Source organism: Pyrus communis, chromosome 11 (genome assembly GCF_041283825.1).
Source record: "Pyrus communis isolate YQ-2024b chromosome 11, ASM4128382v1, whole genome shotgun sequence".
Taxonomy (NCBI): domain Eukaryota; kingdom Viridiplantae; phylum Streptophyta; class Magnoliopsida; order Rosales; family Rosaceae; genus Pyrus; species Pyrus communis.
The window spans coordinates 23,532,396-23,604,484 of NC_142575.1; the positions used below are offsets into that span (position 1 = coordinate 23,532,396).

At 36.3% G+C, this 72,089-nt stretch overlaps 3 protein-coding genes, 1 long non-coding RNA gene and 4 pseudogenes across 6 annotated transcripts; 6 read left to right on the top strand and 2 right to left on the bottom strand.

The window, feature by feature from the left end:
• Nucleotides 1-7,352: 7,352 nt before the first annotated feature.
• LOC148693120 (putative disease resistance RPP13-like protein 1 pseudogene) lies at nt 7,353-12,950 on the top strand (annotated as a pseudogene). The gene is made up of 2 exons (XR_015952852.1): nt 7,353-7,653; nt 10,631-12,950. The product of XR_015952852.1 is annotated as a putative disease resistance RPP13-like protein 1 pseudogene (transcript).
• LOC148693121 (putative disease resistance RPP13-like protein 1) lies at nt 12,888-14,285 on the top strand. Its single transcript, XM_088680309.1, has one exon. It carries the CDS (start codon nt 12,888-12,890, stop codon nt 14,283-14,285), a length of 1,398 nt encoding a protein of 465 aa, XP_088536435.1.
• A 1,164-nt stretch (nt 14,286-15,449) lies between these two features.
• LOC148693122 (uncharacterized) lies at nt 15,450-19,554 on the bottom strand (annotated as a pseudogene).
• Nucleotides 19,555-30,504: 10,950 nt separating this feature from the next.
• On the top strand, nt 30,505-35,821 carry LOC148693123 (uncharacterized). Its single transcript, XM_088680480.1, has 6 exons — nt 30,505-30,771; nt 33,141-34,454; nt 34,547-34,765; nt 34,916-35,007; nt 35,093-35,172; nt 35,260-35,821. Exons 2-4 carry the CDS (start codon nt 34,254-34,256, stop codon nt 34,916-34,918), a joined length of 423 nt encoding a protein of 140 aa, XP_088536606.1. The 5' UTR covers nt 30,505-30,771; nt 33,141-34,253; the 3' UTR covers nt 34,919-35,007; nt 35,093-35,172; nt 35,260-35,821.
• A 730-nt stretch (nt 35,822-36,551) lies between these two features.
• Nucleotides 36,552-38,245, top strand: LOC137716227 (uncharacterized). 2 transcript variants are annotated; one of them, XR_015953746.1, is made up of 6 exons: nt 36,552-36,776; nt 36,890-36,952; nt 37,054-37,160; nt 37,466-37,558; nt 37,634-37,713; nt 38,032-38,245. It is a non-coding gene; the product is annotated as an uncharacterized LOC137716227 (long non-coding RNA). The 2 variants fall into 2 exon arrangements; XR_015953747.1 differs by having other exon boundaries at nt 37,058-37,160.
• A 1,261-nt stretch (nt 38,246-39,506) lies between these two features.
• Nucleotides 39,507-46,745, top strand: LOC148693124 (uncharacterized). Its single transcript, XM_088680482.1, has 10 exons — nt 39,507-39,595; nt 40,816-40,869; nt 40,961-41,063; nt 41,454-41,508; nt 42,137-42,223; nt 44,453-44,553; nt 44,694-45,137; nt 45,234-45,381; nt 45,474-45,709; nt 45,819-46,745. Exon 10 carries the CDS (start codon nt 45,864-45,866, stop codon nt 46,485-46,487), a length of 624 nt encoding a protein of 207 aa, XP_088536608.1. The 5' UTR covers nt 39,507-39,595; nt 40,816-40,869; nt 40,961-41,063; nt 41,454-41,508; nt 42,137-42,223; nt 44,453-44,553; nt 44,694-45,137; nt 45,234-45,381; nt 45,474-45,709; nt 45,819-45,863; the 3' UTR covers nt 46,488-46,745.
• Nucleotides 46,746-58,959: 12,214 nt separating this feature from the next.
• Nucleotides 58,960-59,665, top strand: LOC148693125 (uncharacterized; annotated as a pseudogene).
• A 232-nt stretch (nt 59,666-59,897) lies between these two features.
• LOC148693126 (uncharacterized) lies at nt 59,898-60,765 on the bottom strand (annotated as a pseudogene).
• Between the last annotated feature and the right edge of the window lie 11,324 nt (nt 60,766-72,089).

Genomic DNA, 72,089 nt, shown 5'->3' on the forward strand with positions numbered 1-72,089 from the left:
TCAACAATCTTTAGATCCTTAGTATTTTCAATCACAAAGGCAATACTATCATAAGATCTAGGCAAGCTTATCAGTAATTTTTGAACAATTCTTTGATTACTAATATCTTCACCGTAGCTCCTCATTTGACTAATCAAATTAAACAGTCTAACTAGATATGCAGAGAAAGCTTCATTCTCACCCATTCTAGTATATTCAAAATCACGGCGTGAGCCTTGGAGTTTCACAGCTCTTACCTGTTTGTCTCCCACAAATTCTTGTTTTAGGACATTCCAAGCAGCATTTGCAGTCTCTTGGATGGCGATTCTCGGGAAGATCTGATTGGAAACCGCCCCTTGGATGATTCCAAGTGCCTTTGCATCTTTGATGATGTTCTCCTTCAGCAGCTTGCTCTCTACTCTGGTGAGTTCTTCCTCCTTCTTCGCGGGGATAATGAAACCCTTTCCGACAAGATCCCAAAGTTTGTGAGATCGAAATATCGTCTTCATTCTAATATTCCAGAAATCGAAGTTGTCTCCATTGAACACTGGTGCTCGAAGCTCAACACCACTTGATCCAACCATATGAGACTTGATTCGAGATCTCTAAAATTTCTTCTCTAGATTTTCTTCAGCAACAAAACTCAACTGTTAGTTCAAGTTCTTCACTGCTAGAGTCACATATTCACACCCGATGATGCAACCTGGCTCTGATACCATGTTAGATTATAGGTTTATGCAGTGAATCAATGGAGATTGTATGAATTTCTGGAAGAAAAATGAAAGTGAATTTCTGGAGAGAATTCCAGTGAGGAGAGCTAAACTGATTTCATCATTCACTACTTCTATTCAACTATGGAATCGAATATGATCATTACAACCAGAAAGGAATAATCATCTCTCTCTCTTCTAACAGAAGGAAATGATCACAACCATCCATGTAATCTATTGTATGAAATAGTTTCATGTGTCACAAAATATCACTCACACTAACTTAATTTAGAGCATCCATTTGGAATGTGATCCAAAGACTCTGATTAAAACAAGTGAATTGACTTCGCTTATTTTCTGCTAATACACTTACACACTAACATATACTAGGGCTGTAAACGGGTGGCAGCAATAGACGCAGGTGGCTGTGCGGGCCACCGGACGACACAATACGGATCTGGCTGAACTGAAAAGATTCAGTGGGATTGTGCATGCTTAGGTCATGATATAGTGGAAGTTGCAATAGTAGATACAGTCAGGTGTGCTGGATGGTTGGTTGGCAGGTTAGATTGCAGTGTGGTGGCAGGTTTGGTCAAGCAACAGCGACAGGTCTCGAGGGTCAAGTGGGCACTGGTGGGGAAAAAAAATTTGGGATAAAAAGCCAGTTTTCCAATCTTGGTTTTTTACTTCTTATTACCCTCTGTTGTGGTAAAAAAAAAAAGGTTTTCGCATGTTTATCGAACACTAGAAAGATCTAAGCATTTTTTGGTTTCCAAAACGTCAACAATACCAAAGTGGTGTTAAATAATTCTTAACACTCTCTTAGTACTACGGTTTAACAGTATTTTTCTTTATTTGAAAGTAAGAAATCTTAAGTTTAAATCTCGTTAATAGCGAATTCGATACTAAATGAAGTTATTCTTTGTGTGACTTAATCGAATTGCTCTTTCCTTTAATATATATATCAATGTATTAAAAAAAATAATCCTTAGGCTTTTAGTTGTATTATTTATCAGGTGTGGAGCGTATTAAATGCCAGGGACGGGTCAAAATTATCCAGCTCTCGTTTCACACGGACTACCTCCAAACGTAAGTTCTGAATTATTGAAGATGGTGGATCTTCCGCGCATCTGCACTCTCCAACTGACATCTTCATTTAATGGTCCTTTAGCTCTTATAATTATTACTACTCATTACAAACTTGAAGATGCTTGGTTTTCTAATGGTTTTGGAATTCACACGCGAATCTTCCGTGGATCTGTCGGAAGACTGCCGTTGTGGTTGTTTTTGTGTGGCTCCACCACAAAGTCTTTTACTCTGTTGTCGTTCATATTGATGTGCCACACACCAATTTTATTTTATTATTTTTTAGGCATATGGATTTAAAACTAATATACTTTGAATGCTTTTGTTATAGATTTATTTAACACAATGCAGATTAGATTGGGGTTGACAAATTTGTAGTTCTTGGAATTTAAACTTAAAATCTATAACTTCCTAGTAAAAGAAAGTGTCACTGCACTATAGTATTAAGTTTTTTTTGGACTAAACTGGTAAAATTACAAAATTTATGTCTCACATCTTCCAGATTTTGATGTATAGAGCAGGGTTAGTTCTATTGGAAAAATCAAGCACCCTTTTGGACCTCGTCACCCGAATTCAATGCTTTCTGCTTAAAAATTTCACCTAACTATTGACTAAAAAAAAAAAAAATTACCATAACAATCAAGCCTTATTGTACAACACTCTTCAGAATCTGCTGGTCATGATTTGATATTTGATTAGGACAAGAATGAAAAATATAAGATGATAACCGGCAAGTCGAAGAAGGATGGAAATGATCGACCTCCCAAATCTAACGAAGCTCAGTCTGAAGTGAGCCTGGATACGGTTGCAACTATTCTTCAGGCAGCCATGAGTGGCACTAAGAATCCGGTTAAAAGAGATGTTCCCAGAATCATCAAGTGGTATAGGTCAAGCATCTAGCAATGAGGTTCGGCAAGCTTCTAGCAGATGAATGTCTTTGGGTTTTTTAACACTAGATATTATCGATAATAAGAGGGAGGGAAAGAGGTAGCCTTAACCTTAGAATAAACTAATAATAATATGATTTAAATTTATTTTTAATAAGGTTTAAACTTAAATTTTTTTATTTATATATAAAGAAAAATACTACAAATATTAAGGGCTGGTTCGTTATTGTTGTGCTTTGAAAAAAAACTGCTTCTGCTATGCTGTGAGAATAAGCCGCTGTGAAATAAAGCAGCAGAGTGTTTGGTAAACTTTTTTGTAAAAGTGTTTTTGAAAAAAAAAATAGTATTAGAGTGTTTGGTAAACTTTTATGTAAAACAGATGTGAAAAAAAACCGATTTTTCAAAGCTGAGTTTTGCAGCTTCTTGTTTTTGGCTTTTTTTCATCCAAAACTGTGAAAAAAAAGCTGAAAATAAGTGTTTACCAAACACAAAAATAGCTCCTAACTTTGTTTTATAGTAGTTTTTTTTAGAATCACCAAACGTGTAAGTGTCAACCAAAAAAATAATTAACAGAAAGTAAGAGTTGAAAACAACGGGCACCGACACCCATGTCTATAATTAACTGAAAGCAACACCGACACAAGTAATTGAAAAAAGATTAATATATTGGTCAACAAAGACAGTCTACAAAAATGCCAAAACCTCGTGATACTCGTAACACTGTTAAACACATGTCTTTGTTGCCTATCTCGAGACTCAGGCACAGAAGACCAAGACCCAGACTACTTATTATATGCATTTTCAATATGATTTAATATTTTATAATTTATGTCTTTTTATTTTTAAATTTATGCATCTTAATACAATGCGTGTTTTATAACAGGAAGTGTTATTGGCTTTCTAAAAATTTCATTCTACATACCTTACAAGTGTATTCTTTTTTTCTAAATATAGAAAGTTTAAAGTGTAGATTGAAAATTTTGGAAGGTCAATAACAATTCCGTTTATAAATTTAAATAGGCACTTGTTTATTCAATATATAATAATTTCATTTAAATCTGCGTAGTCCATCTAAGCCTTGTCTAGCTGCCTAGGTATTAAACCCCAACTTACCGCTAACTAATATCTAACATCTTTTAGAACCTTGTGCCTCGCATCTTTTTTTACTTTCAAATTTTGATGCATGGAGGAGGGCTAGTTCTATGGAACTTGTCACTTTGATTCGAGCCTCTTTCCTTAAAATTCCACCCAACTATTGAGAAAATAAAAAAAATAAAAAAAAATACTACAATAATAACAACCACAATCAAACATAAAACTTTTCGATGAAATTATCAAACAAAAAAATCCACCTTAGTAAACACACTGCCCAATGGTTATCAAAGCAAAAAAATAATTTTTTTTTTTTAACTATATCATCTACATCGTGGGAGACGGGGTGTGCTAAACTTCACAATAGGTAAATAATATTGTAGTTCAAATTTTTTTTTGACAAGAATTGAACCTAACATTTTTCATCTGCAAGTAAAAAAGAATACTATAAAACTATAGCACTAAGTTACAACTAAAAATATAATTAACATAAAGTAACAGTTGAAAATAAAGGACACCGACACCCAAGTCTATAATTTACAGAAAGCAACACCGACACAAGTTTTGAAAGAAAATACAAACCATGATCTGACAAGCACGGACATGCCAGCTTATTAAATAATTTGGACGCATATATCACGGCCCGATAAGCGCCGGATATGTATCTGAACGTATTTGTTGAACAGTTAACCTCTGAATACGTGTGGATACGCTTTCGATATGAGAATCCGACTTTTCGGATAGGCAACGGTATAACCCATCCATTTGTGAACGGCTCGACGATAAAAAGAGAGAGAGGGAGCGCGCTGTAGAATAGTGTCGAGACGACGAGACCTGCCGTTGGAAAGAAGGTGACGGCAGTTCTAAGGTTGGGATGAACTGGGTTTTGCAGATTATATTGTGCTTATGGTTTTTTTTTTTTCAAATCAAATGAAAAAGAAAAGTCCCATAAAAAAATTAAAATTGGTATGTGATTAAACAATGTTATCGTCCAACTCCAGTATATTGTTAGGGTTATGTTTTACATTGATTCTTTTTAGGTTCGGGATTCAATTATATCGCTCAAAAATATTTGAAAAGTAATATCAAATGCTTCAATTATTTCTCTTGGTAAATCCTCAACACCCCAATCCCTTAATCAGATCTGGGTTTCGGACTAAACATTGGAGTCCTCTACTTCTAGACGATGCCATCGCAATCGATGTTTCATCTTCTTCTTATATTTCTTCAGCAGCTAGCTCTCATGGTGGTTTGTTGGTGGGGATGAAGAATCATGGTGCTTGGTGCCACCAAGTTGGTGGTGGAGATGAAGAAAAGAAGTAGGGGACTGGAACGAAGAGTAAACAAAGGGGCTGGAAAAAATCAGGATCTTGAGTTCCGAGAAAAGAGAATTTGATACTTGATAGTTGAGAAGAGAAAGAATAGGCGAGTTGATGCTTGATAGTTTGGTATTGCTGTTCAAAAAAAAAAAAAAAAATCTTTGTGAACTATCTGTAAAATAAAGTAATAAAATGTTTGAAGAACTATAATTGTAAATGTGCTATTAAAAGAAAAAATAATAATGCTATATTTTTTAGTAAACTTTATGTAAAATAGTTATAAATGTGTTACAAGAAAAAAGGTATTTGGATTTTTTTTTTCTGTCCTTTTTTACCTTTTTCATTTTTTTTATTAAGGTGAAAAAGTTTCTTAACTTTTCTTCATTTTTCGTCATTTTCTCTCTCTCTTTTTTTTTTTTTTTTTAGCTTTTTCATGCGGTCAAAAGGTTTCCGGATTTATGAACATAAAAAAAAAGTGATAGTGATAGATTCACGGGTCGATATTCGGGCTGCAAACGGGCGGCATGCAATAGATGCAGGTGGCTGTGTGGGCTACCAAACGACATAATATGGATGTGTTCGAACTGAAAAGATTCAGTGGGATAGTGCATGCTTAGGTCGTGATACGGTGGTAGTTGCAAGTTGCAACAGTAGATACGGTCAGGTGCGCTGGATGGTTAGTTGGTGGGTCAGATCGTATAGTGGTGGCAGGTTTGGTCAAGCAACAGTGACAGGTCTCGATGGCCAAGTGGGCACTGATGAGGATAATAATTTTTTTTTTTTAACGAAATACTTTATTTTTAATAAAAATTATATTTTTACTTTTTCTGATACTATTTATTACTTTTTTATTTGACATTTTTTATTAAAATTAAAGTTTTTTTTTAAATTTTTTTATTTAGTTTTACTGGAAAAAAAAAAAAAGTTACAGATAAAAAGCCAGTTTTCCAATGTTCGATTTTTTACTTCTAATTACCCTCGGTTGTGGGGGAACAAAAGGGGAAGGCCGATGCATTTTTTGGTATTCGCTTTTTAAAAAACGTCAACAATACCAAAGTGGTACTAAATAATCTTTAGCAATCTCTCAGTACTATAGTCTAATAATATTCATCTTTATTTAAAAGTAAGAGATCTTAGGTTCAAATTTAGTTAATAGCAAATTCAATATTAAATGAAATTGTTCATTATGTGACTTAATCGAACTGTTCTTCCATTTAGTATAAAATTATATTGATGTACTAAAAAACAAAAGGGATGTGATATCCACACACCTCATTTTACTTCTCACACACTCTTTTAATTTTTCGTCGTCGGATCAGATAAATTGAAGAAAATCAATGAATATAAATTATCAAGAGGTGTGTGAGAAGTAAAATGTCTACACAACCCAAACAAAATTCCTAGGCTTTTAGTTGTATTATTTATCAGGTGTGGAGCGTATTAAACGACAGGGACGGGTCAAAAATCAAAATTATCTAGCGCTGATTTCACACGGACTACCTCCAAACATAAGTTCTGTATTATTGAAGATGCTGGATCTTCCATGCATCTGCCGGAAGACTGCTGTTGTGGTTGTTTTTGTGTGGCTCCACCACAAAGTCTTTTAACATGTTATCGTTCATATTGATGTGCCACACACCAATTTTATTTTATTTTTTAGGCATATGGATTTATAACTAATATACTTTGAATACTTTTGTTATAAATTTGTTTAACACAATGTATACTACTTTGGGGTGGATAAATAAATTAGTTACAAATTTGTGATTCTTGGAATTCGAACTTAAAATATTTCACTTACTAGTGAAGGAGAGTATCATTACACTATTATTAAGTTGTTTTCTGACTAAACGGGTAAAATTGCAAAATTTATGTCTCACATCTTCCAGATTTTGATATATAGAGGAGGGTTAGTTCGATGGGGGAAATCAAGCACCCTTGTGGACCTTGTCACCCGAACTATTGACAAAAAATAAAAAAATAAAAAAATAAACCCACAACAATCAAGCTTTATCCTACATCACTCTTCAGAATCTGCTGGTCATGATTTGGTATTTGATTAGGACAAGAACGAAAAATATAAGATGATAATCGGCAAGTCGAAGAAGGATGGAAATGATCGACCTCCCAAAGCTAACGAAGCTCAGTCTGAAGTGAGCCTGGACGCGGTTGCAACTATTCTTCAGGCAGCCATGAGTGGCACTAAGAATTAACAGAAAGTAACAGTTGAAAACAAAGGGCACCGACACCCAAGTCTATAATTAACAGAAAGTAACACCGACACAAGTACTTGAAAAAAGATTAATCTATTGGTCAACAAAGACAGTCTACAAAAATGCCAAAAACCTCGTGATACACGCAACACATGGGAGGAGCCTTAAACTGCGTGAGCTTTATTTCTTTGTGGCCTATCTTTATTATAAACACTGTTAAACACTTCCGTTCTTTGTGGCCTATCTCGAGACTCAGGCGCAGAGGACCGAGACCAAGGCTGAATTATCCCAATCACATCGGGTTGAGAGAGACCATTTGATTTTCTCAGGCAAAAATCCGAATTTCTGATCTGATTTGTAATTTCAGGTTAGTTTTCTCATCTGGGTTTTTCTCTGAATTCAATTTTCTCATCTGGGTCCCTTGCAATGCTTTCACAATTAGTTTTGAGTATTTATCAAATATAATCAAAAAGTAACTTATAATTTTAAAATGTCAAATTTTGTAAAAACTTTCAAATATATACAAGTTTTATAAAAACTTCTAAATCTATACAAATTTTATAAAAACTTCTAAATATATACAAATTTTATATGAAACTATACAAATTTCTACTCAAATAGACATAAATAATCTCAAACTTAATAACTAAATAAATTAAAAGCTTTTTAGCAATCGCTGACTCAAGCTCTTGTCCAACTTTACATTCGCTCCTACACTCCACCACCATAACCCTATCCTCTTTCACCCCCTCATCATCGACATGACTGCAAGTGGGAGCAGTCGAATTTTAATTATGCCTTCAACGCCTTCTCTTCTTCCATGACCCGAGTCTCAGCCCTATCAAAGTCTTCACGAATCGCATTAATTCTCTATAATCTTCAAACCCAATTCAAAAAGGAAAATTTAAGAAAGAACCAGTAAATTTATCTTAGGATGCATAAATTTAGATTGGAAGGTTGAGAATTGGGATTGTGAGAGAATAAGGGTTTAGGTAGGTTAGGGTTTTTGATTTGGGCATGTCTGTTGGATTTACCCACCAAATGAAGAAGACGACTTCTTCTTTTAATCTTTTTTTATTTATTTATTTTTAGGCTTATTAGTCGAAATGCTCTTGAAACTGTCGTTGAGTCTCTTTACCTCTTGGAAGTGGTTTTATCTCATGAAACTGATATTTTTAACTCTTTTATCTCACTTTATCCATTTTCGTTAATGGACTATTAAATTTAAGAGTATTTTAGACATTTCGTTTTTTAATCATTTATTTACCTCTATCCCACCCACTAAACAAGTCTCAATGTTAATTTTGACAACTCTAATTCAAACGCATAAATTTTGGGCATTTTTAAAAATAAATTATTCAATTAATAGAAAATTTTCGAGCAACAAAATTATTGTATCAACCAATATAAATGTTACATTTGTTTGTAGAGCATCACTTGCAAGACATCCGTGTATTTGCTCGAAACTTTACAATTGAAAAATATTCATTACAACAAAATCATATACTATTAAGCTATCATATCCAAAATACTTTCCAAACCAAAAAAAATTATTTAAAGAAAATGTGCATAGTTTGAAACAAAAAATTTCGCATTGTTGAGAACTGATTCCACCATGCATGAGCCTGTTCAAACTGTGCACATCTGATTTAAATGATTTTTTTGGTTTGGGAAGTATTTTGGGTAGGATAGCTTAATGGTATAATGATTTTGTTGTAATGAATATTTTTCAATTGTAAAGTTTCAAACCAATACATGGATGTCTTGCAAGTGAAATGATTCTACGAACAAATATAACTTTTATTTTGGTTGATAAAATGATTTGTTGCTCAGAATTTTTCTATTGATTAAAGAATTTATTTTTTAAAAATTCCTAAAATTTATGCATTTGAATTAGAGTTGTCAAAAAAAAAAAAAAATTGAGACTTGTTTAGTGTGTAGGCCAGGGGTAAATAATGTGTAAAAATTGAAATATCTAAAACACCCTTAAATTTAATAGTCCATCAACAAAAGTGGGTAAAGTGAGACAGAGTTGAAAATGTCAATTTCATGGGGCAAAGTGAGACAAAACCAGTTTTAGGGAGTAAACTAAGACTCAATGACAGTTTCAGGGGGCATTTCAACTAATAAGCCTTATTTTTATGTAGCGAATTTTATAAATTTTATTTTTCTTACTACTAGACCATCTCCAACTTTTGAAGTAAAACCTAAAATTTTTAGCCTAGGAAAGTTAGGTTTTAACCCAGTAATAGTTTTTCTGTTCCAACCCTTTTGGCCTAAATTTTAGCTCTAGATTATTAAAGAATGAATTTAGGCTTTTAAAAAAAATAATAATAAATAAAATTATGTAGGCTATCCTAAATTAATTTTATGAATATTTTAATTTAAAAATATCTAAATTCTAATAAATATTGAAAAATCACTAAATTGATACATGAAACACTATGGAAGAGTTTGAATGTGGGATTTGAATTTGGGAGAGTTTTGAGTTATTTTTTTTTAAATTATTTTAGTTGAATTTAAATTTGGACCGCTAGATTTTTTTTTTTTTTACTGTTAGATTTTTTTTTTTTTTTAGACTTTAACACTTAACGCAATTTTAGAACAAGGGTGGAGAGAAATGGAAGGGGAATAGAAGGGAAAATTTGGTACTTTCTCCAAGGGTTGAAGTTGGTCTTTCCATCATCACACTAACAGATCAATTATAGATTAATTCAAGGACACTACATCGATTTTCATTGTTAACGACTAGATTGAATAGTTATGTCAATCTCATAAACTATTTTGACTAAAAAGATTATAATTTAGTTGGTTATTAAGTTTGAGAATGTTTGTGTCTATTTAAGTTAAAATTTGTATATATTTGAAACTTTTAATAAAATTTGACATTTTTGAAATTAGGATTAAATTTTAAAAAATACTCATTCGTTTTGGCAACATCTTTAGTAAAAAAACGTTAAAAATGCCTACTTTTTGTAGAATCGTAAAAAGAAGGGAAAGAATTTGGATATTTTTTTAAGAATTCTAGGAATCCCGTGATTTCATTTGTTCATCGTATATAGTGTGGTTAGAAATCATTTCAAAATTTAAAATTTAAAATTAAATATAAATAGTATCTAACGAAAACTAATCGCATGGTATACGATAAATGGGTGAGATCACAGAATCTCTAAGAAAAGGATCTGGTGATCATCCTTGTCCATAAAGAAAAGGTTATTTTGCAGGGATGTTTAGGTCCTTAGGAGATCCAGAGAGACAGAATTCATACTTAATTGAATTCGATTTTGAGGAAAGAGAAATTTAACGAGCCCTTGGTTCTTTATTTTGTTATTTTTTTCTTTCAGAGAGTTGACTCCGCATACAACGTAAGGTCGCGTGGACTTGTGTCAAAAGCTGGTTAAGTCACAGAGAAGTCACTCACAGAAAAATTTTGGTGCACAAGATTACAATTCAGCAAAAGCATAACCTTTCTTCAGTTGTTTTTGCAAAACACTAAATTCCATTTGCAAACAACATCATCGATCGATCATGGCTCTAGAGGTGATAGGCGGAGCATTCTTCTCCGCTTTCTTTCAGTCACTTTTTCAAAAGATGGATTCTCAGGAGGTCAAGAACTTCATCAGAGGAAAGACAGAGACTGATGGGTTGCTGAAGCAGTTGAGGATCGAGTTGATGTCTGTCAATGTTGTTTATGATGATGCCGAGAGAAAGCAATTAAGTAACCCAGTTGTGAAGCAGTGGCTACATGAGCTTAAAGAGGCAGTCCTTCATGCTGAGGAACTACTGGGCGAGATCAAGACTGAAGCGACGAGGCGGAAAATCGAAGCTGAATCTGGAAGTAGCACAAGCAGGGTACAAGACCTCATCTCTGCTCCTTTCCATGCTCTTAATGAGTCTATAGACAGCAAGATAAAGGAAATTCTTGAGTCGCTAAGCTTCATTTCAAAACAAAAAGATGCCTGTGGTTTGAAAGAACGTGGTAGTCACAGAATCTCACAAACATTGCCTTCAACTTCTTTAGTAGAAGGCTGTGATGTGTATGGAAGAGATCACGACAAGGAAGCCATCATTAAATTGTTGTTATCAAATGATGTTACTTGTAATAAGATTGGCATCATTCCCATTATGGGCATGGGTGGGATCGGAAAGACCACCCTTGCTCAACTCTTATACAACGATGATAAAGTGAAGCAACATTTTGAGCTCCAAGCATGGGTTTGTGTTTCTGATGAATTTGACATTGTTAAGATCACGCAAACAATTTATGCATCAGTCACTTCACAAACTTGTGATACCAGAGACTTAAACGAGCTTCAAGTTAAACTCAAAGATGCTTTGGCAGGGAAGAAGTTTCTTTTTGTTCTTGATGATGTTTGGAACGAGAATTACAATATTTGGGATTTCTTAAGGCGCCCCTTCAAGTCTGGAGCTCTTGGAAGTAAGATCATTGTGACCGCACGGAATGAAGGTGTTGCAGCTACGATGGGTAGTCATCAAACCTACCATTTAAAGCACTTACTTGACGAAGACTGTTGGATTTTATTTGCACAACATGCCTACAAAGATGCAGGTGTTACTGTAGATCCGAATCTTGAGGTAATTGGAAGACAAATTGTTAGCAAGTGTAAAGGCCTTCCTTTAGCTGCAAAATCTCTCGGTGGTCTCTTACGCTCTGAACCAAATGTAAAGGAATGGGAAAATGTGCTAAAAAGTGATATGTGGGAGTTATCAGATACAAGGATTGACATTCTGCCTGCTTTATGGCTTAGCTACCAATACTTGTCTCCGATGCTGAAGCGATGTTTTGCTTATTGTTCGATATTTTCCAAAGGTCAGAGATTTTACAAGTTTGACTTAATTTTGTTGTGGATGGCCGAAGGTCTTTTACAACCCCAAAAGAAGTCTGAGATGGAAGATGTTGGAGAGAAATACTTCAATGAGCTAATCTCACGATCACTTTTTCAGTCATCAAATGATTGTTTCATCATGCATGATCTGATTCATGATTTGGCGGCATATGTATATGGAGAATTTTGCATTAGGTTGGAAGACCACAACTATTCATCAGACATTGTGAGCAAGGGCCGTCATTTTTCTTATACAGAATCATCTGCTATTGGTTCTGAGAGATTTAACACTATTTATAAAGCTAAGTATCTGCGCACCTTCATTCTTGGAGACCTCAATTCATTCCCGACAGTACAACTGGATCTCCTTTTAATGCTACAGTGTTTAAGAGTTCTCAAACTCCGAGGGGATGATATCAAGGAGTTGCCTGATTCGGTTAGCAACTTAAAGCATCTACGGTACCTTGACTTGTGTACGACTCCAATCCAGAAATTACCGGACTCGATATGCAGTTTGTGTAATTTACAAACATTATTGTTGCGGGAGTGTAAATTACTAGCCGAATTACCCGTCAATTTGGGAAGACTAATCAACTTGCGCCATCTTGCTTTCAGAGGTACGCAGATAAAAAAGACGCCCCTCCACGTGGGCAAATTGAAAGATCTCCAAACATTAGAAGGTGAATTTTTCTTGAGCAAAGATACTGGGGGAGACATTGCTGAGTTAAAGGGGCTTCAGCATTTGCGGGGGGGTATGCTTCATGTTTCAGGGCTTCAAAATATCAAATGCGCAGAGGATGCTTTGCAGGCCAAACTGAGTGACAAGAAGCTCAGTGTATTAATTTTGATATGGGAAGGTGGCATTGCCGATTCTCAAAACAATGGCCAAGTGCTGGGCAACCTGCAGCCCAATACAGACCTAAAAGAACTGGGTATCAAAGGATATGGAGGTACAAAGTTTCCAGATTGGTTAGGAGATGAGTCTTTCTCTAATCTCGTCACTCTCCGACTTGAGACTTGTGAATATTGTTCCTCCCTGCCAGCATTGGGGCAGCTACCCTCCCTCAAAAAGCTTGAAATTGATGGGTTGAATGGAGTGCAATCAGTGGGCCCTGAGTTTTATGGGGGAGTTAAGCCTGCATTTAGATCTCTGGAGGTTCTGAGGTTCGGGAATATGAAGATATGGAAAGATTGGTGTTTCCCTGCAGTTGAAGGAGGACATTTTCCTAACCTTTGCGAGCTTATTCTGGACAACTGTCCAGAACTAACGGTGAAAATACCGTTAGTCTCCTTCCCAAGACTTGAACGGCAAAGCTTGAAGGATGTTGATTATTCGCAAGAATGCACTAAATTCCGTATGGAACTCAAGTTGGAAATATCAGATTGCCCGCATCTGGTATGTTTTGTGGGTAGTGAAGAACTGCGTGAGCCCAAATTGAAGGAGATATCTATGTCCAGGTCTAAAAACTTGTGGTCACAAGAAGTTATGCAAATCTCTCTCCCATCTCTGTACAAGTTGAAAGTACGAGATTGTCTGGAATTTGAAAGTTTTCCACGCGAATCTGAACTCCAATCGCTGTACAAGTTGGAAATATTGGAATGCCCAAAGTTTGTGGGTTTCCGCGATGGTGGAAGGCTGTGTGCGCCCAACCTGACTGAGATAGATTTCTATAGATGTAAGAATTTGAACTCGCTGCCAGCAGAGTGGGACGCTTATCTCCGGTCTCTTCAGTCTCTGTCCATAGGATGGTGTGAAGAATTTAAATCATTTCCCAAATCTAATTTCCCAGCCCTCAATGTGTTGCGGATAGTAGGATGCCCACAATTTGTGGGTTTCCAGGGAGGACTGCAAGCGCCCAAGTTGAATTATATGGAAATCACTGAATGTAGCGAATTCAGGTCACTGCCAGAAGAGATGCACAAACATCTCCCATCTCTCGGGTCTTTGTTCATATGTAAGTGTCCAGAATTGGAATCATTTCCCGAAGTGGGACTGCCGTCTAATTTGAGTTCCCTCACAATCTGGAGTTGTAAAAAACTGGACGCAGACCGTCTGCGGTGTGCTCTGGAAAGACACACTTCTCTCACACTGGATGTCGACGAAGCAGGATCTGATAATTTGATCATTTTCACAAGAGGGGCTGCCCACTGACTGTCGAAAGAGCACGTGTAAAATTTCTTATTGTCCTCAACTCCAGAGCTTGCCAGATGAAGGGCTACCCACTTCTCTTTCTCATATAATAATCTCGGGATCCCCTTTGCTAAAACATTGATGCCAGAGAGACACGGGAGAAGATCTGGCCAAGATTTCTCACATCCCCAACATAAGACTTCTGGATGAATGGTACGAAATTCATCAAAGTGCGTTTATGTGTTTAATTATGATATGGCTGTGTGAATTTTAAATCATAAACATTTCTGAATGTTAATATTCACGTAATAACAAATTTTACAGGTACTCTTTCGATACAGACACGGAGGTACAGAATTTCCAAATTGTTTAGGAGATGACTCGTCCGTTCTCTCATCTTGTTACTCCTGGACTTGTGGCTTGGGAATGTTGTTTTTCAATGCCAGCATTGGGACAGCTACCATCTCTTAGAAGGCTTGAAATTGGAGTGGAATTGTTTCAGTGTTGGCTCTACTCTCCCTTTTTTCTTACTCCCTCGTGTCTTGTGGTGGTTATATTGTATGACAGTCTGTTGTATCGAACTAGTCTTGGGTGAAAGCTCTGCTAATGAGATGGACAGACAATTCTCGTCGGTGCCAATCCTGAAGAATGAGATTTAAATTTTCAACAAGTTTATGAGCTCTAGTTTCCGAATTTCCTTTTTCAAGTTTGTTTTCAAATTATGTCTATTGAGAGGTAGGTTTTGGTACTTTTCAAACGTTTGGTTTGTAAAATATGGAACAGCCTTATCTTCATTACCTTGGCAAATGTGAATAGAGATCTGGTTGATAGAGAAGAGAGATTTAGCATGGCATACAAAAATTTGTTGCTGTCGAGCAACAAACAATGCATTTGGGTATGGTTAGGTTCCCGCTGTTTACTAATCGATCTCAATCAATACAAATTTGATTTCTGTAATTAGTATTGCAAGATGATCTTATCTATTGATCATGTCTAATCAAATGATTGCCATTTCATAAAGCCCTCAGGGATGCATAGAGCCATGAAAGTTTTCAAGTTGCTTCGCGTGTGTAGGTTTGGAGTCGTGCAATGATATGTACGTGAATATTGTAAGCAAACAAAAGTAAACAACTCTGAAACATAAATTTTGGCTGCCAGAAAGTCCAAAAAAGATATTTCTAATTCTCAAAACCGACGAAACAAGAGAGAATCTACATTAGTACCCCTCGTTGGTCGGCACACATGATTTCTTTACAAGCATGTTATTCATTACGGTGCTGTGTCCAACATGCATATCCATACCAGCAATTACTAGCAATCCCTGTTTGATGCCTCTGGGGTAGATGATATTTGGGGAATCGAAATTTGAAACCAGTACAAGAGGAAGGAGATCAGTTTCTCGTAACAGTAATTGCACGTAGGTGTCCCAGAAGTTATCGCCTCAGCATGATTCAGGGGCATCCCCGTTCGATCAATTTATCTGTTGTTCAACTTTGCAAGCCATTTTGCAATAACATCCTCCAATGTTCTCCCCTGTTCAATACACTTTTCGGTGATAACTTGTTCATGTCGATTGTTTTAATGAGCTGATATAGAGATTCTAGAGATGGTGCGCTCTGAGATTGGTTTAAAAGTCTCGCAGCTGCACATGCGGTGAGAATCACTTTGTGCAACCCCTTGCGCATGCCAATATGCACCACAAAAGCTTGTCATATCCTAAACAGTGTTGAGGTACACTGTTATTGGTTCGCGAAGGCATCATTCTCCTGCATGCCTCACATTGCAGATGTATAGTGTCTCGATTGCAGCGAAACCCATCATATTACCTTGAGGGCATGGATTTGACGCATTATCAGCTTCTTCATCAACCTGAGAGCGAGCCTTTTTTCCACGAAGATGTTTTCCAGAGTTCACGATAAGATTAAGATCGTATTGTTGCATAAGAGTCTAAATTGCCACTTCATTATTGGAGTGTTTTAGTGAAGAATCCGCTTTTAGTATTTCCTCCGTAACGTTAAGCAGGAAGCGATTTCTTCCAACAAACTGTACAACTGCTCGACATTGGGGACAGAGTACACTTGAACGCTTCTCTTGTGATCTCTTTTACCACTCTGAGAAGCATCCGTTGCAGAAATTATGGAAGCAAGGAGCAACGGTAACAACATCAATACATTATGCCATATGTTCAAGCAAATGTAGCATTTTGCATGCTCGGCATTCATAGAAATCTTTAGGGTAAAGTACAAAAAACTACCTCAACTATTAGGGTCACGACAGTTTCATACCTCATCTTTTAAAATTGACAATGTTATATTGCATCCTACGAATTTATGACAATGTCATACCTCCGTTAATTTTTCTATTAAGTGCTGACGTGGCTTGATTCGGGATTTACTTTCTATTAAAAAATTATTAAAAACTAAAAAACAATTATTTAATATTTTTTAAATATTAAAATAATAATAAAAAGTAAAAAAAAAACATAAAAAAAAACCCTCATTTCGTCCCTCCCCTCCCCCCTCCTCCCTCCTCTCTCATCTCTCCATCTTCATCTTCCTCCCCCACCTGCCAATCCTCCAAAAAAAAAAAAAAAAAAAAAAAACCAATTTGTCTTCCCCCACACCCACACTCACACTCTTCTCCCTCGTGCAACCCAGAAAAAAAAAAAAAAAAAAAAAAAAAAAGAAAAAAAACTATATCCTGTTGGTGGGAAGATGGGTGCGCAAAGAAGGTGGAGGATGGGTGCGCAAGAGAATGTGGAGAATGGATGAGAGTAGTGGATTTGGGGTTTGATGGGTTTTCAAATTTTTTTTTTTTTTTTCCTCCTTCTCCTTCTTCTTCTTCCGCAGGGGAGTTGATGGTTTTCAAAAAAATTTTTTTTTTTCCTTCCTCCTTTTTTTCCTCTTCTCCTTCTCCTTCTCCTTCTTCTTCTTCTTCCGCAGGGGGGGTGTTGATGGGTTTTCAAAATATTTTTTTTTCTTCCTCTTCTTCTTCTTCCTCCTTCTCCTTCTCCCTTCTTCTTCTTCCGCGCCGACCGGGAGGGGGGGAATTTTTTTTTTCCTTCCTCCTTTTTTTCCTCTTCTTCTTCTTCTTCTTCTTCCTCCTCCTCCTCCTTCTCCTTCTTGTTCTTCCGCTGGGGGGGGGGTTGTTGGGTTTTCAAATTTTTTTTTTTTTTTTTTTTGGGTTTGCAGGTTGAGAGGGTGGGGGGAGAAAATGAAGATGTGGAGAAGAGAGAGGAGGGGGAGAGGGAGAGGAGGGACGAACTGATGGTTTTTTTTTTTCGACTTTTTATTATTATTTTAATATTTAAATAATATTAAATATATTTTTTTTAGTTTTTAATAATATTTTAATGATTTTTTAATAGAAAGTGGATCCCGAATCAAGCCACGTCAGCATTTAACTGAAAAGTAAACAGCCAAGTAACGAAAAGTATAACATTGGACCAAATTCTAAAGATGAGGTATGACATTGTCAATTTTAAAAGATGAGGTATGAAAGTGTCGTGACACTAATAGTTGAGGTAGTTTTTTGTACTTTAGCCAAATCTTTAACTGCTTCTGACAAGTTTTAGGACCAGGCAATACATTGAACTTGTAGCTTAAATACCCTTCCTTATCGGGACTTGAACTAATTTCACTTCCACATCTGATAACAATAGTGTCCTCAGCTTGGATTATAGTCCCGTCAACAACTATAACATTTGAACTTTTATTTTGTATTGCGGCTGAAGAGTGGTCTGAATTCCTTGTTATCTTGCACCACTTGCATTTGCGAATAGAAGAGAACAAGATCTCTGAGCAAACTACTATCTCATCTGAACTAATCTCAACATCTGGATATCTCGATTGCACATGGGTTGTCTCCCGTCATCTCATGAAGTACTAGTAGGAAAAACTATTTGAGCGACAAAGCAGAATTCGTCGCGCAAGTGAGTTTTGTGTGACAAAAAAAAAAAGCTTTGTCGTGCAAGAAAGATGCTACTTTGCGCAACGCAGACTTTGTCGCGCAATAGTGTTTGCATGACGGAAAAAAATATTCATCGTTCTGTCAGTAAGAAAACCGCAGGTATTTTTTTTTTTGTCGCGAAAACATTGCACAACGAAGTTTTTCCCAGGAAACCTTGCACAACACAGATTTCGTTCACCGAATTATTATTTCAATTTTCGTTTATTTTTTTGTACGCAATGGCAGACTCTGGTGGTCCTTAATATTGACATCAGTATTTTGTGAAATTGTTTTCGAGATGTAATTTCAATTGTCGCGCAAGGTTTTACGCGACAAAACCTTTGTCCTAGAAACCCATGAGGGACGAACCTTCGTCGCGCAAAACATTGTAAAAAAGTCTATCAGTTTTTAATTTTTGGGTCAGAGGGTTCAGTGCATGGTAATCCGCGGAACACTTGCGCGACAAAGGCTTGGTCGTGCAAAGTCCAATAAGTTTTTGTGTCAGAGCATTCAATGCATGTGAATCAGAGGAATTAGAATCCATATTGTATTTAGTGCAGAGGTTTGCACGACAAAGGCTGCGTTGTGAAAAGTGCCTAACCTTTCTATAAATATAAGCTTTTGCTCTCCTTATTCTTCACAATTCTCTTCATGCTCGAATGGAGGATAAAAACCGGGAGTAGAGCATGCCCTGTGTGCCCTATCATATGAGCCAATATGTGGAGTTTGCGTATGTGATTGATGCAGCAATGCAGACTAATTGTCCTACTGCTGAGTGGTGTTCTTGGAAATATGTGCCCGAGAATGCAAAGAAGGCGGTGATGGATCAATTATTAGTAAGTGTGACAAAAGTAGAAAATATATAGTTTTGTTAAATATTGGAATTAATTATTTGCATATATGTGTAATAGTATAACTATACTCTTGACGAAATAGACGATGAGTTGAAGAAGTTGATAGAGGAGGCATTGAAGGGGGGTTACAAGCAGTGGTGTTATGTCGTGGAGCAGAATGGAGGACCATCAAAATAGAAGTTTTAAATTTATGTTTTTGAGGACAATATTTAATTTTAAGGTCATTTTATCGGTTATGTATTTGGACTTAATTAGGGTTTAATTCATGTTTTGTTGTTTACATAATTGCATGGAATATTAATTCAATTCACTTAAGTTTTTAATGATTTTTAGAATAACTATTATAATTGAATATTTATTTGTAATTATGAAGTTTACGTAAACATAGACTTCATAATTACAATCCATTATGTTTGTCACACAAAATTTTGGGCGAAGGCATTTTGTCGTGTAAAGAGCGCAAAAAATGCAAATAACGTTATCGCCATATTTCGAATCTGTATGTTTTGCGCGACAAAACTTTCGTCGCGCTAGGTGATAAAACTTTGAGCGACGAAGGCTTCGTCACTTAAAGGTCGTTCAATTTTTAGGTCAGAGCATTCAGTGCATGTGAATTGGAGGAATCAAAACCATATTTATTTGCGCGACAAAAGGGTTCGTCGTGCAAAGTCCTTAACCTATTTATAAATATGCGCTTCTGTTTTCCTTCTTCTTCAGAATGCGTTTTGGAAACACTTTACAATTTTGCGGATTATAATCAATTTTTTATTTTTATTGTTGGTGCGATGGTTGATGGTGGTGCGCGTTCGTCAAAGACAATGGATGATGAAGGTTCTAGAAAAGGTTTACATTGTAAATTTTCAATTTGTGTGAAATTTTTATTTAGCTTTAGTATTATGAATATATATTTTGTTGATAGACAAGAAGAAAAGAGTTGAGGTATGTCTTTGACACATTTATGGTGGGAGCCGTTATCGAATCACTACTAACGAATTAATGGGGGTGGTGAAGTTAGATAAGCACGCCAGCTTTTGGTCCGACGTTGGAGCATTGGTGCCTGTCAAATGTGCTGCGGATTGGGATTCTTGGATAGCCATCCCCAAGGAGCTGAAGATGACATGATTGATGAGTTAGTTGTATGTGTTAAGTTTTTAGTTAAATAATAATTATATTTGTTAAATTTAATATAATAGTGAGATTTTAATTTATTAATTTTTGATTGAGAGCCTAATTGGGACATTGACAAAAGTAACCCAAATCTGATGAAGGCAATTGACAACATGTTCAAATCTTGTTTCCTGGAGTGGAAATTTGATAATGAACGTGCGGCAGAACTACAGTGAGAACATAACTACTAGCGGAGGAGTAGAATAGTTTTTCTTATTTTAAATTTAGTGCTTATTTAATAATGAGATATGAATTAGAAGTATTTTATTTTGAACGGTTTACTTAAACATGTACTTAATGTTTTTTTTTTGAATAAAATTAATGCATTTTAATAAATATTTATATTACATAATTATGCACAAATGGTTAAATGAAATAAGTTTTTGATTTATTAAGTATTTATGTGGTTTGAAAAAAAAATTGAAGAATGAATGGAAAAATTCAAAAAAAAATTTTAAATGATTTTTTTTAAAAGGTAATGCGTGCCGAACCATTGTTTGTCGTGCAAAGTGTTATAAAAAATGCAGCAAAAAGTGGTTGGATGGCGCCAAATGTGGAAGCAGCATGTTTTGCGAGACGGTGCTTTCGTCGCGCAAAGTGTTATAACAAACGCGGCAAAGAGGGGGTTGGATGGCGCCAAAAGTGGAAGCACCATGTTTTGCGCGGAGGTGCATTCGTCGCGCAAAGTCTTTTTACTTACTGAATTTAACTAGAATGTTGGAAGGAAGAAGCTGCAAAACAATTGCAGCAGCTGCCTTCCTGCTGGATTTTCCATCAGCATTGAATGCAGAGTTGCCGTTTATCCCGGAGGTATATTTTCTTAACTAACTTATTTAATTTCCAATCATTTAAATTGTGTTGTATGTAGTGTATACTTGTTGTGAGTTTATGCATTTGTATGCAAACATTATGTACAAAAACATGGTTTGCAATGTTCATATGAGCTTAGTTTCTCATTTGAGAATTAGTTGGATTTCATGAATGGATGCAAAAGCATGACTGCGGTCCAATTAATTCGTGAATTGTCCCAAAATTTTGGACAGTTTGAGAATGCATAGTTACATGTTGTAGTTTGCGGTTCACGCATTTAAGTTTAAACGTGGGAAATTTGGTAGCATCTCTTTGCGTTCTTCAGGTGCATCGTAGTTTTTTGTATCTACGCTGTGCACTTGAAGAATTGCAGGGAGATGCTGCTAAAGTTTTCCTAGATCAAAATCTAATGTGTTGGAATCGTAAATTACAGCACGTAACTGTGCATTCTCGAATGAGATAGGACTTATATCGGATGCATAATGTGACATGTCATAATTGAAGTTGTTATAACTCTTGTGAATTTTTTATGTTTGCAGGTGATATGGACAAACAGTGGATACATTATCTTAACAGATATGCTAATGATTATTTGGATGGAATAAATCAGTTCATTGATTTTGCAATTGCAAACAATGGGGGTTCAACTCAAATTCGGTGTCCTTATAGAAATTGTAACAACTTAACGATTGAATATTTTGAAACTATTCAATACCATTTAGTAAAAAAATGGGATGATGGAGACTTATACTAAGTGGAATCATCATGGAGAACAAATACAACATGCTTCATCCTCACACATTACCCGAGCAGTGGAGACAATTTAATTTGTTGTGGACCCAAAAGAACAAATTATGGACATTATCAATGATGCTTTTCCAAACGCTAGTTCTAATACGAATGAGGAAGTAGAAGATGACGTCCCTCCTACCATGGACAGTGAAGCATTTTAAAAATATGAAAAACTATTAAAAAGGGCCAAGGAAGAATTCTACCTTGGTCGCAAAGGATTTTCGTATGCCGAATCAGTGTTTTGATTACTTTTTGGGGGTTTTCAAGAGGATGCTTCCAAAGGACAATTTCCTGCCTACAGATCATAAAAGTGCAAAGAAGGTGTTGCGTGGTCTTGGGTTGGGATATGAAAAAATTCACGCGTGTAAAAATAATTGCATTTTATTCTACAAAGAGAATAAAGCGTTGGATAAATGCCCTGTATGTAATGAGTCGCGGTTTAAAATGACCTCTCAGAATAGAACAATGAAGATTTCACAAAAAGTAATGTGTTATCTCCCATTAAAGTTCAGGTTACAGCGATTGTACATGTTGACGCACACTGCAAGCGACATGAGGTGGCATAAGGATAGACGAGTGGATGATGATGTTATGAGACATTTGCAGATGGAGAGGCCTGGAGAGAGTTTGATCGATTGTACCCCAATTTTGCACGTGAGCCCCGAAACGTTAGATTGGGACTTGCGACATACGGGTTTAATCTGTTCGGGGTTCTAAACCAAAAGCATAAACATTTGGCCAATTTTCGCAATTCCGTACAATTTACCGCCTTGGAAGTGCATGAAAAAAGAATATATGATAATGACGTTAATGATAACAGAAGATTCGAACACGTCTATTAATGTTTATTTACAACTATTGGTTGATAAACTAAAAGAATTATGGAAAATGGTGTTCCCACGTACGATAAATTTACCGGGAAGATGTTCACTTTGAGAGAAGCAGTGATGTGGAATATAAACGATTTTCCTGCGTACGCTATGATGTCTGGGTGGAGCACTAAAGGTTATTACGCATGCCCTGTTTGCAAAGAGAACACAACGTTTGGTTGGCACACGGGAAAAGTTTGTTACCTAGAGCATCATAGATGGTTGCTGTGGGACCATGAGTGGGGTCAGAACGAGGCAGCCTTCTTCAATGGCACAGAGCTTTGGCCAAGACCCAGAGAATGGTTCGGAGATGAAATTTTGGCTCAGATGAATCGTTTGGATTTTGCTCCATTGGGCAAATTCATAAATAGGACAAGACCAGACACACGAGAAGAGGTTGTTCGAGCTCCCATACTGGTCCAAATTAAAATTAAGACACAACATCGATGTAATGCATGTTGAGAAAAATGTGTTTGATACATTGGTCATAACTATACTAGACAATGAGGGAAAAACAAAGGACACAATAAAAGCTCAGATTGATATGGAAAAAATGGGCATTAGGCCAGGTTTATGGATGACGAGGGACGGAGACAAAAGGAAGCTTGCATCGTTTTCGGTGAAACTGGATAAGAGGAAAGAGTTTTTGGAGTTTCTATCTTCTGTACAGTTTCTAGATGGGTATGCTTCAAACATCGACCATTGTGCAAATGTGGATGGAGGCAAATTTTCAAGCCTCAAGAGTCATGATTGTCATGTGATACTTCAACGCATTCTCCTAGTGGGAATTGGACACCTCTTGCCTGAAGATGTGGTGAAGCCGATTATGATGTTGGTGAGATATTTTTCTCAATTAATTGCAATATCTTTGCGCAAGTCCGATGTTAAATAGTTGTGCGACGATATTATTGAAGTACTATGCAAGTTTGAACAAAAAATTCCTCCAGCTTTCTTCACAAACATGATCCACATCATGATTCATTTGCCGGATGAGGCACTTCTAGCCGGACTTGTTAACTATCGATGGATGTATCCGATAGAAAGGTATTTAATCGCCGTAATTTCTTTCGTTCGTGATGTATGTACGATTTGACTAATTTTATATGTTTTTTTTTTATTGATGCATATTACTAGGAGAATTAAAAAAGAGTGTACGGAACAGGGCAAAGCCCGAAGGATCAATCGTGGAGGCATGGGTCGCATTTGAGTCGCTTACATTTTGTGCAATGTACCTACAAGACATTGAGACTACGTTCAATCGACAACAACACAATAATGACGGTGGTGTGAGAAGTGAAAAACTTTCTATTTTTGCCCAAATTGCACGACCCTTTGGCGAACTAATCAGAGGTGAGTCGTTTAACAAAATAGACATGGAGGTAGCACATTGGTTTGTACTTAACAATTGTGACGAGACAATTACCTACCTAGATGAGCATGAAGAGTTGATGAAGCGGGAACATCCTGCACATTTATATGCCAAGAAGCATCGTGAATTGTTTCCTCATTGGTTTCGTGAAAATGTAAGTTGTTCGTGTTTTGGGTTATTTGCATAATTTTAAATGGTAAACTAACATGTCAACTTTTTATCATTCATTTAGGTGAAGAAATTGAAGGGGATGAATTCGCTTGCTTACACTGAAGAATTGTACAACTTGGCTATTGGGCCCTTAAGCGTAGATTTGTACTCCGGTTGCGATGTAAATGGCATCAAATATTTGGCAACTGATCGCGATGACAAGCTGTGTACACAAAATAGTGGGGTACATGTCCCAGGTGTGGGCGACATTGCAGACATTGATTTCTACTACAACAAAAGGAGTCATTACCGACGAAGATTTTCTGATGGCCCCAAAAAACCATCGTAAAAAGCACATTTTGCGACCATAAAATATGGGTTGTCGGTAACATGGCATGAAACAAATTTTTATTACCAACGCACATAATGTCCTTGGAAAAAGTCTCAAGTTTCGTCGGAAATGCACTTTTGTTTGACAGGAAAAATTGGCGCCAATTGTATTAACAACGAGTAAAGTTCTTATCGGAAATAGAATGGTTATTTCCGAAGGTTTACTCATGTTGACGAAATTGATTTACTATTTTTGAGGAAAAAAAGGTCTTCTCGGTAATGTTTTTATATTTTTGAGGGAAAAAAAGTCCTCTCGGTAAAATTTTTATATTTTAGAGGGTGATTAGTTGTTGTCGGAAGTAATCATATTTTTTCCGACAAAATTTTTTCTTTGTCAGAATAAATTTTTAAGGCATATGGTTTTGTTGGAATCAATTATTTACCATTGGTCACATGTGTTGCTGGAATATCCTTGAAATAAGTTTGATGCTTAATTTAAATTCTACAATGAATAGATCATGTAACTTAGAATACATATGGAGAAGATTAGACCATAAAATTAAAAATAAAACCGTTGAGCAAAAAGGTGTATAACTTAATATAGTATTCTATGATAAAGAAATAATTTGCATGCCTTTGTTTACTCGTAACATTAAAATAGTACTATCCACTAGTGCAAATATTTTAAATTGAAGATTGAATTCGTTTGTCGTAGTCTTATAGGGTTGAGGAGTGTAGTTGTAAAAAATCAACAAAATTGGAGTTAAAATAACCGTTAAATCGTGAGTTTTCGTTTATAATCGTTGAAAGGTTTCGTCTTGTTACCTGATATCTAAATGTCTATTTTTTGCGATTTTTTACTTATGCGATCTTGGAGCATATACAAACAAGTTTGATAGTTGGATCGTTGAAACTAGTTTTGTAGAATGTGTATTCCATCAAAACGATAGATTCAACAAACACTTGGAGTTTATTTTATACTTCCATTAAGTAGAACATAATATTTTGTGGTATCCACTAGTGCAAATATTTTAAATTGAAGATCAAATTCATTCATAATACTCTTATAGGGTTGAGGAGTGTATTTGTAAAAAATCATCAAAATAGGAGTTAAAATAACCGTTAAATCGTGAGTTGTTGTTTATAACTGTCGAAAAGTTTCGTCCCATTACCTAATATCCAAATGTCTGTCTTTTGCGATTTTTTTACGTATGAGATCTTGGAGCATATACAAACGAGTTTGACGGTTAGATCGTTGAAATTACTTTTGTAGAATGCATATCCCTTCAAAACGATAGATTCAACAAACACATGGAATTTATTTCATACTTCCACTAAGTAGAACATAATATTTTGTGGTATCCACTAGTGCAAATATTTTAAATTGAAGATCGAATTCATTCATTGTACTCTCATAGGGTTGAGGAGTGTAGTTGTAAAAAATCAGCAAAATCGAAGTTAAAATAACCGTTAAATCGTGAGTTTTCATTTATAATCATTGAAAGGTTTCATCCCATTTCCTAATATCTGAATGTCATTTTTTTTTTGTGATTTTTGGCGTATGCGATCTCGAGATATATAAAAACAAGTTTGACGGTCGGATCATTCAAATTAATTTTCCAGACTGCAAATATTAAATTCTGATAATGTTTAGGGTTTTGGCTCTTTTCCTCAAATGAATCGTATGAAACAATATTATTTTTTATTTAAAAAAAATGTTTGTAGAAATTTTTTACCCAGTTATCTAATCTCTAAATATTTGTCTTTAATTTTGTTTTTTTTTTTGTGATTTTTGACATATGTGACCTTGGAATATATAGTAAAAAGTTTGACGGTTGGATTGTTGAACTAGTCTAGTAAAATGCGTATTCTGTCAAAACGATAAATTCAAATAGCATCATACATTTTGACCAAAAAAAAAAAAAATCATACATAAATTAAAAAAAAAAAAAATTGAAGGAGGCGGGAGACTAAAATTTTGGCATGGCGCCCAAAAACTCGACCCTCTATTTTCGAAGACAGGGCTCAGCGCTGTTTAGCTTTCTCTCCTCCTCCTCATTTCTCTCTCGCAGCTTCTCTGCGTCTCCTATTCAGAAACAAAACCCTAGCCTCCATCCTTCATTTCGTTCTCAAAATCTCAGAGCCACATTCATCAAAACCAGCACCATCTCTCATTTCTCTCTATTTCTACCTTCATCCAATAAAATTTCACACGCCTTCACTTCTGCAAACCCGAGCCTAGTTCCACCTTTTCGACTCTCAGTGCATAAATCCTCGGTTCTGCGACACCCACAAGGGACTTCGATCAGAGATGTGGGCCGAGAAAAATGATGAACTGATCATCTTAGAGAGCAGCGGAATTCCCGTGGTCGGCGGATCTAAAAAAGAAAGGTATAATCATGTCTCTCGTTACTCACTTTGATGCATGCGTTTGCTGAATCTCTGCATGCTGTGGATCTGTGAAAATAGTATACAAAATGCTTGGGTAGTATGATCTTTGTGTTGATCTCTGTGTTCGTGTGGTCTGTGAAAACAGATATCTGCATTTGTTTGAATATATTTATATGTTTATATTGATACTGATGAGGAAAAGCATGGTATTTGAATCAGTCTCTGAAGAAGGAGAAGAAGTACAGTGGTGGTGGGGTTTTTGGGGATGTGTACAGTAAGGCCATACTTCCCAAAGAGCTTGATCTCGAGAAGGAGGCTGCCCACTCGAAATCCGAGCTCCGATTTCAGCTCCCTGACCTCTCCCAACCCCTCAGAGTAAGCCCCACAACTTTTTTTTTTTTTTTTTTTTTTTTTTTTTTTTTTACTTTAAGGGGAAATTGATTTGCTTTGATTCTTATTTGTCTATTTGACTGCTGAGAAAATGGCATAAAATCAAGGGAAATGGATGGATAATTTTTGTTCAGAAACTAGAACCCTTATGAAGAATTTAGCCCATTTACCTTTTTTGATGTTGAATTGTTGTGTCTCCGAGATGAGAAACACCTATTTCTGAAAAGCTCGAATATTGGAAAAAAAAATTGAACTTTTGGGATTGGCTGTTAAATAGAATGTGTATTGTTTTATTTGGGTGCATTCTTTTCTGTGGGTATTTTTATTTTAGGGGCCTAAAGAAAAAAAAAAACATACTATTTTGCCTTTGGTATCACAAAAAGTGTGCCTTGATGTGCTTCAGGATTTCTCGAGGACAAGGGAAGTTAGAGAGTTCCTAAGCGTGGCTTTAGTAGGGGCAATGACCAAGGCTGTTCTTGATCCTCTTGAGACCATCAGGTTAGTGGTTGCTGTTTCACCCTCTTGAAAATGTTATCACTAGTCATTGTACTTGATTACAGGAAGGACTAAATTGGTAAGCGAAGAAGTGTTTAGCTCCCCGAAATTAGCTCATTTAACAATGAAAGTCCTGAAGACAACAATGTGGGTTTATATTTGGTGTATGTAGACTCCGTACATAGAGCACTTATCCTGCGTTTTCCATTTCTAGTTGATTAATTATAATCAGCAATGTCAGCCCAAATGACATTGGTAATTGATTCACAGCAATGATTTTGCACCATCATATGTTGGTCAGCCTACTTAATTGCAAATACCACTCCCCATGTAAGAATTTCAATGTTGTAGTAATTTCGATTTGTATGTTCGATAACTTTTATCGCAATTCAGATGATTACTTGTTTCGTATTTATAAATTTTTCATTTCTCGAATTCGTATTGCTGGAAATAGTGATAGTAGGAGAAAAAGATACCAAATTGGAGCAGTTTATTAATGTTTGTATAATTGTATCATTGTTGTTGTTGTTGCTATGTAGTTACGCGTTGTATGTGAATGTGGAGAGGGCAGAAGATGTTCTAACACATAAGAGATTGCTGCAATTTGCAGAAGACCCTGCTAATCAACCTGCCTTTGAAGTTCGTTCTGTGCAGGTGAACACCTATGCATTTGTTGGAATAGTTCGGATATTAGCTAGCTGTAACTCTGTTGGTGCTTAATGCTATCCGTCTTTGTGTGTGGATGCATGCCTGGACTTATCCCTGCATCACGCTATCTGTCTTTGTGTGTTTAATTTTCACTTCAACTACTCACTTGCATTATTTATGGTATAGATTGGTGGTTGCTATGCTCACACCTTGAGCTAAAATTATGCAAGGCTCTTCATTAGATCTTATGTTTATTTTCTGATTTTCGTTGTTTGGGTTTCTTACCAATTGACAATTATATTGTGCTTGATATAAGGTTTTCCTTCTTTTTTTTTTTTTTTTTTTTTTTTTTTTTTTTTTTTTTTTTTTTTTTTTTGCAGAATAAAGATAATAATTGTGGAACTATGTTCGTAGCACTACATTCGAACTCATTCATAGTTGGTTAAAGTGGGCATGAAAAACTAGCGGTATAAGACATATCATAGGATTGTAACAAGTACTTGTAAAATTTATACATTGATTTTTTTTGTATATGTAGTTGAATATGATTATTAATATAAAACAATTCTTTCAATAAAAATTGGCATTGAAAATATTATTAATTTAAAAAAAAAAAAATTGTATTTGTATCCTTTTATTTTTACCGACGAAGTAGGATCAACAGAAATGTATAATTCCAATGACTCTTGACCCTCACAAATATGTTTTTGTGTGTATTTTCGACAATTCTTAATTGTCGGTAATCATAATTGCAGTGATTGTACTCTCTTGTAAACAACATATTACTGTTGGAAAATCATTTTTCAACATAATGTTTTGGTCATAAGAAAATCATCTCAAAAAACAGATGTCGTCGTTTAGAAAGTATATTCGACGATAATACAAGTATTTGCGACCACATACATGTCGAAAATAAAATAATTTTGTCATTTTGAAAAATCAGTTCCAACGAAAAGATAACCAGTAACGACAAGCCACAACTGTTGTAAATGAAGCATTTTCAATGGTTGGTCGAAAAAAAAGTATTTCCAATGGATCAGTTTGTGACGCCCAGCGAGGAGTTTTGCTCGTTGTAAATAAGTATTTGCGATGGCAAAATGCATTTTCCGACGACATTTGACCCTCGCAAATGACCATTTTTTTTTTTTTTTTTTGTAGTTATGGAAAATTGACAAGTGTTATACAATTGCTTTACAAAGACCATTGTCAAGTTATCCTGTTTAAGTGTCGTTGGTTTGATACAAACCCACGTAAGGTTGGAGGTGTTAAGCGAGACGATGGTTTGTTATCGGTCAACACTAACAGATGTTGGTATACCTACGATCTCTACATTTTGGCAACAATGGCCAAACAAATTTTCTATATAGATGACCCTAAGGGTGGGAGGGGATGGAAAGTAGTTCAGAAGATTGAGCACAGAGGGATGTATGATATTCTGGACCGAGATCCTGCGGACGATGACAATTATGGTGATGTTTCTTACCAACAATTGGAGACTTCAACGGAACTTGGTACAGAAACACTGCGGGATATGACTATTGTATAAGAATCGTGTTAGGTAGCCGGATGTTTGAAAATCCAATACCGGTCGACTCCATTATGATTAGCCTCGGGGATCTATCGTGATACAATGCACCCGACCGCGCGAACGACTATGTTGACGTGCCTCCAGATGAGGAGGAATGGGAGTATGAATATGACGATAATGATGATATTTATTCTGGTTCAGATGAGGATTAATGAAAACTTGTGATGCAAATGTAATGATATTTATTGAATGAATGTTATTTATTTTGTATACAAACAAAAGATTCCGTTAACAAAAAAAAAATTTATTTAACGAAAAATATAAATTAAATGTACAAATATGCGTGATGATGTTTTGGAAATGTTTGTCATGCAATTATTTAAATTTTTTTTATTTAAAAACTGATCGTGCGACGAAAATTAGAACAATGTCGTCTAGCAACATATGTAAAAATTTGATTTTTTTTTTGCCAAAATTGGGCGCGTTTGGAGTTCGGTGCCTTAGCTTATCTCTTCCTGTCTCTCATTCTCAGCATGCAAAGCTCAAACTTAACTCTCATCTCTCTCGATTCTGTCCGAACTAATTGTCTCTCTCTCTCTCTATTCTCTCTAGCTCTCATAATTCTTCTCTCATCACTCATTATATCAGTCTCTCCCTCTCTCCTTCTCTCGCCCTCTCTCTATTTCTTTGTCTCTTTGTCATTCTCCCTCTCTCAGCCGCCGCACTCCAATGCCACACCATCTCACCGCCACCGCAACAAGACCAGGTTAGTACCCAGTATCCCTTTATTCACTCTCCCTTAATTCAATTATTTCTTAGTCCAATTTTTCATTTTTTCAGTTGAATTGTTTTAATTAGAACATTTAGGGATTTAGGGTTCAAATTGGGGATCCTGGGTTTGTGCTTTAGGGTTCGAATTGGGAATCTGGGGTTCGGGTTTTCGAATTGAGAATATTGGGTTATGGTTTTCGAATTGAGAATATTGGGTGGTGGTTTTCGATTGCTTATAGTTTCTTCTAATCTCTGGCCACCTTCACACACACATACGCAAACACATTCTTTGTTTGTTTTTCAATTGCTTATACTGCAATGTTTTGACTGCTTAAAGACATTTTTTATTTTATGTTGTTGTGTCTGTTTGCATATCTTAGACCATCTTCTAATTGCATATCTTAGACATTTTCTTTATATTTCATGTTATTGGTTCTCTGGATGGATATATTTTTGTTTACTTTGGATATATTTTCTATTAGTTCTAGTATGGTAGTTCTTAGCTTGGATATAATTTGATTTACTTTGGTTCTCTGCTTGATTTCTAGTTCAGATAGATTGGTATTGTTTTGTTACTTTCTAGATTTTCTACATGCATACTACATATGTCAAAGACCTAATTTTGTTGACGATGAAGTAAGACTAAGCTCATGAGCTTATTACAAGTTGATAGAATCCCCGTTTTTACACCCCCCATGTCGATTGGTATGAACTTATCACAAATGCAATTTGTGAAGTTAGTATAGCTTCTTTCGCATCCTTATATCATCTTTTTTTTATATATAAAACTGTTTATTCATCTTTTCAAAATTTGAATTTATTTAATTCATTTGTTAAAAGCGTTCCTAATAAAATTCAAATTTTGGGGGTGGAAGTCTTACTTTAGAAGTTGATATGAATTAGGCATTGAAATTTACATCACAACTAAAACTTATCACAAAAGCTCTTAAAGCAACACTTGTTCTACTACTTTGATAGAGATTAGAGACACAAGTTCAAAAGTTAAGGCCAAAATGCAATTCATTGGAAACTGCTCAAGTCACTATTTACAAATTAAATAACAAAATTGGAAATGCTAAAGAAATCAGGAGCTAGTTTCATGGCAAGTATACAACAAATAGTACACTGATCTGTTCAACACTTTAACAATCAACAAATATATTATTTCCTAGCAAAATGACTTCCATCTTTTTATTTCAAAACGATGAGTGGTTTGAGAGAGAAAAAATGGAGATTGAGAGTGAAATGAAGCAGCAATCCAGGTTTAGGAGGATTTGTGTGTTTTGTGGGAGCAGCTAAGGGAAGAAGAGCAGCTATCAGGATGCTGCCATTGAACTTGGCAAGGAACTGGTATAAAACAATGGCTTCTTCTTCTTTTCTTCTTTTAACAAACAATAGGATATCCATCTAAACTCCAGGGGAGGGGGATTCGACTTGGGTATAGAGTGAGAGCACATTTGGGTTCAATATATATAATTTTCTAGTGGTTTCTTTTACAGTTGGTTCTTGGAAAAATTTTAAATTTTTGTTGTCATTTGGATTTGAATGTGATTTTTTTAGGATGTTTTTGTTCTTGTTTCTTGTTTGAATGAGACGGGTTTTGCTAGGAATTAGTTGTAGTTGCTAAAACTTGATCATCTTTATGTTTTTTTATTTTATTTTTTTCATGTTATGTGGCATTGCATTAAGAATTTCAGCAAAATGACTTCCATCTTTTTCTTTCAAAGGAAATTTGGTACACTGTCAGTAGCATTGCAAAAATATAGTCTTGTTAGAATTTTATGAAGGCCATAGAAGCTAATATAACCTCATAGCATGTTTAGACTTTTTAGTTCTTCTATCTCAGTGTGTTACTTTTTCTTTATGATAACATGTTCGAATGCATTTTGGTAATTCCTACGGTTGCCCATCTACCCTTGGTGCAAGTCGCAAGAGTCAAGATTTCTTTGAAAGGGTACCTGCTAGAGAAAAGCATGTAAGGTCCCTTTTCCCCGAGAAAGTGATAAACAGGATTGAAAACGATATTGGATGCAATATATGTTTTGCGCGTGTATGGGTCATTTGATAATTCGATTCATTCTTTAATGGTATTAATGAATTTAAAGATATATATATATATATATATATATAGCATTTTGCTTCAAGGTTAGGATATTTTTTAGTATATCCAAATGAGATTAATTAGTTAATGCTAATCATTATCGACTTCCTATATATGTCAGTCTCGCATTTTTTGTCTTATGGTAAATCTCTGGTATTCATGATTTCTGCCATTTTTCTTAGATAATCTGTTCTCTCTTGCTTTCTGGCTGTTAATAGGTCAAAGTAGTGGAATGTAACTTTTTTTATTTATTGTTTTTGTAGATATCAAATTTAATTTCAAACCGCCGGGTAGCTAGTAAGGTCAATCAAATACCCCCTCCAACAGGTAGTGCTGCTGCCACCTCCCTGCCTGATATGGGCACGACGGGTGTACCTCTGATCACGCCTACCGGTCTTGTGTACAGCTCTTGTGTCATCGACTTCTTCGATGGTGCATCTTGTACTAAGCGCTAGGCGAACTCACTGACGACCTTGGAGTTCTAAGGAGGCTGAGCAGTCTGGTGAGGCTTCCTTTGTCCATGGAGAGGGGTCCCAAACAATAATGCATCTTCCTCATAGAATAATCGAAATTTTGAAAGTTTTTTTGGTTGTTGTGAAAATCGAAGGGCATGTTATACTCTGGAAACTTGGAGGATTGAGTTGAAAATGCATAATTCTGTAAAACCCTTGAAGGGTTTTGGGTACAGGGCAGTTGGGAAGAGGGTTTTGGTTGGGACATTGGATTGATGGGAAGGTAGGAGTAAATTTTTGAGAAACTTACTGTATCTTCTTAGGTCCTTTTGGTCTAGTCATATCTGCTTTACTCGACCTAATTGTTAAGGAGCGTTGTGCTGGACATTTTGTTATGTAAATGGCATGATTGATAAGCTTGCTTCTAGTTTCATGATGGTCAAAGCAACATCGACATTAGTCTTTAGGCATGCTTGAAGCTTTAAAACTATCAAATTCCCATTAATTGGAACAACTTACTGAGAACTTCGCCTTGAGTGCTTTGTGCCTATTGTTGTGAGTTCGTGTAATCCCACAAATAGATGCTCTCTATATTAGTGAAACCACTACTATAACCGATTTAAGTTGGCACACCTGGCCTTAGAAGACAAAACTTGTTGCAGACTCACAGTGTGAAGTCATATCAACAAGTTGTAAATTTTGTTTTAACGTCCCTAATTGGTATAAACTGTTTGAATTGTTGGGTGGATGTATTGCTTTTGTTGTTATATTGTCTGCAGGTTTTAGGAAATGTTATAGTATTAGGGTAGGTTCTGCTGAATTTTCGGTAGAAAATATAATTCGTCTAATATTTACTTTGTTTATTTGGTAGTTCCAAAAAAAAAAAAAAAAAAGAAAAACAAGGGCCCATGCAGACTTCTGAAGATGTCACAGTCCACTCGCACCACGACCGAGAAGATCACCATTACGTGGGATCCTCAATATCGTGCAGCTGCAACAAAGGAGCAACATAGTGCATTGGCCAGCGACATTGGCTCGGTTATCAGGAATCATTGCCTCCTCATGTGGGAGTCCTGGAAAGCTCTCCCACCTGAAGTCAAGGAAGTCGTTCTTCATGAATTATCGGTAAGTATTTTCAACCTCAAATACTAAAGTTTTATTAAAATATACAAATTATTATAAATTTTAACTACTATTTTATTTGTTGAGTTTTGTAGCATCACTATGAGGTCATGAACCTTAATGCCAATCAAAACCAGTACATCAACGACCTTTGCGCCGGTAGGTTTATTCAATGGAAGACCGACCTCCACAAACATTATGAGAAATTTGATGGTCCTCAGGTCGCTCTAGCAGTTTGGTGCCCTATAGAGTTGGTGGATTGCCGGGATGAGTGGGAGTGGCTCTGCGGCCATTTTCAAGACGAAAAATACCTCGTAAGTATAATATATATATATATATATATATATATATATTTCAATAATATTTAATCAAAATTTTTATATTTTAAAATAATATGTTAATTTTTTCATTAATTTGTTATAAATATCTAAACTAATACGTTTTTTTTATTCAACTGAAAAAAGTGACGGCAAACTTGATCAATCGGTCAAAGAAGAAACTTCTTCACCGCTTTGGCTCACGACGCTTCTCTTATAGGTTGGAGGAGCGATGTAAGGTAACTGTATATTTATTTTAAGTTTTCATTCTTTTTACTTTCTATTACACAAATGGTAATCTATGTTAACATTTTTTTTCTTCAGGGGGATCAAAATTTCCTGAGATTGACATGTTCAAGGAGGTGTACGTTTGGCCTGGGGATGAGCTGACTGAGTAGCTTTATGTAAGTTATTTCAATTTTTTAATATTCATTTAGTATTAATTTTAATTACATGTGTATTAAAATTAATTTGTTTATTTCTTTATGTAGTGAAGGGCCAGACCGTTCTAGAGGAGGTTGTTTCCTAACTTCCCATAGAGACCCCAATCAAGGAGGTGTTTACCCCTGAGGATGTTGGTTTTCAGATCATGACAGACACACTTAATCAGACTCTCGGTCGTATGCATGTGAATGTTCATCGAGGGCTTGGGAAAGCTTGCCTTCGAAACCTGTCTGCCTCATCCTCCAGGCAGAGAACAGAAGAGGTCGAATCACGGACATCTGAAGTGGCGGATCTAAAGACGTAGATTGCCACCTAGTAGTCTCAGCTTGCGCCCAAAACAATTTGATGAACCAAATTTGTCTCACCTTTCAAATCTCTGGCATTCGGTTCCTCGATGTTGAACCACCTCCAGGAACAACCTCCAAGCCCCCGCCGCAGTAGCTACGACTTCCTAGCCCCCCAACGCAATAGCAACACCACCAGTGGGCGATTGTGACATCGAAGACTACCTATTTTAGTTTTGTTTTAAATTGTTTTCAAATTTAAAAATATATTTTTCTCTTGTATGTACATTTTTAATAATTTTTCAATTCCATATATATTCTTCTTTACCTTTTCTGTTTTTAATTTCATTAAATTAATTTATACATAAAACAATATTATCAACATTTAAAAGGAAAAACTAAATAATAATTAAATAAAATTTATTTTAAAATCTTACTACGACGGCATCTATGTCCGTCGCGCAAGGATTTGGGGGTCGAACCTCGGTTTCGTCTCGCGGAGTATCACGCGCAACGAACACTGCTTCGTCGCGTGGAGTATCACGCGCAGTGAACACTGCTTCGTCGCACTTTGTTTCCCGCAACGACAACCATTTTCGTCACGAAGCACTTCCCTCCGTTGCGCAATGTGTGACGTCACGAGTTTTGCGCGACGATGTTTTCCCCGCGCAATGTTTCCGGCGACCATATTTGCCTTTACGCGACGGTTTTCCCTTCGTCATCCAAGCATTTATGCTTACTAGAGAAGATATTCACAAAGGACCCAGTAACCTTTGCTTTAAATCTCACAGATAAGTAACCAGCCATTGTTATGTTCATTAAAAAAGAAATAAATTATTAATATTCTATATATACTAAAGCTCAGTGGATGGGTACTGTTTATTAACAGTGCCTATCCGGTTTGATCCCTCATTTTATTCATGGTTTTTGGGCTTCGGTGGGATTGTGTAGTAAATTGTCTATTTTGCCCCTCTTTCAATTTTGTTTGCTGCTGTTGTTCCCGTTTGAAAGGTGCTTTTTGGTGTTTTTGGTTGAGCTTTGGCCACGTTGCGTTTTGTAGGAAAGATACTTCCAGCATCTTCCACTTTTTCTTCTCCTCTTCTTTTTTTCTCTCTGTTTTTCCGTTTCTCTTTTGCGTTTCTCTGTGTGTCTTGTTGTTTTCATCATGATCCGATCGTTTAGAAGGGTGGTTGGCCTGTTTTTTCCCACTGTTTTCCACGGAGGAATCGCAACGGTTTGGCTGCGTTGTTTGCTGTGTGCCGTTATTTTGTGCTTGGTTGGTAAGAAATTTTTTTTAATTGATTGTTGTAAAATTCAATTCCTGCTAAGTGTTTTCTTTATGTTTTCCTATTTTGCGTGTGGATCTTTTGTCTGATTTTGTTTTTGGTTGCAGGAAATGTTTATCTTCCAACTTTAGGGTTTTGTTGTGGGAGTTTGCAAACCCTTTCTGGGCCAGGTATATATTTTATCTTTGCACTGTGATTTTTTTGGGCTAATTTTTTTTTATTTGGGTTGTTTGATGGTTTGTGCTTTGATTTTTCTCTGAATGTTTAAAAGTCAGAGATGGCGATGGTTAGTTTTTGAGTTTCTTTCGCCGCCAGAAGCATTCGGCTCGACGATAAGGTCGTCAAGGCCCAAATTTGGGACACCACCGGCCAGGAAAGGTTCGGATCCACATTCTCTGTTTTTTTTTAAATCTTGAGCTTTTTTATTAGATCTTGGAATTCACATTTTCGTTTTTTTTTTCTTGGGTTTTCTTGGTTTCCTGAGAAAATTGGGGTTGTTTGGCTTATATTATATTGCACGAATTTAAGCTGAATTTTACTGGGTTTGTATTTGTTTTTGGAATCGGTCTCCAACAATCTTCGTGATCTTGACATTTTTTTTTTTTTTAAAGTAATTTGTCCACCCCTTACGAATGTAAAATTTTATTTTATTCTTTTCTTGATGGATATACTTTTGTTTGTAGGTTGATCATGTTGTTTCATTTTGTGAAACAGTGTAGCCTTCGTCAATCAAATGCTTTGCTGAAACATCCAATAAGAAGAATAAAATTACTATGGTAAGAAGCAACCTAATTTAAGAAATTTTATGTGATTCAATTTTTAAATTATAATTTTCTAAAAACCTTTTGTAGATTGCAGAGCCATTGGAGAGAGGACTTGCTGAGGACTTTGAGAATGTATATAAGCTACAGTGTTCGTTTCTGCAATGCAGGTTGAGTATAATTTCCTAGATTTGATTTATGCCTTCCATCGTGTTAAGTCGGTTAAATGTACATTTAATTTGTTTTTGGGGTTGAATAATGCCATCTGAATCTTGGGTTTAAAATTTTTGTAGCCTTGATTTGCACTTGATCCAAAGCTAATGCAAATGGATTTTTATTATTCCTATATATAAATGATGGCTGTTACATGGTTTCATTCATGTAAAGTATTACTGCTAATTAATTACAACTGTGTTAACCTTTTGTTTCAGTTGTAACTTTTTTTACTTTCTTTTTTTTTCTGGTGATCCAAATTGTTTTATTTGCAGTGACTGCTTCAAGGAAAATGTGCTCTTATGGGATATTCTATGTTCAAGTAATTATACAAATGAAGCACTGGGTTGACTGTCAATGGAGAATACTAGACTAGCCATTTTTGTATATCAATGACAAGGCATTTGACAATGTCTTTTCTGTAAGTTACATAAACTTAGACAACTTTGTAAAAATATTTGCTCCATTTTTTACTTAATGTTTATCTTAGTCTTTGGTTATTTATATGTTAAAAATATAGTCTATAGTTATATTTTCGCTCCTGCAACAACATGCGGGTAAAATTTACTAGTACTCAACTATTTATGAGCAACAGAGCAATTTTAATTTTTAGTCATCAAACAAAATCTTTACCGCTAATTAGATAATTCTTCCAAGTACGGAAACAAGACAGATTTGCACTCAAACAAGACAGATTCGCCCTCAAATAAGACAGATTCATGAAATATGCTATAGTAACGGCCCAAATATTTCAACACTGATAAACAGATCAACTTCATGTTTCACACATCCTACAACTGCATAAAATAGATCTCAACAATTCCAACTAAACGTAAAAGCTCTCAACTCAGAACAAACCACATACTAGCAAAATTCATGGAAAATAGTAAGTGTCAATTAACAAGATAGTCAAAAAGGCTTGAGGAGAAAGAGTCCCCAGCAGCGGCATCAGTTCTGCCCGGAATAGGTTCATTCTACTAATATATTTTATACCACAGAACACATACAAACAGATATAAGGGGTTTTGTAATTCCTGGACGGTTGGAGCCACAATTGTCATTCTAAAAGAGCCACTTTCTCAATTCTTAAATTAAAACCTGGACTCCAAGATTGTACGACCCTAATTTTCTTTCTTGTACGACCATAATTTTCACACAATTAACCGGAAAACCAATAGAGAAATTTATGAAAATTTGATAGGTTGCAATTGGGAATTGTTTTAACAACCCTAACAGCAATTCATGAAAAGTTTGGCCAGTAAACAATCAAAGGTGAAAACAATTTGCAACTTTCACAGGATTCTTACATATAGGATTATTGAATTGTATGGTAGTTTATGACTAATTGGCAGGTTTCATTTGGGAAAACTGTAAACAATTGCCAAAATTTAACCCCAATAATGGAAAACGAAATAAAGTTTGCAACTTTAGCCCAAGTGTAATAGGACTTAGCCAAGGATCGGTTCAACCTTGACCGGTGACGGTGGTGGTTATGGTGGTGCGAGGAGGAAGACAATCAACAGTAAAGAGGAAAATTATATTATCTATTTACTAAAACCCAAACCAAACGCTACTGTTCATTAATAGCAACGTGACGAAAATGGCCTCCAAATGTTATGCTGCCTGCGCTTTGTTTAGGCTTCTCTACATGAAAAGTCGATTATGCCCTTCCTTTCTAGGTGTCTCATCATCGCTGCATCTTTAGGACACTATTGTTTTTCACTCTTTTCTTCCGAATTGTCCTTCCATTGTTTTCGGTTCTATGGTTTTGCCGTCCTTCGCTCCCTCTTGCTATCTTCTCTGTCGGTCTCACTCACCTTCAAACTTGATCATTTTCTGGTGAGTTATTCGAATCTTGCATCTGACAGTTGTTTTTTTTGTTTTTTTGTTTTTTGTTTTTTGTTTTTTTTTAATTTTTTTATCTATGGGTTTTGTTTTGTTCAATTTTAAATGTTAAAAATTGAAAAAAAAATTGGGTGAAATTTTTAATTAGATTATATTATGGGTTGTATCAAGCATTGAATTGGGTTTGGGAGTTTTGATTTAAAGGGAGAGGTGGGGAGTTTTTTTTTGGGTGAAAATTTTAATTAGATTATGTTGTGGGTTTGAGAGTTTTGTAGCATGCTTATCCAAGCATTCAATTTTTCTGATAGACTTGGAAGGAAATCGGGTTGGAGGGTGGATATCCCAATGCAATATGATCAGGTTAGAGGGCGTTTGAAATTGAATGGGAGGGGAAGGGAGGGGTGTTCAGGTTTTGCAGATAGGACATTAGGGTGAGAGAAAAACAGGAGGGAAGGGATGGAAGAGAGATTTAGGTTTAGGGGTAGGAAAATAGAGGAAGGAAAGAAGAATATGAGAGAGGGATGGGCTGAGCTCATTTGGACTAATGTTTTTCAAATTGATTTGGGGATTTGTTTGGGTTTGGGATTCTCATTGGTGTCAAGAGGCTTAGTGCCAGAGAGTTTATGTTTTTTGCTAATTTTTATCATGTTCTTGGGATTTTGTGTGTGTGTATTTTCTTTTCATATTATATATATATATGTGTGTGTGTGTGTGTGTGTGTGTGTGTGTGTGTGTGTGTGTGTGTATTTTCTATTCAACTTTGGTTACCTATTTCTCTTTTTCATTTTAATTGTCGGATCGGATAAAACTGGAGTTCAATTTAAATTTGTCACATCTGGAAAGTATCTTACATCAAAGTTAAAAGAAGGAAACATCATAGTCGCAAATAGAACATCAACTTCAGGCTGGAAAACATTAAAATAAATATTTCATCCATTAATTGACAGTAAAAGTTTTCATTTTCAATGTATTTATTAGGCTTGATGTCAATGAAAATGAAACTCAGGTGATAGCTATTTTGAAAACATTAGGTAGTTTGAACACGTTTGAAATCATAAGAAAACTCGAAGATTTCAGCCAACTTCAAATCAAAGCACCAAATAAATTCTTCTTGCATGTGATGATTAATGTTCCTAACTTCCTTAGTTGTATAAAGACTTGGTAGATATGAATTTATGCTTACTTATGTGTTTCACTATTTCTTTGGTATATAGATAAATATTTGTGAACAGTCTTCAGCTTCTATCACTATCATGCTCAAACCCATGGTAAATTCTTATCAATTTACTTTTAACAGTCAGGTCATTGGCAATCAAATATTGTTTTTCAACTTATGCTTGGTTTACTCTTCTTTTGCAGCGTATTTTTTTCACACATTCAGTCTTCAGTAGATGTGCTAAGGAATTTCCGCAAGTGGCATTGTATCAAATCAAATTATCATCACACTTTGGAATAGCTGGAGGTAATGGGAAACCTCACTTTGTATATACATGCTTTACAATTTGTGGAAAACCAAATGACTCCTAAAAATGATATTAGCAAATATTTTGGGACTAATATATATTTCATTAACATGCTTCTTGCGGTCTTGGAGTTATACCAGGATGGGTGGTTTACCCTTGGGTGTGGGTTGATGGTTGTACACATTATATTTGTGTAATGATAATTATAAATAGCATCTTATTTCGTGGATGAATTTAATTCTACTCTTCGTTTAGGCATTTAAGCTGATGCAACTCTAAAATTAACATCTTGATAGACTAGAAGTAGATATCTGTTTTGTATTCTCCACACTTCTGTCTAACTTCTTCTTGAGTGATAGTTCAGTTAATTTCTTTTTACTTTCTTGCAGGTTACATACATATGGTTTATATAGAGGAATAGTTTTTGGTGATGCGAATTTTCAGGTATCTGCAATAATGAGGATGCAAAGTAATAGGTTTCTCATCTTTTGATTTATACTAATTTCTTATTGTTTCATAAATTACTAATTATACGACTGATTATATTTATATTTTATAAGTTCTTCAGCTTTTTTTTGTTTTTTGGGGGGGGGGGTGCAAATACATTACCAATTTTTCAAACGGGTTTCTTATCCTCGCCAGATCCTCTTTGTGGGGATCCTGGGAATCCTCAAATCATATTTGTTTATCGCACATAGTGCAATTAGAAATCATTGTAAATTTTTTATTTAAAATTGAATATAAATAATACCTGACAAAAACTGACGGCACGATGCACGATGAACGGATGTGATTGGAGGATCGGGCGAGGATCCTCTTGGGAAAAAAAAGGAGGATTGGTCTTTTTGTTTGCTGAGAAAAAGAGGAAATTTAGGGAGACAGATAAGTTATATGAACAAATTAGCATGGTTCATCCTAATGCTATATAAGTTAGGTTGTTGATTTGTTTCCTCAGTGTTCAGTTTTTTTTTTTTTTAATTTTTTTTATTTATTTATATTTCTGTTTTGTGTGGTTTTGTGTTATGTGATTAGAGGTTCCAAAAGAGAAACATGACTTATTTTATTTGGTCAGAGGAGAGAGGAATTCAAATTTGGCTTTTCCGATGCCATAAGAAGAAATTATGTCGCAGTCCATCTCGCAAAGCCTTCTCTCTCGCTGGTAACTCCCAATTGTTCATCAATCTTTGCTCTTCAATTCACTATCTATCTCTTATCAATTTTATTTTAGATTTTGTGCTTAAACCTTCATGGGTTTTAATGGGTATTTCAAAATTTTTTTTCTGCCCCTTTCCCTTTTTCCCCATTTTTGTCCCTCTGTCTCTCCCTCCCATCTCCCTTTTCTCCCCATTTTTGCCCCTTTTTTTTTTTTGTTACTAGTGTCTCCCTCCCCTTCCTTTTGTTTCTCTCGTTTCACCTCTGTACAATGTCCCCTCTCCCATCCCTCTCTTTGTATTTATTTTTTCTTTTTTCTTCAAATTTGGTTCCTGTATTTTCTGGGCAAATCACAGTTGGTCAAGAAAAATCACTCAGAGTCACTGCACCAATGCTAAAGTTTTCAATCTTGCTGTCGGCGGAAGAATCTGGATCACCATGAGACCCGTTTTTGCCATCGTTCAGGTCGACCCAGATGGAAAAAGACACCAAATCATCGACCCAGATGCCAAAAGGGCGCTGGGTTTACGGGACGATGAAGGGCTGATGCTGCTCATGCGGGTTTGAGCGACGCTGCTTGCAGAAGAGGGAGACGGGACTAGCAATCCCGTGGTTTTTAGGGGTCTCACTAAGACCTCTTAGTGAAGCCTTTAGTGTAGGTGAGTCTGGGCTAGTCTCATTAAGACTAGTCCCGCATGATAACAAACATCAGACTGGACTAACTATTAGTCTATTCTAATCCAAGGACAGTTAGTGAGGGCAAACAAACGCCCCCTTAATGAACTACCTGCCCAAATAATACCACCACTTGACGATAACAGTTACCTTTAAGCATAACACATCATCTCCATAGTAGAGCTTGGCAAGCTCATCCTCCACCGCTATGGGCCACACAAATTCCCCATCATCATTCTCTACACCTATGGTAGCTTGGCGGTACCCCTAGCATTCCCGCCCAACTGCTGCATATCACAATATCTGCATGCAAAAATTGTTATTATTAGTTTATTTTCCATTGAGTTTAAAGAGAGAATAATTCTTTCATTAGATATAATATAGGTGTAGAAAATAAGTTGGGTGTAGAAAGAAATTATATGAGCTCAAATAAAATTTCCCAAAAAGAAATACCTGTTGAGAGGGAAAACAAATGGATGGAAGATGAGATGGGTAATTGTTGGACACTGTCAGAGGCCGACGATGTGATTTTAAAGGAGGAGATGATGAAATTGTTCAGCACAGTGAGTGAGTACGGAGCAAGGCTCTGATTAAACTAATAAACAAACTAGATGTAGTACACACAATTTAAACTTTTAAAAAGAATTAAATTAAATTTACGTAAAAAAAGGGTAATAGACAAAAAGTCCAATTTTCTTAATCTTGGGACATAAATAAAATTTTTCGAATATGCACACAGTATACACATGCCATACACATGCCATACACAATAATAGGAACGAAATAGGATTTTTCATACACCTCGAAATGACCTAATTTCCCTTGTATTTAAATGGGTTAAGTTGTCAAACCCAGTCAGCATTTGGACCTCCTTGTCCACCCCATTTCCGACCGACGCAAAGTTTGGAATTTGTTCTATATATTTTGGAGGTTTTGTACTGTGCATTGGCACATCCTTTCAAAAATTTTGAAAAAATTGTTTCCATCCCAGCCTTTGCACATCCTTTCAAAAAATTTCAATGGCAAAATAAAAAATGAGGTACGCTTTGAAACGAAATTTCATTATTTGAGCCTAGATTTTGGAAAATTGGGAATTTTGGGTTTTGGGTGCAATTTAGTGTTTTGTACTGTAAAGTTTTTTTTTTTTTTTTTTTAACTTTTTTAATATTAATATTTTTATATATTTTTTTATTTTAATTTGTGATGTGCATGTGGTTTGGATGTCGGTGGAATTTAGTTCATTGAAATTTGTTCATCAATTCGTGCATGTCTATATGTTGGGCACGCTTGAATTTGGTTCATGAATTGGTTGAATTTGTACGTACTATATGTATATTCTGTGCATATCCTTTTGATATTGTTGGAAATAATCGATTGAATTTTGCTCATGAATTGGTAGATACTATGTGCATATTATGTGCATGCGTTGATGCTGGGCATACTTGGTTGTATTTGGTTGAAGAACTTGTTTAATTTGGGCAAACAATATGCATATACTGTGCATATCATATGTGCATGTTTATCTTATTTAATTGATTTGCTTATGTTGAAAATCTTGCAGGTTGAAAGTCAAATCTTCATCTCCACCAGAACTTGTGTGTCCGCCGGATGACGTGTTTCCTGCTACCATCTCCTATCTATCATACACCTTGGGGCGTCTGGGTAATATTAGAGGCTGATTTTCAAATGATTTATTGAAAAAATTTGAGGATTCATGTTTCGACCATTTGGTTGATGTGGACTGTGTTGACTTATTTAGGCATCTCACCCACTAGAATGAGTGACGATTCCTTCATTTTTAGGGAACATGTCGTGACTTTCTGAAGCCACAAATTCTATTTGGTGACCAGACTCAGTTTCGAAGAACTCTCCTAAAGAAAAGGAAGATGAATTTTGTCATAGAGACATCGATTTAGGGGGAAGAAGAAGATAACCTTGAAACGATTGGATGATCAATTCAACTTGTGCCAAAATCTAGAAGATTTGTACAAGTTCGACCTACTGTACTTCGTTCACTTTGTTGTTTTGGGCAAGGAGAAGGACTCTGCCATTAACTACCACCTGCTTCAGTTGGTAGATATGGAAGAAAATTAGGAGACATATCCCTGGGGATTCGCATCATTCTAGGTGTTGATGCCAAGCATATCTGTTGTTGTCACCACAAGGTTGTAAAAGAAAAAAATTGTAGAGAAACTGGGGGCTGCAATCTGGGACTCCAATGGAGGGGGTTTATCTATGCTTTTTAGGTAATTTCCCTTTTATTTTGTTGTTATAAGTTGAATGAACTTTTTTATTCGTTCATTGCAACTTATTTACTTTATTGCTTTAAATTTTGGATCTAGTTGTTTGAAACTTTACCGTATTTGAAGTCCAAAAACTATGCCCGGATGCGAATGGAGAACCCTCAGTTCTTGCCCCGAATTTGGCATTGGGACACCAACTTAAATCAGTCCCATCACAAACTGAATAGCGGTTTTTTCTCAACACTCGGTACGTGTTTGTTCCAATTTTAATAAACTTACTGAATTTTTATTACCAATTGCTTGTAATTACGTATGCAACACTGATTTTGTCAAATGCAGGTTGTTGTCCAGTCGATTACTCCGACCGAGGATGAAAAGAAGGAGCCTTACTGGAACATCATATTTGATGATGTTCAACCTTTTAGGGATGCAACACCAGATGATGAAAGTAAAGGTGTTGCAGATGCTAATCACAACACCAAGGCCATTCATTCATTCGAACCGAAAGGGAAAGCGAAGAAGTGATACCACACACGTGTGGGAGTGTTGCCATCATCGTCCCCGTTTAGTGATGAGTAAATAAATTCGTAAATTGTACTTTCAATTTAGATGCTTGTACTGTTTTTGAACAGATACTAGTTTCAGTGAAGTTATGATATGAAATCATTGTTTTTTTATATGCAGGATTATGAGTTTGTTTCTAATCAACAGTTTGAAGAATTTTCAGTGATGATGGATGTCCAGTTGAGGATAGTTATAGAGGAATTAGCGGCCGACCGGTGTGCCCGAATAGAGTTGGCTGCCAAGGTTAAGCGTGTCATAGGCGACACAAATGGTAAATCGTTTGAGAAGCCCTCGACCTCTATTAAGTTGGTAAGGTTAGAGCGGGACGCAGATAATGTCCCCAAGGATGAGAAGGTCAACAATTCTCCTAAATGCCCATCGGGTTATGAAGATCTCACTACACTGTCCCCTCAGCCTGATACCTCTACTGGGGAAGGGAAGTCGACTCTGGGAAAAGACATAATCGAAGCGACAGCCCCCGGTGCAAATTTTCCTACTTTTGATGTCGACTTGCCGGAGATAATTGAGGCTGAGAATGCAAATGATGTCACCCAATCACTCATGTGTATATTAGAGTTTAGAATGGATGGTGAGTTGGGAGAAGGGCAAGTTTTCTATCTTGGAAATGAAGACAAGGACACGGAGGTTAGCGAGCATAGTAGTGACACTGAGGAATCTGTCAACGTGAACGAGGACGTTGGTTTCTCTGATTTCGAGCCCATTGTTGGTAAGGGATTGCGGCAGAAGTGTAAAGGAATGCAGCTGGTGCACTCTTTCATTCCTCTCTAATCCTACAAAAGAAGGAAAATTGGTGATAGTCAGGCCGGTGAGGATTTTGTTGTTTCCCTGGATCCCATGTGGGTCATCCCAAAGCTGGATCTAGAGGTTTTAGGGCTGGTTTGGTATTGCTGTGCTTTGAAAAAAAGCTGCTTCTGCTGTGCTGTGAGAATAAGCAGCTGTGAAATAAAGCAGCAGAGTGTTTGGTAAACTTTTTTGTAAAAGTGCTTTTGAAAAAAAAAAAAAAGCAGTATTAGAGTGTTTGGTAAATTTTTATGTAAAACAGATGTGAAAAAAAGCCAGTTTTTCAAAGCTGGGTTTTGCAGCTTCTTGTTTTTGGCTTTTTTTCACCCAAAACTGTGAAAAAAAGCTGAAGCTGAGTGTTTATCAAACACAAAAACAGCTCCCAGCTTTTTTTTATAGCAGCTTTTTTCAGAATCACCTCAGTACCAAACCAGGTCTTAGTCAACGTCCTGATGCATTGGGCGGGTTCATCCCTAACAACCTATGGTCTTTTTTCTATACCAACGTTAGATTGGACTTATACAAATTAGGTACTGTGGGTATAGATTTTTTTACCATACCTTTAGTCCAAGGGTATTCTGAACAGTAATGTAAGTAATTATTCTTCATTTGTAACTAGTTTATGTTTACCACATTATAAGCGAGTACAAGAGTTTAATTTTACCTTTTACAAGGCACTTGACCTTGGATTTAGCACATCAATGTCGACCTTTACCTTTTGATGAAGTGATTGATGGAACGTCTTATAGATTTCGAGGAGTGGTGGATAAGTGCTGACTTTTATTTTTGTGTAAATGTTATGTTATTATTGTTACCCTCTATTTCGTCTACTTATGTTCCTAATACGTTTTTGCACCCCATTTACAAATAGTCAGACATGTCCTACGTTTTTGTTTTATGTGGGAAAATCTGAAATTGCGTTGCAACGCATCGATGTAGGAAAAAATTAAATAGGAATATGCCCAATTTGAGACCTTTGTTGCAGGAAATGGTAAGGGCAAGTCAAAGGCAAAGGCAAAAGAAGCTTTGATTTTTACACCTTCGAAGCACTTAATGATGGTCGTCTCAGCCGATGCAAGTGCAACGCCACTAGGGGTGGGCAAACGGGTATAAGAACCGCGAGTCGAGGCGGGTAATCAAGGTTTAGGGCAGGTACGGGCCAGTTCCAAAATTTTAATAAGAGAAACAGGACAGGGCGGGGGGATGAAATTTTAGGGGCAGGCAGGTTCCAGAAGTATAGAAAAACGGGTACTCGGACTGGCCCGTTTGTAACAAAACAAAGCCTATGTATTGGGCTATTTTATTACCAAACAAAGCCTAAACATTGGATTGTTGACATTAATAAACAAGGGCCCAAACTCCAATATTAAACCTATGCCCACAACCCACACCTCCCAACGCCTAATATCCCAAAAACCCCAAGACCTAGAACCTTCCATCATCTCCTAGAACTTGATCAATAAGCAGTTCCCCTCCTCTGCAAACTAGCTCTAGTGTTGTCAGAGACCTAAATGGCTAACTCTCAACCGCCTCTTGATTGAGAAAATCATCCCGCCTTCTAAGACCACTGCCAGCATTCTTCTCCCCGAGTCCTCCACCAAGGTAAATTCGATGACATCATCTTCTTATTCGCAAAAATTTATTTAGGGTTTAGGATTTTATCTTGATTTGAATTTGAACGGTTGTGATTGGTCCAATCGGTGCAGCTAAACTCAAGGAAGGTGGTTGCTGTGGGACTAGGAACCAAGGACAAAGCCGAGAATTTGATGTTGTTGTAGATGTAGCCGTTGATGGTGTTCTTGTTATCAACCAGAAGCGGTGTCAAGTCGTCGCTAGCAGTGTCGTCGACTCGTCATGGGTCATTCAATCTTTACGAGCAGCCTTTTTGGGTTACCCTCGCTACTATAGGACTCGTGGGTACCTGTAGGAACCGGTCCATTTCAAAAGGGTTGAGTTAGGTCCGGATCTTATTTTGAAAAATCCAAAACTTGCCCCGCCCCGTGTTATTTACAAATGGGTTCAGCCCGATTCCTTCAATTTTGGGCCTGGCTCGACCTGTGCCCACCCTTAGAAGCCACACACTCATGCATGGAATAATGTTGACCATTCCATGTCACGTGAATGACGACCATTGGATGTTGGCTGATGTCCATCTTGTATGCCGCACGATCACGATTTAAGATTCACATTTGTCAAGGTTGGGGTAAGCAAAAATGAAGAAACAACTTGCTCATAATACCCTAACTTCTAAAGGCGGCGAGATTTTAGGCTGCTAAAAGCGATTTGAAGCTAACGTCGAAAGCGATGGATAAAGCATCTAACATTCAAACAAGGGCCAACTATGGCCAACAAAACAACGGGTACGTTCCTTTCATACTTATCTCTAACTTAATTGTAAATGTTTTAAATATCTAGTATGTTGTAGCCTGGAGTTATTCTTTTCTAGTAAGGCGGACTGCAGAGGTTTCTTACTAAAATTCACTAACTACTTATCATCGAGGTTGGACATTGACCACGTACAACTTCAAAACATGCCTTTTTTTCCAGACTCAAGCTTACCATGGAGTTCATCAGAGGTCGTGCATTTGTGTGAAGGATTATGTGGACACCATGTATTTCAGTAGTTTTCTTGTTAGAACCACATTTGGGTTACCATGTATAGTTACGAGAACCTGTTGATAGGTTGTGTCAATGATAAACATTGTTGTATGTGGTTGTTATCAAGGTATATGTTGTTCAATTTGGTTATGATGAATGCTTGTATTATTATGTGTACAAGAGATGGAAAATAAAGAGGTTGAATTCGCAACAAAGAGGGAAGAATCTTATAGGGTAAAGGTTAACAGCCTTTCTCAAGCTAGTTATGTCCTAGGAGTTATGCGTCTTAAGTTTAATGATGCACAACTTGCTGATTTTAGGGCCTAATGATTTGGACGCTTAAAGAGTGTCGATAGATTAGCCTTGAATGGGTAGCTGGTGCATGAATTGTTGATCCATACAGTGGCAAATCAAGGGGTGAACGACCTAAAATGACTCATATATTTAATAGGCTACGAGGTCACCCGGTTCACGAAGAAGGACTTTTGCCTCATTACGGGGCTTCGTTGTGACGAGGCTTATGATTTAAAGTTTGAGCCTTCCAACATTAGGCTATTGATTAAGTATTTTCATCAAAAGCTTGCTTTTGTTGGAGATAGTAGCAAAGGTAAGCGTAAGGGTGCGAATGGCAAAGGTAAAGCGATGACCGCCCCCAAGAAGCTACCAAAAAAGGTTTTAGTGACATGTGCCGAGCTTGAAGTAAGGTTTAAAGAATGCGAGGATGAGGATGATGCATTGAAGATAGGTCTGGTTTACTTCGTCGAGGGGTGTTAATAGGGACGACGTGTCATGTGGGTGTGAATCTTGAGTACTTGGACCTCGTAGAGGACACATATAGGTTCAACACTTATTCATGGGGTGCGATATCATTCGAACAGCTACATGACAACCTCTGTTTTGCTGCTGCTAGGAGAGGGAGAAGAAGAAGGGATGGTGATGCAGAAAGAGATGGAGATGAGGAAGAGGAACAACTGAGGGGAAGTAAGAGGAAACAGAGATCCGGATGGGGCTGCAAAGGGTATAGTGATGCCTTTCAGGTATATATTGTTGGTTTGATTGAGTACAAATAAAGGTTAAATTGTTGTGATTATGATGAATACTAATTCTGTGTATGTACAGGTGTGGGCATACGAAAAAATTGCCCAACTTGAGAAGCCACTATGATATTGCAAGATGATTAATCCGGTAGCCATCCTAAGAATTCTTTAGTAGTCGACAATGAATAAGCAGCCGATTCATGAACAGGTCCGGATGTGCATAACTGAGATCTAAAAGGTATGACCTTATTTCAAAAGTTATGAACTTTATGAAGGATTGTGAAAACATTTGAATATTTGTGTGAATTGTGAATGTTTATGAATACTTATTTTGAGAAATGTAATAGTGATGACTGGCGATAAATGACAGGTGGTGAAGATTCGGAAGATAGAGCCCACTGAAGTAGAGAAGAACTCAGGCTATTGGACATAGGGTGATAATGCTGATGTCGAGATGCCATAAACCCTAACTCCATATACAAATGAAGTTGGAGAGCTTAAAGTACAAATTAAGGAGTTGAAGGTGGTTGTGGGGCGTTTGGCTCACGAGAAGGATATTTTGCAGAGGAATGTGTTGAAGAAAGTGGAAGAGTTGACAGAGGAAGTGAAGGCATTGAGGAAGGAAGTCAAGGAAAAAGAATAAGAAGAAGATTGTGGTGAAAGTTGTAAAGGTAAGGGTTAGAAGGTCAAGGGTAAGCAAAACATGTCCCAAAGAAAGGTATCAAAAATGTTTCAGTGACTTATGCAAAGCTTGAAAAAGATTTTCAAGAATGCAAAAATGAGGACAATGCGTTCAAGCTGGGGCTATTATACTTTGCTGAGGGTGTCTTGATAGGGGTGAAGAGTAATGTGGCTATTAACTTAGAGTGCTTTGAGCTCGTAAAGGACATGGATAAATTCAACAATTACTTATGGGGTGCAATTTCTTTTGAACAACTACACGAATGTTCCTTGATAATTCTGGACTCACCATTGACTCATCCCCTGGACCATATTTCTTGATAATTCCTTGTTGAGGGAAGCAAAAGATTAGATCATCCTTTATGCCTGGCAATGTAAGCCATAAACCCTTAACACCCTCCTCCGGCAGCATGTTCGAATCATCCCCGAACATCTTATTCACCATGAACCAACTGACATCCTTATCTTCCTGATCACATCCACAATTCTCTACTATACATCTCCCACAATAGAAGCAAACCTTGAATAGATTTTCGTAATTGATGAAAGTTAGCAACTCCTCATCATCGTTGACCACTAGAACCTGCTTGAGTGGTAGATGAACATCCACATTTATTAACAACCTAATGGCCATTGCATTCAAGGAATTAATATACGCATCATCAAGCCTTATAAGCCAGTTAATGGGTCGAGTGATGTTATTCATGATTTCTACCTCCCTAAACTGCATCGGTATTCGAGGGATTTGAACACACATCCTCAAGAAAGATATAGGGTTTGATTCCCTGAAGTCTTCCATCCACTTTCCAAGTGGAAAATTTGGCCCATCACATACCAAAGATGCCTCTACAGCACATACTCCACCTTATCTTCATCAATGAACTCTAACTCAAACTAATTGTTGTTGAAATAATCCACAAATAAGGTGTTTTTAACACCTTTAGTCCAAGATCTAGCTAGTTCCCTATGGATGACCTCACCTTTCTCGGGTTTCCCCAGTACTTTCCTCATCAACACCCTTGTTTTTGCTTGTTCCATGTTAATGGTGGACATGATGTTGGTGTCAACCCTTGTGACACCCCTTTCAATTGTGAACTTATAGTTTTCACTTTCGACAACAAGAGGTTCCCTGCGGTTAGGAAGTGGGAATGGGTTTGCCCAGCTAAAAAGCCTGGGCATAGAGATTGATCTTCTAGGGAAGGAGGAAGTTGCACCAAGTTGCAAGTTATGAGCCATTCCTACCGTGAAACAGTAACTTCCAGTTTGTAGTTAAGGGTTTGAATGAAGAGGTAGGAAGTGTGGTGATGTGATGCGAGGACCAATAAATATAGGTTTATGATTGCGAATGCCGCATTACGTGTGAAAATATTGTAGTTATGTGTGTATCTGCAGTAAGTAGCATTTATTCCCACCACTGGCTTTCCTAACTTGAGTGTTTATGATGAAGTTGTCCGTCTAGTACTCTTTGAATAATGGGTTGTGAAATGTTTTGACACTAAAGCCGACATATATGGCTTTGGAAACTGGAAAAGAAAACCCAAACATGTTGATGTGGGAGACTATGATTAGTCCCCATTGGCAAAACCAAACCCCCTCTTCCCAAACACTTGATTGAACACGTGGGGGGCTATGATTTCCATATTGACAAAACGTTTGTATTGCAATATCCTTCCATTGCATTACAGCCTAAAATTATAGATGTGGTTACGTCATGGGAATCCCACATGGCATTACATGTCTAATAACAAAATTTTGAAAAAATAAAGCATAAATGTGATATGAAAAATATGTGGAGACGCTCGTGATGACATCTAGTATGATATGATCGGGTTCATATGCCAACATTGGGGTGTGAAACAATCAAAACGGTCATGAATAGTGATTCAACAAAGATAAGTCATTGTTTTCGAAAAAAATACAAAAGATATATAAAGCATTGAACTTGAAAACCTTAACCCATCGTGCAAAAATCAAAGTGATGAAAACTAATTGTTAAATTTAAATTTTATGTGGATGCCGTCATGGTAATTGCCGTTAGGGTTTATGGGCCTTTATCTTTGTCAAATTTCATATTTTGATGGATTGTGAGAGATGAACGGTTTGGATGGTTCACATAATGTTTGAAACCGATCATAGTGTACTTTTTTTTTTTAAATTTTTTTTTATTGCACATGCAATTCCATGTGGCATCCCCATGAGGCCGCCACGTGCATCATTTTAGGTGGCAAATCCGAGCGGCAAATCAAAACTAAGGGGGACAGTTTCCCTCATAATCTCTTGGTCTTTGCACACTCTCATAAAAATGAATTTTAATCCCATCTTATCACCAAAACCCCCCTAAGTGTATCCCACTTATCTCAACCAACCCCAAGCCTCTCTCTTAAGTCCTCATAGCTTTGCAGTTTCATTAATTGCACTAAATCATGGCAACACCACCCAATTCACCTCCATTCCAAATCAATACACCAACAAGATTTGTAACTCTATCCTAAATCCTATTAAATACACCAACATCCATAACTCCTCCTCCAATTAATACCCCACCTCCCAAAACAAATCCATCATCTTTAATACTCCAAATGGCAATTGTGTTCGACCTACTCCAAACTCCAAATCTCAGCATCCAATCATTATGGATACTCCCACTGCCAAAGAATCAAACAGTGGCAAGAAATGGCCATATTCAAAGCCAGGTGCTGCTACGCGTCTTTACAAGCGTGTGTTTTCAGGTAGACATATCTCAACACAGTGTATTTATTTTGGAAGAGTACACACCTTGAGTTGGAAGGCAAAATCGAACGTATTCGAGGGGAGTTTATTACTGTTGAAAAGTGGAAGCGAGACTTGAAGACGGATGCAACAAGGTTGCTATCCGGCATCCACCACATGAAACACTTGAATGAAAATTATCCAATAGATAATTCAAAAGAGCGCATCTACACAAAGGATTGAAATGAGGAAGAAACATGTTGAGCACAAGGGGTTAATCCTATGAAGTTTTATGCCCAACTTGTGCTGCCCAATGATCAAGAAATTCTTCAAGTAGCCATACACGAGTCCTTGGCTATGGTAATGCTTCACCTATTTAAGTTCATGGGGTTGGGATGAGTTCATGTTTTTTGAAACATAAATGTTTGTAAAATGTCTTCATAATTAGATGTGGGAGTGGGATGAGTACATATTTTTTGGAACACAAATGTTTGTAGAATGTCTTCAAAAATTGGATATTGGAGTGGGATGACTACACGTTTTTTCGAAAACACAAATGTTTGTACACTTTCTTCAACATTGGATGTGGGAGTGATCACATGTTCATGTGTACTACCAAGTTTTTATCTCACTTTAGTGTTTGAAAATGTATTTTCTAGTACTTGAAGGACCAAATTGATAAGACAGCCTGAGGGCAGACATTGGTCTTCATAAGTGCTCATAAACACACATATACAAAACCGTCAAGTTTTTTTGCCTATTAAATGTGACAGTATACGAACTCAACATTTTGTTGCCACCATAACACATTCTTAATGTCGTTAGAGTAAAAGGTTTAGGACTTCGAAGGATTTTTTATGAATAAGAAGTTGAAAACTTAGTTCCTGACAGCCTGAACACCATTGTTCACAAGCCATCATATACCTACAGTAGGCAATCATGAATCAGTCAATTCCATCCCGTTTTTGTTGGTGTTTGTCCACAATACATTCTTAATGTAGTTACACAAAAAGGGTAAGCAATTGGAATGAGTATTGCTGACAAACTAGCTGTACAGAGACAACCAAATTCCATCCATTTATGGCTTGCTGTGCCATTTATTGACATCTAAATTGATCATATATAAAATACAGGCAAGAACAATTTAGTAGCCATGCTTTAGGCACACATGTCATGGCTCTCTCGGGGAGTGATAATGATTTTGATGATCTGATTGATCAAGTTGCAGAATCAAATGGAAAATTTTATGCCATCAATGAGTGGCATTAGAAGTGCCTAAAAAAGGAGTCCACATTGGTTGCATTACAACAACAGTTGAATGAGGCATCGTGCAAATCAGCAAAGTACAAACGCCAAATACATAGCCCAAAGCGTAAGTGTGAAGAACTAGTAGAAAAAGATAAGAAAGATGTACGTCGTAGGTCTATCTATTCATGGAAGATGAAGCAGCTCCAAGAAGAGTGTGACTCCATTTTCTGTGATGGGTTTGAGAAATTTTGTTCTTATCTTCATCGGGTTCGATGTGGATATGATCGGTACTACATTATGGCCTCACAAGTGAAAGGCATTGGCAGAGATGGTGATGAGTACTCTGAACACAAGTACGTGAATACAGCTCACAACACACCAACGGATGCTTAACCTCAAATCTCCCTTCCTATATATTTTCTCCCATCCTAATTATGTTCATTTTTTAGGGACTTTTGTAACTATATCATAATTTCAAGCTTAAGTAAGTCTTGCAAGTATAAGTTTCATAGACATTCCTATGTATTCACAGATATTCATACGTTCTCATAACATGTCACCCGTAGTTGATCACACATTCCATCACTACTATGACCCACACAAACTTTTAAAAAACAATTGTGGCCACAAGTAAATAATAGTTCATCCCCCTGCAAAATTAACACATCATGCATACAAAATGTATAACCACAATTTAATTTTTACACCCTTTTTAATGGTTATTCACTGTATATTCGTAAAATCATCTAGCACTTCCAAATTACCGCCCGTAAGTTCAGTGTTACTGCTTTGGATTGACATTGAATTAGACTTAGGGTTAGCAACTTTGATGAGTGCATATTTTACTATTTATTTTATCCCAAAAACTACATTATCTTGTTATATTTTGAATTTAAATTAAAGGAATAACACGATTTTATGTCTTTATAATTAAATTAATGAGTTGGAAAAAATCATGTTATAATTCCTTAGTTTTAATTTAATCATGTGATTTCTTTTAATTTAAGTGCCCGTGCCTTTGGTTGAAGTATGTAGGATATTTGGCTTCAGAATATACAAGTGGCTTAAATTGACTTCTTATAATTTATTTGCAAGTCACGAATGAAATTAGATGGTGAAGTTTCTAACACGTGATTTACTATGGCTTACCCTTGTTATTTCTTTTGCATGACTGACACACCTCTTCAAATTGTCAAAGAAAAAGGAATATTTGGCTTTTGGTTTTCATCAATTGTCATGGGATTGATCTCTTAGAGCAAGTCCAGCAGGGGGAGTAGCCCGATGGACCCGCACTTGCATAGGAGCCAATAGCCCTAGCAATCAACTTCAGCCCATGCGAGCTTCAGCGCAGGAAGGGGTTCGAGTGACAGGCCTTGCACGAATCGATGGCCCAAGAGCCTGAGGTGGGGGTGATGCAACGATGACGTTAGGGCGACGTTAGCCATGTTTCAGATTTTTTTTGCGTCGGGCATATGCATAACACACGCGCGTGGGGGCATGTCCTCGATAGGTTTTCAGACACTAGGGCTCGCGGCGTAGATTCTGAAATGTTACCGTTGCCTGGGACACGTGGCTTCTTCTCGTCCGTTGGATTTCAACCGTTACTTTTTATGGATTGTTGGATTCCCAACGGTAAAAAAAAATTCAAACCTTCATTAATTTCAGCCGTTGGATTTGAGATCAACGGTCCACATTATTCGACTTTATAAATTAAAAAAAAATAACAATAAAAAAATCTAAAATATTACCGTTGTGCCACGTGGCATAATCTGGATGGTTGGATTTCAAAATTTTTTTAATCCAATGCCAGAAATTAATTGTGTGAATAAAAAATGTAAAAAATTAATAAAAAAATGAATTTAAAAAAAAAGAAAAAATTTACTTTTTCATAAATACCTTTTCATTATCTTCTACCTTACACCACAATTTCATATTTTCTCAAATACTTTCAACCACATTCCAATCTTTTTTTCAAAGTTTCAATCCAATTGGTTTCCAACAAAATGACTAATGATGTAGGTACGAATTGGACGCTTATTGAAGATGTTACGTTGTGTTCTAGCTGGGTTGAAGTTACTCATGATTCAATTACGGGTAATGAGATGCAATTACGAGAAATGTGGAGTCTTATTCATACCAATTATCTTGAGAAAATTGGTGGGAAAAGAACCAAAGAATCGATGTCCACTCATTGGAGAATATGAAGGATATATTTGTAAAAACCAGTTCATTTGAGCAACATCTATGCATGCAATTAACAATTAAAAGGTGGAATCATGCTTTTATGCACTCAAAAACAAAACTTTACCCATGAAATTCAAGGCCCAGTGAGTGTGGTGAACCAAGACTCAACTCAAGAACAAAGTGAGTTGAGAAATATTGTACCTTTGTTGATTCCTCTTTGCATAAGCAAAGGCTAATCGCCCAAGAGATAGGGCCTTCATTCCTTACTTCTTAGCTCCATGGATTTCTTGGATGAGGATGGTGGAATGGATTCTCCAAGTTCCCAAAATAGAGAACCTCTAAGTCTCCACACCAAGGAAGATTGCTAGCTAAGTTCCTCTACGGTGGATGGCCTTCATTAGAGAAGAGAGAGCTTTTTGTTCTTTGTTCTTCTCTTAGAAAACCCTAAGGATGAAATGGCTATAAAGCTGCCATTATACCACCTCACAATGGAATGGCAAACTTGCAATTAAGGCAAGTTCACTATCCCTCTCTATATGCCTGGCCATTAAGGGTTCATTGGGCTTTCAAGCCCTTTATGTTTTCAAGTTGTCATACAACTTGAGTTAATGGGCTTGACATTCAAATCCCAGTGGGCCTTGTGGCCTAAAACTAGCCCGAGGTCTATAACGAACATATTCGTTTGATTAATTAACATATTAATTGATCCTAGCCATAAATAATTAAACCATTTAATTATCCTTACTTATCTCCATTGTTTCTTCAATCTCTACCTTACTCATTGTACGATCCATTAGATTACTTTTAGCGAGGCAGTGGGCGATTAGAACTCTTCAAATTGATTGTGAATTGAAACTTACTTTCAATTCTCCCTTTAGTGATTACTCACCTTTAGGGCTTCCACAAAGCATGAGTGACACCTAGCAGTATGTCATAGCTACCCAAGCTAATCAGAAGAGATGGAGAACTTATTCAGTTTAAGATTAAAATGCAATACGGTCTTTCTCTAATACAATACTCTTGACCACACTGTTTGGTTTGATAGTTTATTCATGGCTACTATCCAGTGTGATTCTCTTACTTATATGATTACCTTGAATGTAATTTGGAACAACTTCCTAAATCTCATTCATACTCTGGCCAAAGATTCTTAATCATATCATAGAGTATTCTTCCTCAAATGGTTTGAAGGCTAGAGATCCTTCGTTGTGCATTCACTTGCCTCCGTGGCTAAGTGGCTTAACCCCAACTATGTCGTGGACACCCTCTGATAGAGTGACTTTTGACATAGTCAAAGATTAAGGACCTAACCACAAGACAACTATGATGCCTCAGGTCAAAGGACTACTTTGCATTATCCCAACCATGAGTTCTCATGTGACATGAGTATGAGAACTCCTCGTTGATTGTGTTTGATGGAGTCATTCTCTATTGAGCACCTACATGCTTGTCTTGGTGTCGATCACACCAATGACTCGAGACCAGTCACTTCCTAAGAGAAGACATAACATGCACTGATCTTAACGGACTGTCAATGCCCAATTGGCAATCCTATGATTAGGAACGTTTAGGTTATGTATAAGAAGGAGAATAGTCTCTTGAATCTAACTTTTTAAGATCACAGTCTCCCAATTACATATTCCTTGGACTTATCGTTTAAGCATATAACATTTATATGAGATGGCTTAAAACAATAATCTTTGCCTCTTAAACTAGATTAGTTTAACATGTGAAATGTTTGTAAAGTATCATCATATGATTGGTTTTAGGGCACATTTCCAACAAAATACTCAGTCAATCGTTTAGTATGTGGAGAGACGCCTTGGCACAAGCTAGTAGTAATCTTCGAAGTGGGGAAAATTTAGCGGATCAGATAACAATATATTATTTATTTGTTTGTTCCATACCCAAATTTACATTAGCTACTTTCATTATAGTTATTTCTTCTCCCGCATTGTGTAGACACTTCAAGCACAAACTTGGTATAATGCCAAAACCAAAACAAAAACAAATCATTCAACCGGTGGGAATGTTGGAATATTGTCAAAGTTTGTCCTAAATTCAGAGTTGTGCTTATCGGTCTAGAAGTTGTCATGAACAACACTTCTCTACACTCTACACCCGATCATGCCTCGCATGTTCATGAAGATAACGCATAAGAAGTGCCGGAAATGCCCCCTAAACAAGCGTCGGGGTCGACTCGTTATCCAATTAGGCCTTAAGGTAAGAAGGCTTCAAAGAGAAAAAGGAATGCTTCCAAGAATGATTATGCAAAATATATGGAAGAACATGCTCGCCAATGTGAATTGACTTTGGTGTGGGAAATGGCTAAATTTGAGGCTAATAAGACTAGAGAGGATGCAAAAGCTGCAGCTGTTGAGAAATTATTTCAAGCTAAGGAGAGAGAAAGAGAGCTACTTAGGTAAGAAAGGGAAGAGCTTAGAGAAAGAAGAAGGGCTCAACAAGATCGTTACATTATGAAGGAGCGTGTAGAGGCGATGTCTCCGAATTCTAAATATTTTTGGAATTCGGAGAAAGCAGACGTGGTGCGAAGGAAACATGTAAGAGAAGCGAGAGTAAGAGGAGATGGTCCTTGCACGACAAGAGGAGATAATCCTAGCACCACAAATTGGTTAGCTGATGATTTTCCATTCATGAGTACTTTATGTTGTTTCCAATTAATTGAATTTAGTACTTTATTTAAACTAAGAGTATATTTATTTAATTGGGTAATTTATTTAAACTAAGAGAATCTTTATTCAAATGACATAAACACACCAAATAAAATTACATAAACATACCAAATAAAATTAAAAAAAAAACTCACTAAATGAAATTAAAAAACACACCAAATAAAATTAAATAAACACACCAAATAAAAACAAACACACTAAATGAACTTAAGTATTTTGAGCTTGTTTCAATTCCCAATGGTGCTCTATCAAGTCAATTTGCTAGGCATTGTGCATATATTGGTCCTAAAGCGCAATATATCATTGAATGAGCCTTTCATTGTAACGTCCATCCCTTTCTAATTTCTCGTGTTGCACGGGTTCTTCGGTGGCGTCATGAGCATAACATATTTGCGTTTTGGAATTGTTCATCGTGTCTGGCTCATATTCATCAACGACATCATAATTGTAGTCATCTTCCACAATCATGTTGTGAAGAATGATGCACGTCATCATGATGGATCGAAGTGACTCTAAATCAAACATTCTGGTAGCACCTCTGACAATCGCCCAACGAGCTTGGAGGATACCAAAACAACGCTCCACATCTTTCCTACACCCCTCTTGATAGCTTGCAAAGTGTTTCTCCTTTGCACTTTGCGAACATGGCACTGTTTTGACAAACGATGACCACCTTGGGTAAATGCCATCTGCTAGGTAGTATGGCTCGTGGTACTTATGTCCGTTAACCCAGTACATGACTCTTGATGCTTTTCCTTGCAGGACATCGTTGAAAACTGGGGATTGGGCCAGGACATTGAGGTCATTTTGAGCTCCTAGAACACCGAAAAAAGCGTGCCAAATCCATGTATCAAATGATTCCACCGCCTCCAAAATGATACATTTTGCTCATTTTCTGTCCCCATAAGCTCATTGCCATGCACTTGGACAATTTTTCTAGATCCAGTACATACAGTCGATGCTTCCAATCATCCCAGGAAAACCTCGCATCTCGCCCTTCTTCAGAAGCTTTTGCAAGTCCATCTTAGTTGGTCTCCGGAGGTACTCTGCAGTGTAGATAGATTCGATTGTGGAGCGAAACCTCATTAGGGACCTAAGAATGGTTGATTTCCCCATCCTCGCTATCTCATCCACTTGGTCTGCAGATGCTCCATATGCAAGTATCCGTAAGGCAGTAATAATTTTTTGCTCAGGAAGAAGACCCAAACACCAAAAGCATCATTCTTTTGCACAAAGTAAGAATCATGGTTGCAAACAGCAATCATGATTTTGTTGTACAAATGTCGTTCCATTCTAAAATGTCGTCTAAAGTACGTATTAGGGAATGCACTATTACAGACAAAATAATCGTCAAAAAGATCCTTACCTCGTTGTTGCTTGCTTCTATCAATGTTTGCGGAACGGCTAGGCTTGCAGATCTAAGCCATAGGTTCGATGACTCGACAAGAATGTGAGGCTCTTTGGCTTCTTGCTTTGTCATCTCTCCTTCTACGCTCCTCATCCTCTTCCTCATCCATCTCATTTTGGGCCACCTGGAGATTGAACATTTCTTCCCCTTGCTTAAACAATTATTTCTCTTGCTCCTCAATTTCCCACAACATACTTGAAGAAGAAGACATTGTAAGAAGGAAGTAGAAACTATGAATAATGATAGAGATTTTGATTTTGGTGTGTGATTTCTTAGGATGGATGGTGGGTTATATGGAGGAAAAATAAAGGATTAGGTTGTAGATAATGCCACGTGGCATGCCGTCATTCGTTAAAAATCTAATCGAAATCTATCCTCAAATATTGTAAACATATTGCGACACCTGGCGTGACGTGATTGGTTAAAAATCTTATCAGAAATCTATCCTTCACTATTCTAAAAAGGTAACGACACGTGGCACGACAACATTGGATAAAAATCTTATCGAAATCTATCACCAATAATTGTCTTTTCGGATAATGACACGTGACATAATGACTGAATTTGCCACACTTGTAGTAATTTCCTTTTTGTTCTTGGTTTTTGGAGTGGAATTTTCCTGAGGGTTTCCTTTTTCCATTTCTTGCTGGGTTTGGATTTTTCGTAAAATTTGTTTGTTTCAAAATTCTTATTTTTAAATTTGTATTTGTTGTATTTGGGGTATCTCTTACTTGGGTGCCTATTGTAGGTTTCTGATTTTCTCCTTTTGTTGGATGGAGCAATAGGGGGTAATCCATATCGTTCACATAATGTTCCTAATTCGTATTGGCTATTGACTTATCTTTGTTGACTTGTTTCATGATTTTCACATTAATGCACATTTTTAATCCTTCCTTCTGGATAATATTAATAATATTTCCTTAAGTACGGGTATTATATAGTATGATACCTTCTTCATTGACTAAAACTTGTCTGATTTTGTGGGCAAACAAGTTTGGCAAACCGTTAACAAATTTTTTTTTCAAAAATGGTTGATTACTATCTTCTTTAAGCATGACTCTAGACATGAAAACATCTTTGTATCATCTAAAATCACTTAAGGTTGGGCATGTTAAGTTACTAAGTTGGTCATGAATTCTTGAGGTGACATTATTGGGTGTTCCTATGAAGTGTTCTATGATTGTAAAGAGTAACGTGTTGACTGCGTCTGGGATTCGTCTTCATATTCGTTCATCAAAAATAGGCGTTCCATCTCTATCTCTTTTGACTGCATTTTTAATTTCATTTTTGGATTGTTCAATGAGATATTTTTCCCACCAGGAATGAAGCATTCTTGTAAATCCAGTGACCAAAAGGTTGACAACTTGGGCTGGACTGAGATTATGGTTGGTAACATAACTATTAGCAACCATGGATATATGTTGTAGTTTGTTCAACAATTCTTGTTCTAATAAACCATCTATGTTCCATTCATAGAGTTTATCAGCTGAGACAGAGAACTGATTTTGGAAGTTTCTTTCCTCAAACTGAATATTCGGAGGTGTTGGCCTTGGATACCAATTCTTGGTCAGAGTTGTTTAGTTGACCTTTTTGTTTGTGATTTGTTTTAGTTCAAGATGCTGGAAAGCTTGTTCTACTCTTTTGATCGAGCTTGTTTCACTTTCTCTTCTGAATCCCAAATTATAGAAATTGTTTTTGGTTGAGATTCATCTGGGTGTTGTAAAACATTAATTATTTTTTCTTGTTTTAGTTCTTTTAACATCTGATCAATTTTTTGACTTGGAAATTATTTTTAGAGCTGTTATACTAGATGAGGCATCTGGGAAACTAACCAAAGGCCTTTCCTTAATTAGTGGGTTTTGGATATGAAAGTTTATCTATTTTGGTTTCTATTTTGTCGAACTGTTTTCCAATGGTGTGTAGATTCTGGTTTGTGAAATTGTTTTGTTCGATGACTAGTTTAACTCTTGCATCTTATTTGGGAAGCTTGAAATGAGTGGCTGGAACTTGTGTGTTTGCAGTTGTGATTAAGATTGTTTCTTATGGGAGATGACTAGAAGAGACTATGGTTTTGTCTTGGTTCACCAAATTTTCTTTGGTGATGACTTCTAATTTCTTTTCAGACTCATAATATTTTTCAATGAAATCGAAGAAAAATAATTCAAATCTATATTTTTTCATGAAATTGGTCCATTTATCATAAATGTCTAATTTTTGTTCTTTGGTATACCTTTCCCTAACGATGTTTCTCCTGGGGATGTTTTCCGTTGCTTCAGTGTCAGCATTGAGCTTTTTCCATTGAATTTTGAATGGTTTGTTTAGTACCACCAATTGGTGATGTACTTGACTTGCTTTGAAATTAGATTCTGTTGGAGAAGTTTGTTCTTCTTGGTGTTGGGTTTAGTATTGTGGTTGCGCAACTTGTGAGGTGGTTTCCACTGATTTTAACTTCATGTTGATTAAATCATTAATCAACTCTTGCTGGGTGACTATCGAGTTGATTTCTACTGATTTTAATTTTTTATTTACTATGGAATTGATTAGATCTTGATCTCAACCCACCATGCCGGTTGTTGTGGATCCAGAAAAAGAATTCCTAGTTGGTTCTCTATACTTGCTTGACTGGGCTAACTCGTGTAGATGGACACTTAATTTTTGGGCTAGAGGGTTGAAGTTGATTTTAACTGTTCCGTCAAAATATTGTTCTATGTTGTCTAGGTTGATTAGGCTATTTTGTATGCTTACTAGTTTGCTTTCATTAATCAAACACCAATATGAAGGCAAACTGATATCTGACCATTTGATGGTTCTGGGTATCTTGATGTTGGCATTTTCTTGATTGGTTTGAATCAAGAGTGTGTGATCTCTAGGACATTTGACTAAGGCTTGGAAATTCATATTTGTTCTCGTGACTTTGTAGTAAACTCTACAAATTAAGGCTAGTGGCTGGACCCCTTCAAGGACTTGATACCCTAAAGTTTTGATGTTTAATGTAAGTGATTTCAACATATGTGAAACTTAAAGACTTATTGTGAGATCTAGGATATAAAGGCTTGACTCAATCATTTCAAGAATACTATCACTGAAGTCAGTGAACCTTGCATCTTGGAGACATAACAAAATAGAGGTATTAAGGCCTTTTCTTGTTAAAGATTTGATTGCAATCTGAACTAGATCGATGTGGATGTAGTTATGACCATCTTTCCTATGGGTTTTGATTTGTTCTGGTGCGAATAACTGACATGTTTCATGTTCTTTACTAAGAGCATAGGCTTTCTCAACTGTTGTAACATTATGTTCGCTTCTAAAAGAAGCTACTAACCATTTCTTTTTGTACATATTTTTACTAGATATTTTGGGGATGTTCCAATCTTCAAAATCAACACTTTCATCTGTTTGGAATTCTAATTTTTGTTCCTCATTTACTATGTCCGAAATCCTACTCAAAGTGGACCTAGAGCTAGTGTTGGTAGTTGAATTAGATCTAAATAATCTACTCATTGTTCAAAATTCGATGCTTCTAATTACAGTAATCTTACCTGGTTTTACTTTCTCCGCCTATTTGCTAAACTCTCTCTCCGCTCATGCGATCCGCTCATGTCAACCCTATGGACTTATTGTTTAGAACACGCCTTAATGTTTGGTTTGAGAGCAACCAATCCTACTGTTTGGTTTGAGAGCAACCAACCCTATGGAATTAACTAAGTCAATTACCACTCACTTGGCTCTGATACCAAATGGGGTGGAACTGGCTCTAATATATATAAAATTTAGAAATTTTGGAAAATGAGGTAATATTTTGCTTATCTTGTATTGGGTTACCCATGTGTATACCCGGACCAACCTGTTATCTTAACAGGTGCTTATCGGGTTACCCGATAACGAGCTGATTCATTATCTGATCAACCTGATAACTTGTCAATTTTGTGTTGTTAGTGTCGGGTTAACGGGCCGTGTAAAAAATTATCAGGCCTAAATGGGATTAATAAAATATTGTATTTATATGTTGATATATCCCAAGTTGAATAATTATTTAATATATTATCTATATATAAAACCACAAGGTAAAATTGGTGAATTATTCATAATTCCGAAAATGTTGCTTTTTACTTGCAGCACTAGAACAAGATAACTTAATTAAGAAGGAGCAAAATAGTAAAATTAGACTTGTCAATTTCTTACACAACACGATAACACGACACAAAAATAACAGGTTTCGAGTCAACATGATAACTAATCGGATAATTATCGGGTGACCGGTTAATAATGGATATATATGCGGGTAACATGTGGGTAACTCATTTCGACACGTTAAGAAAAAAATTATTATAAAATACAATTGCTATAGTGTATATATTGTATATTAAATATGTATTGTTAAAAAAAAAATTAAATTTTTATTTATTTTTATTATAAGAGTTTCTAGTTAACATTACTAGGACAAATTTTACTTAACATATTGCAAATCCTTTGAAATTTGATTGTAATATACTAATATATTTTTTTTTATTATGCTCTTATTTTGCATATGTAATACTTGAAAGACAAATGTGTTTTTAATATTTTGAAAGTGACAATGTGGTATGTATATACTAATTTAGTATTATGTTTTCCATTTGATTATTTTGTTGGTTAAAAATATATTTTCTTTAACGGGTAGCGGGTCGGGTCATTTTCGTTGTTTATTTTAACGTGTGCTACACGACACGACCCGTTAAGATATCGGATTATGACACAAAAACGACACGAACACGGAAACACGACACGAATGTCAGGTCTAAGTAAAATTGTTTAAACAAATTTCAAAAGAAACCACCCCACGTAGAGAAGTAGTTACTGCTTTTAAAAACAAACTAGCATATAAGTACACACAAAGTGTGTGTAAATTTTTTATTTTTGTTTTTGAAGTAGAAGGAGAGAGGAAGAGAGTGGTAGAGAATGTGGGAGTGGGAAGAGAGTCTTATTTATTTATTTATTTATTTTAAGTTTTTAATTAGAGATATGTTAGGATTACATGTAGGTGAGGCTTTAAAAAAAAAAAAAAGCAAATTTTGATTGTGTGAAATTACTTTTTTTTTTTTGCCCATATTTCTTATTCATGTTCAGTTTTAATTAGAGGGTTAAACATGTAATTTTATAGGATTTTGGTTGACAATGAGTATTTTATTAATATATAGTTTAGATTATATTAAATCATTAATTACGAATTCAGTTATTTTTTAAATAAAAAATAAATATAAAGAGTTAATTGCCACATACGTTAGCATGTGATAAGGGGCAAGTAACATATAATCACATAGTTACAATCAACCGTCAAACTAAGGGTAAAAATGTGTTGGCCATCATCAAAATGGTGATGAAAACATAGGTAAATAATAAAATATGTGTAACAACTTCAGGAAACAACTCAATTTATCGAAAACAACTAAATTATACACTATTGCCAAGCCCACTTGTCATCGCTAATTGCAGCTTTTGTCCTACTAGATTCTAAGGGGTGAAAAATAGTATGTGAGTGGATCATAATAATTTATCTAGTCAAATTATTTTGAAAGTACAAACCCTCATTTTGGAAAACTCATATAATAAAAATTACATACTAGTATTTACTACAACAGGTGCCTTACCCTTGTCAACACTCGTTGAGCATGCACCTGTACTTAAACACCTTTAGTCACTTTCTAAGAATTATAAAGTTTTCTATTGTCAACCATGATTAACGGCTTATGTGAAAACGAAGTGTACCATGTGATTTGCAACGTCAAAAACCTTAGGGTAGGTCTTAGGTACCCACGCTCCGCCACGCGCCGCCACTCAGCCGATGAGCTCATCATCATCACCGATGTAATCGCTGATGTGCTAACAAAATCTGTAACGACAAAGGTATATTTCGACATCTTCTTCGAAATTAAATTCTTGACAGCGAAAGCTTTACTAGATGAAACAGTTGAGAAAACAAGTCGGGCCGTTGTTCGATAAAGAATTATTGAAATTGGCATGTGGTCCTGTAGCCGAAATGTACTCTAGTTGTCAAGTGAACGGAATTAAATTCTTAACAGCTGAATGAGATGGGAAATTGTTCACTCAACCCAGTGGATTTTTTGTTCTGGGAAAAATTCAAATATTTTTTTCTTCGTCAAACTTACAAGTGTGATTCAATTGTTACATACAAATAGCAAGGAGGTCATGTTGTTCAAGTGTCATTAGTATGATATGAACTCAGACTACTCAAGCAGTGTCATTCAAGATAATTACTTGTTATTCGTCAACAAAAACACCCAGTTGTTTGAGAATGATTCCTACATCCTCGCAAGTACGGTGAAGCAAATATTTCCAAAGGTGAGGGGGTTGGTTGGAAAGTAGTCAATTCATACAGAATAGAAATATTTGAGACTTACCAGAATCGCAGCAGGATGAGAGGATACTGATGATGACCAAAATGTTTACTAAGAAAATTTCATCTGCAAGCACCCGAAATCTTCCTGGAGTACGGAGGAACCACATCATACAACCACCATTCCAAATATCAAGTGTCCCACAATTTAAATAGATGCAATATTATTGACATGGCCCCTACCACCAATTGCTCTAAATGCCGTCCTTGACGGCAGCGGCGATGTATCAAGTATTGAAAGCAATTCAGACGATGATAATGCATCAGACGAGCACACGGACATTGCTTCAATTTAGTTTGCAAATTCCATGTTGCAATATTATGTGCAATCCATTGTAATGCAATTGTAGTCTAGTAATTTAATTTCAGTTTACAATGCAATCTGTACTGAGAAGTATTCTGTTATGATGACTTTGCTCAACGGAATATAGCAAGGTATTTTGCCTGACGAACCACTCAAGTTTCGTCGAGCGAAGGTTTAGTTTATGATTTAGGGTTGAAGTTTTTGGTTTACAGTTCATCGGGCAAAATGAATAATTTCGTCGGGTAAAGGTGGAGGGCATTTTTGCATATTCAATTCCTTGGATGATTTTCACAGTCTGCGAAATTAATTTCAACTATCCAACTGTCAAACTTATGTGAATATAGTACGAGATCCCATATGCCAAAAAATTACCAAAACAAACTTTCATGGATTGGTAGCAAGAACAAATCCTTTGACAGTTAGAAAGGTATAACCGCAATATAAGGGTCCTTTTAGCTCTTATTTTGATGATTTTTTACAACTATACTCCTCGATCTTTAAAGAATACAATGAATTGACCCAATCATTAATTTTAAATGTTTACATTATTTGTTACCCCAAAACCTTACTTTCCACTTAATAAAAGTATAGAATAAATTCCAAGTGTTTGTTGAATCAATTGTTTCGAGGGTAAAACCACACACTAAATTGATCTGATCATCAAATTCGATGATCTTCAAACCAGAAATGAAAAAAATTGGAAAATTTTGAATTTTTGGTGTTTTTGAATGACAATAAAGGTAATGGTTGTCCGGCAAACTGACCTAAATTTTGTCAGGCAACAGTACTAGATTCGCGGAAAAAATTTCAATTTTACCCCATTTTTTTCTCGAGAAATCGAATTTTCCTCCGGATTAAAGGCTTGCCCGACAAAATAATTTAACTTTAGTCAGACAAAGGTATTTTCCCACCATTTTTGGGCCAAAAAATTCAACTGCGCGGCATTTCGACCTGTGCACGACAAACAATCATAGTTGTCTCCAATGAATATTTTATGTTAGAATGCACGTGTCATATTTTTTAACCATTGAACAGACGAAAGAGTCCATCGGACAAAGATCTCATCCTTTGTATTAGGTCGAGAGCCTTCGTCTTCCTCGCGACTCTTTCTCTCTTCTATGTGCTCTCTCTGCTCACTCTATGCCATATCTCTCTTTTTCCACTCTCTCGAGCTTGAAGAAGGTATGTTATCCTCGCTTTTTTTATGAATTATATTTATTTTTAGATTTGTGGAATATTAGAAATGTGATAGGATTAAAAGCACACCACAAAGTAGCACACAAATGTCCTATTGATTTTCCTTATTAACACTAAGATTTGTCAATTGTAGCATATGAAAATAAGGATCTTTCCCACAGAAGATTGTTTTATCTAACTACTTAAAATGTTACAAAAACTGGGCTACTGTCCCTACTGGCTAGCCACCAAAAAATAATTATTTGACCGACTTACACTTATCTAAAGTCTATGAAATTTTATATGCAAATACTAGACACACAGAGCTACACTCACACAAATGTTTGGGATTTTTGGAGTTGATTTGCTATTTAAATTAAATCGAACAAAAATAGGACAAAAACATATTTTAAATAGTTCGCAAATTAAGAAAAACGAGTTAGGGGAATTGCTATCCACCACCAAATAATCATGCAAACATGTTATGTTTCATTCAAATTCCTTCTATTTTCGGATAAAGATGCTTAAGTTGGCTCAATGTTACAACTCAACCTATTACTCTTTCTTATGTAGTATGTTAAGAGAATGACGTTTTCAACTTAACTTAGTCCCTAAAATGCAATCTAAAATGACGTGTTCATAAATTTAACAAGTAGAAATCATTAAGAACGAAAAGAGTTTGAGTCATCACAAGGCATCGTAAGTACTAATGTTGTCTTACTTATCTTACAAATTGGTTCACATGTTAATCGCAATTAACAAGTACTACTCTAGAACATATGTAGGTCCTCATTTGACAAGGATAGGCACACACATATTCATCGCATTAGAATCCTAGGCATGCTTACTAAGTATGCATCCGTAGAAAACACATAAAGAATTCATCAATGAGACAAGTAGTGAACCAATTTTCATCCATTCATAAAAGTAATTCAAACGAAATGTCATAACAAATTTGCAATCATATTCAGGGCTTCAAAACAGCCCCTAACTACTAAAAATTTAGTTACACATTATTCTCAAATAAAACCAAAAGAAAGACATGGGTTTGAGAAGATAAAACCAAAAGAAGAGAATGCCAAGATTTCCTCCTTCCTTTCCTTCCTTCCCCAACGCAGCAGCCTTGCCTTTTTTCCTTCTTTTTTTTCTATCTTTTTCTTCACCCTTTTTTTCCCCCCTTTTGCCGCTGCAACCTACATCCTTTTTCTTCTTGCTTGTTGCCCCAGTTTCTTCTCCATAACTCACCTCACTAACAGCCATTTAGTGATGAAAATAAGTGAGAGGAAATGGTAAAACAATTGTAACTCTTTAGGTAGCCTTTATGCCCATTACTCCCACTTAATTTTCCATTTCCTCTGATATTTGAATAGGTGTCAGCTGGCTTGTTCTTGGCTGCATCAGTTTTGGCTGCTAGTTTTATTGGATTTATTGCTTTCAATACTTTCTTGTCAGTTACAAACTGCTCAGCCTCTTGGGAACCTTTCAGGGTTAAAAAGTCCATAACTTCTAGAAAAATGATATTAGCAATCTGTGAAATGCTCCAGAAAATAGATATCCGTAGCTTTCCAAGCATATAAGTCTCATTCTCTATATCATTATGAGCTATTCGCAACTTGCTTCCAAAGTCAGCTGACCTGCACAGGCAATTTTGACGAATTTGTTACTTAAAATTCCACTTGTGCTATTTTTTTTTCTTTGCTTTACAAATCCCACAAAACACAAAAACAAAGTAAATAGCTCAAAAATATAAGGAACTAACTAAGAAAAGACAAGTAAATTTGATGTAAAATATATATAAATATAAACTTATCAAAATGTGTAAATTTGCTTTCTGTCGTATTGGATGTGATAAATTTTAGATATTAGATGTTTGATCTTGATAATAGATTTGTGAATTTGATTTTAGATTATGAATAAGAGGAGTGTGGAGTATGGGGAGGAGGGTGGAGGCGGGTGTGGGGCGGCCCCGGGGAGGGGGTGTACATGTTGTGGGGGAGGGCAGGCAGTGGGGAAGGGTGGGGAGGGAGACGGGTGGGTAACAGGTGTTCTCGGTTGTGTTATTTATTTATATGAAATATCATAAATACTATAAATTTTCAAAAAATATTCACTAGTAGGAAAAACTACTTGCGCAACAAAGAAATATCTGTTGCGCAAGTATGCTTTGTGCACCAAAGAACATATATTCGTCGCGCAAGGTTGGTGAACGTTGCGCGATGAAGTTCTCCGTCACGCAAAAACTTTTGCACGATGAAAAAAAGATGGTCGTCGTGCAAAGCCAATAGGGAAACTGCAAGTGATTTTTTTTTGGCACGAAAATAAATGTGCGACGAAGATTTTCCCGGGGAACCTTTGGACGACAATGGCATCGTTGCGAAAAGCTTGTTCAGTTTCTAGGGCAAAGCATTCAACGCATGGGAAACCACGGAACACTTGTGCGGCAAAGGCTTCGTCGCGCAAGTTACAGTTAGTTTTAAGTCAAAGCATTCGATGCATGTGAATCAATAGGAATCTACACTGTATTTAGTGCGGATCTTTGCGTGACAAAGCCTTCATAGCACAAAGGCCCTAACCTTCCTATAAATATGCGCTTTTGCTATCCTTATTCTTCACAATTCTGCTGTCAATATTCTTCACAATTCTATTCGTGCTGGGATGGAAGATAAAAACAAGGATCAAAGCGTGCTCGACGCCAACCCGTATGATTTGAGGCAACATTTTGAGTTCACGCATGTGATTGCTGTAGCGATGGGAAATAATTGTCCTACTGCTAAGTGGCGTTCTTGGAAAAATATGCCCGAGAATGTGAAGAACGCGGTGATGGATGAATTATTAGTAAGTATATTGTTGATGGATCAATAATTAATTTGGTGAAATATTTTTGTTATATGTTGGAATTAATTATTTGCATATATGTGTAAAAGTGTAAGTATACTCTTAATGATGATACGAACAAAGAGTTGATGAAGTTGATGGAGGCGGCGTTGGAAGGAGGTTACAATCGGTGGCATTATGATGTGGAGTGGAATGGAGAACATACCTTCGTGGCGCAGGTGAATCGGTTGGATTTTGCTTCGTTGGGCAAATCCGTAAATAGGACAAGACCAGACACACAAGACGAGGTTGTTCAAGCTCTTGTACTGATCCAAAAATGTAAC

Bases quoted from the DNA above. Each gene is read 5' to 3' on its own strand.
- LOC148693121 (XM_088680309.1), top strand. From the start codon at position 12,888: ATGCTTCATGTTTCAGGGCTTCAAAATATCAAATGCGCAGAGGATGCT.
- LOC148693123 (XM_088680480.1), top strand. From the start codon at position 34,254: ATGTCACAGTCCACTCGCACCACGACCGAGAAGATCACCATTACGTGG. The intron at 34,455-34,546 runs GTAAGTATTTTC...TGAGTTTTGTAG, and splicing joins TCGTTCTTCATGAATTATCG to CATCACTATGAGGTCATGAA.
- LOC148693124 (XM_088680482.1), top strand. From the start codon at position 45,864: ATGATGGATGTCCAGTTGAGGATAGTTATAGAGGAATTAGCGGCCGAC.